Source organism: Lithobates pipiens, unplaced genomic scaffold (genome assembly GCF_037356315.1).
Source record: "Lithobates pipiens isolate NorthernLeopardFrog02 unplaced genomic scaffold, aLitPip1_a1.2 Scaffold_25, whole genome shotgun sequence".
NCBI lineage: Eukaryota > Metazoa > Chordata > Amphibia > Anura > Ranidae > Lithobates > Lithobates pipiens.
The window spans coordinates 145,152,558-145,224,646 of record NW_027507787.1 but is presented as its reverse complement, the minus strand read 5'-3'; the positions used below and the strand labels follow the sequence as shown (position 1 = coordinate 145,224,646).

Here is a 72,089-nt window from a genome sequence, read left to right as displayed (position 1 = left end):
AAGTATTTGAGAAGGCCAGGGTCCGGCGAACCAATGGTGGCCAAAAATTGCTGCAAACCCTGTAGAGGCTGCGGCATCTGTGACTACCTGTGGTGAGAGAGGTGAGATGCACGGGATGAAGAGAGAGATACCATTCCAGGCGGACAAGAACTCGTCCCACATTGCTAGGTCTGCTAAAGCTGCGGTATCTAGGCAGAGGATTTGATCCGGGTCTTGTGCCTGAGAAAGGTAGACCAACAGGCGTGAGACAAAGGAGCGGCCTTGTGGAATAATGCGCATGGCATAGTTGAGCATGCCCAACAGCGACTGTAGCTGTCTCCTTGTACATCCCCTGGTCCGGGTGAACTCGTGGAGCACCGCCCTGATGCGGGTTAGTTTGTCAAGGGGCAGGCTGGCCTTCATGGAGCTGGTGTCTAGATTGACTCCGAGGAAGGTGACTGAATGTGCGGGCCCGTCCACCGTATGTTCAGCGATGGGAACATTGAGGTTCCCAAAGACGGTCCTTAATTTGTCGAGATCCCTAGGAGGTGTGCCTGGCTGTTCAATCAACAAGAAGTCATCTAGGTAGTGGATAACTTGCTGACAGCCGACCTTGTGCAGGAGAATCCACTCGAGAGACTGAGCGAATATGTCGAACAGCCACGGGCTGCTTTTGGAGCCGAACGTCAACTTCGTGGCGAAGTAATATTGATCCTTCCACTTAATCCCGTGCCAGCACCAGAGGGACGGGTGGATAGGCAACAGTTTAAAGGCGTCGGATATGTCCGCTTTGGCCAGCCACGCACCTGTGCCTACTTTAAGGATGGCCTGAATTGCCATGTCCACGGAGGAGTATTTTAAGGAGAACTCTTCTTTAGGAATCAAGGAGTTTAAGCTGGGAATGTGAGAAGAACGAGGCGCAGACAGGTCGTACACTAAACGATTTTTATTGGAAAACTTGCCCTTGACAAGCCCAATAGGGCTAACTCTCCACATATTGAAGGGGGGCTGAGTAAAGGGGCCTATGACGAAGCCTCGTTCCACCTCGTTCTGCAGCAGTAGGTCGATGGCCTGTTCGTCAGAGGCTGCTGAGCGGAGGTTTCTGCACTCGTGGGTTTGGTGGGGTAGGGAGATGAGGCCGGTGTGGAAACCTGTCGTGAAGCCACCGATGAGGAAGGTGGCTAGTGAAGGAGTGGGGTGCGTATTGAGATAGAAGCCCAGGCATAGGACGTCTATACGACTTAGTCATGAGCCTTTGTGTGCTTTGACCTCGCACAAATTTCTGGGGTGCGCTCTGTGACATATAACACAGATGTGCAGTAGGCGGCATTGGCTGTAATTGCAAGAACCATAGTTGTAGTTATTGCAGATGGCCGCACCCCCTACGGTTCGGACCGTGCGTCCAAACTTGTCCACTTGGTTCTTAGGTGCAGGGCCTGATGGGCCTAGGGCTGCGGCAGAGGTGGAGGGGAACTCTACCGGGCGACTAACCGGTATGTTGGCGCACCAGGGAGCGGTATGGGTGGAGGACTGGCAGATGGCACACAGGGGTGAACGAAGGCCGGCAAAATGCCGGCAGAATAGTTCAGTATCCATAAGGCTCCAGTCTGTGGGTGACTGGAACTGTGCCAGTTTGGCGGCTGCCTTAGCAGAGAAGGAATGATGGTAATCGTAAAATGCAAAGCCACCGTACTTGTACCCTAGGTCCACCACCGTGTGGAGATACAAATCTAGTTCTTCCCTCCTGGCAGGGGAAGCTGAGCAAACGACGTCTCTCAGCATCCCAAAGGCTAGGGTAAACTCTGGGATGGACAGTTTACGGTTCAGCCTGGGGTCCTTAGCTTTGAGGACTACGGATACATCCCCCCAGGTGTAAGCCTTGTTCTCTGCCAGGTCGTGCACTGAAATAAGCAGGGAGGCAAGGTTAACATCCTTGCCGTCCAAGATGTCCTTCCTAATGCCGGCCGGCACCAGATGTGCTGGACAGACCACGGGACATGTTCCTTCGATACCTGTTGGTAGTGGAGACGGGACTGAGGCCGGAACAGGGGTGGCTGTGGCTGGGAGTGTTTCTAAGAGGGTCACTCTGGTTTGGACATCCGTGACCGAGCTGGATAGGGACGACACCATAGCATGCAGCTGGCCTATAGCCGTTGAGATGGACTGAAGAGTAGCCTGAGGCGGGGTACTAGGCCCGGCGGTAGCTGGGGGGGTAGAGAGGAGCCTAAAAAGCTCTGCCTTCCTAGCTGTGGCTGGGAAGGGAATGCCCCTGCGTCTGAGCTCCGCTGTCAGCCTAGGGATAGTCCAGCCCCTGAAAGACTGTACGCTGTCGCTCACTGAAGGTGGGCGAGGTGACAAGGGGGCAGTAAGGTCTTCGCTGCCGAGTTGGGACATGGCTCCCGGTGAATCGCGCCCTAGGAGTGATGTCCTATCTCTTTGGGGAAGACAGATGGACGACCGGAACCTATAGAGGACGACAAAGTCAAGACTGTTTCTCTATTTTCCAAGCGAACCCACCTGTTGCTGGGTACTAAGGCGGGAGCGAACGTGTATACACATATATATATATTGATGCGTGCCTTAGCGTACATATATATGTGTACCAGTCTGGTTTGCTGCCGCCTTTTCCACTCCTACCCCTCTTCTTTTTTTTTTTTTTTTTTTTTTTTACCTGGGAGATAACGTCCAAGCTGGTGCAGGGTGAACCTACTAAACTTGACTGACCTGGAGAGAGAAACAACAGATGACAATTGTTGAGGAGCCTAACAAGTAAACTGACAAGCGATGTAAGCGGCTGGCTAATACAACCGAAGTGCACCGGTGAGTAGATATTTCTTCGCCACAACTTCTAAATCATCACGCCTCTATTTCCCTCATTTTCCCTGTCTTTTCCTTTGGCCGTTTTTTTTTTTTTTATATATATATATTTTTTTTTTGGTCCCAATCCGAAGTTTTTATTGCGTAAAGGACGAAGCGTGGGACGACTCATGTCCAATGCGGGAGCATAAGTAAGTGCTGTAACTGTGGCCGTACGACCAGGCAACCTGTGGAGAAAACGAATGAAATGTGGCTGTTCCCTCTGGGGCACGCCGAACCGAATCGATGCATCGTGGATGCTACTGGATTCGAGTCGGAGCGCTATAAGTGACCGTGAAATGAAGCATGATTGCCGTGACAGAGGCACAACTGGTCGTGTCGCAAGTGCGACTGACAACAGAACGGACTCTGGAGCACGTACTGAAATGTGGGAAATAACCTGGGGCGAACTGGAACGAATCGGTGCATGTGACCGTGCGACTGGATTCGAACCGGAACGCGGAACGTGACAGTGAAATGAACTGAAGAACTACTGTCATGACAGAGGCCTGGGACGGCCGGCCACAGACTGAGGCTGAAACCGACCCGGTCTTCTGGAGCATGCACTGAAATGAGGCAGAAAAAACCCAACAAAAACCTGGGACCGTCCGGACGAATCGATGCATGTGGATGCAACCGGATTCGAACTGGGCGTACTAGATGAGGATGAAATGTTTCCCATGATAGAGCTGCGACTCGGAGAGGACGCGACCTGCGACCGTCAACGAACGGGCTCTAGCGCATGTACTGAAATGAGGCCAACGTGACTGGGACACGTCGATCGAACCTGTGCGTTTTGACAAAGCGACTGGCATCGATTCGAACGTAACAGGTGACGTGAAATGACTCCCATGACAGAGACCCGGGTTGATTGGTAACGAACGGGCTCTGGAGCATGTACCGAAATGGGGCCAAGATAACTGGGATACGTCGATCGAACCTGTGCGATTTTTGAAACCGCGACTGGTATCGATTCGAACGTAGTAGGTGACGTGAAATGATTCCCATGACAGAGACCCGGACGGTTAGGAACGAGCGGGCTCTGGAGCATGTACCGAAATGAGGCAGAGCAACTAGGGGCACACCGGAACGAATCGGCGCATTTAGCGGATGCGACTGGATTCGAATCGGAGCGCAGTAAGTGACAGGTGAAATGAAGGAATGACCTACGTGAGCCAGCTTGTGGCAGAGGTACGAGTCGTTGTGCCGTGAGATACGACTGGCAACGATTTGACTGCAGAACACGATTAACAAGATTATACAACCAGCTACTAAACAGTGCATTTACAAGCAATATCTACCGAACGACGCCCGTGAAATGAAGGGCGTTTGCGAACATGGTGCGTTTGAGTGATAACAACCCGGTATCATAACGAACGACATGATATTTTCAGGTTTTAACGACACTCAAACAAAAATAGAAAGGAAGGTCAATCGAGACCCCTACCTGTGGCAGTCGAGCCAGCGACGTTGTACAAAACCAGACGGAACACGAGAACCACGAGACTTTCTAGAAGAGAGACGTCTATCCGAATGGTAATCAATGGCGATCAACACGAGCTGTCGGCCTAGTGACGTGATATTGCGCACCGGAAACCGACAACTACCACAGGCGAACGGGCTGGTTAAATACCCTCCGGGCTCCTCCCATAAATTCAGGCCACCATACTGGCCTTCCTACATATATATATATATATATATATATATATATATATACAGTCTCGTGTATGTGTATATATATATATATATATATATATATATATATATATATACTCTGCATCCGGTGTAGCCTATATTTACAGTGCATTCTGTGGTGTTCTGTTTCTAATACACTTCAGGCGGTGTACACAGTATCTAATACAGTGTGTACAGCATCTATAACATTTCTGGTGGTGTACACAGTATAAAATACAGTGCAACCATAGTACAGTTGCTAATACAGTGCAGGCAGTGTACACAGTATCTAATACAGTGCATACAGTTTCTACTACACTTCTGGTGGTGTATACAGTATCTAATACAATGTAGTGTGGTGTTGCAAAACAAAATATACATAATGTCCAGAGGCAGATGCTCACGGGTCACTTAAAGAGAGCTAGCAGCCTCTGTGTCTACAGTCAACAATGCTGGTCATGGACATGGTGCATCCTCTGCAGGTGGCCGTGGGGCACACTTGTCCTTTTTTTCTGCTGCTGGCCAGAACATGCAGAAGAGTTGATGGAGTGAATAACAAAGCCATCCTCATCCTCTGACACCCAGGCTCAGAGTAGTTTGCCTTCCAATGCAGCTGCCAATGCGGCCTATTCCACCAGCACCTTGTCCATAGTCACTCCCTCTGTAGCTTCACCGTCATGCACAGAGGAGTCTCCAGAATTATTCGAACACAGCGTCGGGTACATGCAGCTGTGCTGGAGGATGAGCAGCGATTTGAAAGGCTCCGATGTTAATTCTCAGGTTGAGGAAGCGAGTAACATGAGCCTAGAGAGAGGGAGTGTCCAAGAAGGACAAAAAACTGGCAGTCATGCTCCCCAAGTTTGCTCTAGTGACGAGGAGGGAGGGGATGATGAGGTTACTGACTGTACTTAGGTGACTGAGAGGAGAAGGCACAACTCCAACAGGCAGCCACCCTATTGCATCACACCACAGAGCTCCTCAGGTGCAGGGTGCTACTGACTCCCACTGACTTTTAAAAGTTCCTTGGTGTGGGCCTTTTTCAACACGTGTGCAGCAGATCGCACCGTTGCTGTGTGCAACATATGTCTGAATCGGATCAAGTGTGGCCAGAACAGCAGCCGATTGGGCACCACATGCTTGACCAGACATATGATGACCTGCCATGAAGTTCGTTGGCAACAGTACTTGAAAGATCCACATCAAAGAAAAAGGCGGACTTCTCCTTGCTCCTCATCTGTGATCTTCAACCCCACTATACCTCCAGTCCTCTCAAAAACCTGTACTGAGAGGAATGACGGTATAGCAATAGGTGTCCCAAGTACTTGCAGCCAATCTGCTGACAGTATACCACCATCTGATTTTAGCAGGCAAATTTCCCTACCCCAGTTGCTGAACCGTAAAAAGAAATTGGGTCCCAGCCATCCACATGCTCAGTTTCTATATGCTAGCTTGGCCAAATTGCTAGCACTGCAACTGCTGCCTTTTCAGCTGGTAGACTCTGCCCCCTTTCATGAATTTGTGGAATGTGCTGTACCTCAGTGTCAGGTTCGTTCCAAAATGCCATTTCTTTTCCTTTAGAAATGTAATTTTCCTCTGGTATTGTTCTAAACACAGGAAAAATGAGCTACTTTACAAGCATACTATGGACACCCCCCAGGCACAATATTTAACCACCTCAATACAAGGCACTTGACTCCCTTCCTGCCCCAATTTTCAGCTTTCATCGCTGTAGCTGTTTAAATTACAATTGCGCAGTCATGCTACACTGTACCCAAACAGAATTTTTAGCATTTTGTTCCCACAAATAAAACTTTCTTTTGGTGGTATTTGATCATCTCTGTGTTTTTTTATTTTTTGCTAAACAAATAAAAAAAGACCTAAAATTTTGAAAAAAAGCAAAACTGTTTTTCTTTTGTTTCTATTAAATTTTTTTGTAAATAAGTAATTTTTCTCCTTCACTGATGGGCACTGATAAGGCAACACAGACGGGCACTGATAATGAAGCACCAATGAGGTGGCACCAATGAGGTGACACTGATGGGCACTGACAATGGGTACTGATAGGCGGCATTGATGGGCACTGGTAGGTGGCACTGATGGGTGGCACTGATATGCAGCACTGATGGGCATTGATAGGCGGCACTTATGGGCACTCATGGGTGGTACTGGTGGGCACTGAAAGTCTGCACTGATGGGTAACTATGGGTGGCACTGCTGGGCACTGAAAGGCAGTACTGCTGGGCAGTGATCAGTGGCACTGATGGGCACTGATATGCCCTGATGGTCCTGGGTGAGCATCCGAGGGGGGACTACACTGATAAACAATCAGCACAGACCCCCTGTCAGAAGAGCAGCTGATCGACTCTGGAAAAGCCAGTCAATGGCCCTTCCTGTTTACATCATGATCAGCCAAGATTGGACAAGGCTAATCACGTGGTAAAGAGCCTCTGTCATAGGCTCTTTACCGAGATCGTACTCACACACCACACCACTGATTGCCGTGATGCGTCCCCCACGGGCGTGCGAGAGCGGTTGTTCTGGGAGGCCGTCATATGACGTCCACCCAGAATGAGAGCCGCGCCGCCCAGGCTTCATTTGACAGCCGGCGGGCGGGAAGCTGTTAAAGGAATGTTTCATTTTTATTGTTTCACTTTAAGCATTATTAAAATCACTGCTCTCAAAAAAAAGCCTGTTTTTTTTTTTTTTGCATTGATACATGTCCCCTAGGGCAGGACCCGAGGCCACAAACACTTTTTATGGCAATAACTTGCATATAAGCCTTTAATAAGCCTTTTAGCACTTTTGATTTTTCACGTTCGTGTCCCATAGACTTTAACAGTGTTTGCCTGTTCAAACTACTTTTTTGCCTGTTCGCATGTTCTTCTGCGAACCGAACTGGGGGAGTGTTCAGATCATCCCTAGTAATCAGCATGGATTCATGCAGAATTGCTTTTTCCAAACCAATCTATTAACATTCTATGAAAAAGTGAGCTGCCATCCAGATAAAGGAAGGTCTGTGGATGGTGGTGTATCTGGATTTTGCAAAGGCATTCCATACAGTTCCCCATAAATGTTTACTGTACAAACTAAGGTCTGTTGGCAGGGACCATAGGGTGAGTACCTGGATTAAAAATTGGCTACAGGGGTGGGTCCAATGTGTGCTGATAAATAGGGCGTACTCGGAATGGTCTAGTGTGTTAAGTGGGGTCCCCCAAGATATGTCCTGGGACCAATGCCATTTAATTTATTCATAAACTATATAGAGAATGGGATAACCAGCCTAATCTCAGTATTTGCAGATGATACCAGGGGCGGATCCAGAGTCTAGTCTCGGGAGGGGCACTGCTATAAAATATGTTTTTTTGGGGGCAATTTATATGGGAAATGGCTGGTATTTGCGCTTCAATCATTACGGCACCATGGTTGTTATGGTGTCAGGATGATTGAAGCGCATTATTTCTATTAATACATTGTAATATAAAATTAAATGGTTCATCTCACCATAATGCAGAATCAGTGGGAGCCCTGAGGATGTCACTTGCCATGTCACCTGCCACCAAATGTGGATTGTCACTTGCCACGTCACCTGCCACACATTGCGGATTGTCACTTGCCACGTAGCCTGCCACACATTGCGGATTGCCACTTGCAACGTAGCCTGCCACACATTGCGGATTGTCACTTGCCACGTCACCTGCCACACATTGCGGATTGTCACTTGCCATGTCGCCTGCCACCAGATGCGGATTGCCACGTAGCCTGCCACACATTGCGGATTGCCACTTGCCACGTCACCTGCCACACATTGCGGATTGTCACTTGCCACGTTGCCTGACACACATTGTGGATTGCCACTTGCCACGTCACCTGCCACACATTGGGGATTGTCACTTGCCACGTCACCTGCCACACATTGCGGATTGTCACTTGCCACGTCACCTGCCACACATTGCGGATTGTCACTTGCCACGTTGCCTGCCACACATTGCGGATTGCCACTTGCCACGTCACCTGCAACACATTGTGGATTGTCACTTGCCACGTTGCCTGCCACACATTGCGGATTGCCACTTGCCACGTCACCTGCCACACATTGCGGATTGCCACTTGCCACGTCACCTGCCACACATTGCGGATTGTCACTTGCCACGTCGCCTGCCACACATTGCGGATTGCCACTTGCCACGTAGCCTGCCACACATTGCGGATTGTCACTTGCCACGTCGCCTGCCACACATTGCGGATTGCCACTTGCCACGTAGCCTGCCACACATTGCGGATTGTCACTTGCCACGTCACCTGCCACACATTGCGGATTGTCACTTGCCACGTCACCTGCCACACATTGCGGATTGTCACTTGCCACGTTGCCTGCCACACATTGCGGATTGCCACTTGCCACGTAGCCTGCCACACATTGCGGATTGCCACTTGCCACGTTGTCTGCCACACATTGCGGATTGCCACTTGCCACGAAGCCTGCCACACATTGCGGATTGTCACCTACTGTGTCACTTTTCTGCTAAGGTGGTCTTTTGTTGGGTCCCAGAGTGAAGATAGGCAGCAGAGAGATGATGCAATCTCTCTGCTGCACACAGCTTCTTACACAGTGAGGGCAGGACTGGAGGGATGCAGGGCAGTGAGAGATGATGTCATCTCCCTGCTCCCCTGCCTGCTGGCTTCCTGATTGGCCAGCAGCCCTCCTAAGCTGCCCAGCTGCCCCCCCCCTCACCCATCCACTCAGCGCGGGTACCCGCGGAACCGGCCGCGATTGGACCCGCGGAACCGGCCGCGATTGGACCCGCGGAACCGGCCCGCTGGTACCCGCGGAACCGGCCGCGATTGGACCCGCGGAACCGGCCCGCGGGTACCCGCGGAACCGGCCGCGATTGGACCCGCGGAACCGGCCGCGATTGGACCCGCGGAACCGGCTTTGCTGTCATCAGCTGCCGGTATTCTCGGAGGGGGCAATTGACCCGTTGCCCCCCCCCTGGATCCGCCCCTGGATGATACAAAGTTAAACAGGGCCATTACTTCTGCGCAGGATGTGGAAACCTTACAAGAAGATCTAAATAAAATAATGGGATGGGCAACTACATGGTGAATGAGATTTAATGTTGAAAAATGTAAAGTAATGCATTTGGGTGCTAAAAAATAGGAGCGCAAGTTACTCACCAGGGGGAGAACCTCTGGGGGAATCTAGGATGGAAAAGGACCTAGTAGATGACAGGCTCAGTCAGCAACGGCATGCAATGTCAAGCTGCTGCAAGCAAAACCAACAGAATATTGGCATACATTAAAAAGGGGATTTACTCCAGAGATAAAACAATAATTCTCCCACTCTACAAGACTCTGGTCCACCCACATCTTGAGTATGCCACCCAGTTCTGGGCACCAGTCCTCAGAAAGGATCTGCTGAAACTGGAGAGAGTCCAGAAAAGGGCAGCAAAGCTAATAAAGGGACTACAGGATCTCAGTTATTAGACACGTGCATTCGTTTTCGTCCGAATTTCAGCTATTTTCGTTTTGACAAACGATAACGAAAGCACAGAATCGGAAAAATGAAAGATCCGACATAAATAAATGCTTTATTTTAGTTTTCGTTGTTACAACAGTTCAATATAGAATAGGAGATTGGAAGTGACTCTGACAATAACAATCTGTGTCTATAGAACCTGTGGTCGAATGTGCCTAACCTTACCTCTATTAGCCCCTGTACACACGGTCGGAGATTTCCACAACCAAATCCGTCGGATTTTGCCCATCGGATTTTGTCCGTCGGATCTTGTCCGAAACTGTTGCATACACACGGTCTGACGAAGTTGGCGAAAAATCCGATCTTTCAGAACGTGATGATGTAATTTCGTTACGATGGGACTACATTCAGGCTAGTAGCCAATAGCTTTGATGTAGGAATTTGATCTGAGCATGCGTGGCACTTGGTCCGATCAAAATTCTCTACACATGATCGGAGTATGTCCGACCGGCCCAGTTGGTCGGGAAATATTTCCAACATGTTGGAAAATTGGGTCCGACGGATATTCCGACGGAATCAATCCGATGCATACCACACACAGTCGGATTATCCGAACGACACGGTCCGATAGGACACATTCCGACGGATTCTCCGACCATGTGTACAAGGGCTTAGTCCAAGATTATATAGAGAAAATATTCGACAGAGGAAAAAGATTTGACAGAGAGAAAAGATTCTGCAAGTTACTGTCCTAAAAAGTGTTTGGGGACCCGGGTCCTGCCCCAGGGGACATGTATCAATGCAAAAAAAAAAGTTTTAAAACCAGCCGTTTTTTCAGGAGCAGTGATTCTAATAATGATTAAAGTGAAACAATAAAAGTGTAATATTTCTTTAAATTTCGTACGGGGGGGGGTCTATAGTATGCCTGTGAAGAGGCGCATGTTTCCCGTGCTTAGAACTGTCCCTGCACAAAATGTCAATTATGCAGGAAAAAAAGTCCTTTAAAATCACTCGCAGCTATTATGAATTGTCAGCTCCGTAATACAGAGAACACTCATTGAAAGTCATTGATAAAAATAAATTAATAAATAAATAAATAAAAAGCACATGGGTCCCCCAAATTCAATTACCAGGCCCTTCAGGTCTGGTATGGATATTAAGGGGAATCCTGCGTCAAATTTAAAAAAAAAAATTGACGTGGGGTTCCCCCTAAATATCCATACCAGACCCTTCTGGTGGTCTATATGTCTATATATATGCGGAGGGCGGGGCCACCCGTCACCTGACCACGCCCCCCTCTGACTCAAGGGGAAACCCGGGCTTCCCCGTGATGTATGGGTGACCCCGGCCCCTCTGATGTAACGGAAACCTGCCTGTGTTACATCAGAGGGGGGAGGGGTCACCCATACGTCACAGGGAGGCCCGGGTTTCCCCTTGCGTCAGAGGGGGGCGGGGTCTGGTGACGGGTGGCTCCGCCCTCCGCATGTGTTTGTCTTATTTAACTATTTTTTACACTTTCTTTGTGAAATGGTAGGGGTACCATTTCAAACAGGGGGGGCGGGATCTGGGGGTCCATTTGTTAAAGGGGGCTTCCAGATTCTGATAAGCCCCCTGCCCGCAGACCCCCACAACCACCGGCCAGGGTTGTGGGGATGAGGCCCTTCTCCACATCAACATGGGGACAAGGTGCTTTGAGGGGTCACAGACCCCCAAAGCATCCTCCCAATGTTGAGGGCATGTACCGGTTCAGGAGAGAGGGGGGCGCTCTCTTGTCCCCCCTCTTTTCCTGCGGCCTGCCAGGTTGCGTGCTCGGATAAAGGTTCTGGTATGGATTTTTAGGGGGAACCCCACGTCAATTTTTTTTTTAAATTTGACGCAGGGTTCCCCTTAATATCCATACAAGACCTGAAGGGCCTGGTAATTGAATTTGGGGGACCCCCACACTTTTTATTTATTTTTATTTTTTTTTATCAATGACTTTCAATGAGTGTTCTTTGTATTACGGAGCCGACAATTCATAATAGCTGCGAGTGATTTTAAAGGACTTTTTTTCCTGCATAAATGACACTTTGTGCAGGGACAGTTCTAATCACCAGAAACATGCGCCCCTTCACAGGCATACTATAGACACCCCCCATACGAAATTTAAAGGAATATTACACTTTTATTGTTTCACTTTAATCACTATTAAAATCACTGCTCCCGAAAAAACCTCAGTTTTTAAAACTTTTTTTTGCATTGATACATGTCCACTGGGGCAGGACCCGGGTCCCCAAATACTTTTTAGGACAGTAACTTGCATATTAGCCTTTAAAATCAGCACTTTAGATTTTGAACGTTGGAGTCCCATAGACTTTAATAGGGTTCTAAAGTTCACACGAAGTATGCTATATACTAGCTCCGTCAAATCTTCTTTATACATTCGACAGACACCATAAACCTTCAAAGATAGATTCGACCGTAATTCATGTGGATTTTCAGACGAATGCAATTTTTGAACGAAAAACAAAATAAATAAAAACAAATTTCGTGAGTAACTAAATAAATACATTTTTTGGACGAAAACAAAATTCCGAAACAAAATATTTTACTCTGCACATTTATTGAGACATCACGGTTTAGTAGATGTTTGGTGATCCCAGTGCACATTGGCCCAGGCCATCTTGTTGTTGAGGCCTCTAACCATCTTCTCTATTACCTAATCTATGGGATTTTGCCTACTACCTGCCAGACTGGCACTTCTCCATTCTATTTTTTGTTTTTACCCATGTGACCGGTTTTAACCAATGGTTTTGGGGACGCTACACCTACAGTAATTGCAAAACTATCCCTGGGGAAGGAGTTCAGTGACTCCAATGCATGCGTTCATATATAGATGTTATGAAAGCTACTATGTTAAATAACTGCATGGGAATGTGTACCCCCCAGTTTTATTGCACCACTTTTTTGATATTTGAGTAAATCTCAAGTCGTATACTCTTTTGATAATAAATATATGTTGACCTTTTTTAAAAGTAAGTATTGATGTACACTCTTTGAGCCTTTAAAGTCCCATTTTTATTACAAGGGGAAAACGTATTTTTGCATGAGCACAGACGCTTTTTCACCTTAATGCATACAACCACTTTAGGCTGGGTTCACAATGCCATGCGGAGCGGCTCACAGCAGCGGGTCCGGTGCATCCCTGTTCATCGTTTCAGGTCCGATTTAGGTCTGATTTTTTTGCCTCAATTCGGACCTAAGATGGACCAGAAGACACACAGTACTCCTGTGCAATTCGCTCCGCAGCCATCACAGAGCTGTGAACCGGCTCGATTGAGAGCCTGTCACAGTTTCCTGACATGTGAATTGGATAAAGGGAAACCCGCATTCGATTTGCAATAGTGTAAACCAAGCCTTAAAGACCAGGAAGAGATCTGTGGCACATTTGCGCACTCCCGAGGTCCTAGATGCCAGTGGAGTGTGTGCAAGCGCAGACCCGGTAGAGACCTGAAACACATCTGCCCATGCGTGGCATATTTATTCTGCTCAGGAGAGGAGGTGCAGGACAAAATATGGGGGACTAAAGTTCCTCTTGAATGTCACGTTTATCATTAACTCCAAAGTACAGTGCATTGAAAAAGTATTCATACTCCTTAAAAATTTTCACTATTTGCCATGTTACAACTAAAAACGTAAATCTATTTTATAGTGATTTTATGTTGTAGACCAAAACAAAGTGGCACAAAACTGTGAATTGGGAGGAAAATTATAAATGGTTTTCAACAAATAAATATGTGAAAAGTGTAGCGTGCATTTGTATTCAATACTTTGTAGAATCACCTTTCACTGCAATTACAGCCCCAAATTCTTTTTGGGGATGTCTCTACCAGCTTTGCACATTAAAGCCACGTACACACGTAGCCGTCTGTCCGATGTACTTAGTCTGGCGGACTTCCCGCCAGACTGTGCGTCTGACTTTCCGAACAGGCTACTTGCCCACACACGGCACTTTTTCAGCGGACTAATACGGCGTACTAAGTCCGCCGTACTATCCGCCCTACTTTTGAAATGAACGGACTTGCCCACACACACGGAGGAAAGTCCGCTCATTTCGAGCGCGTCTCCAGGTAGGCGGGGCCCGCGAAGGAGAAGTCGCTGGCCCCGCCGCCTGGTATGGACTTAAAGGGGAACCCCAACGCCGAAAAAAATCGGCGTGGGGGTCCCCCCCAAGTCCACAACAGACCCTTGTCCGAGCGCGCTACCCGGCCGGCTAGGAAAGGGGGCGCGAGAGCGAGCGCCCCCCCCCCCTCCTGAGCCGTACCAGGCCGCGTGCCCTCAACATGGGGGGTGCCTTGGGGAAGGGGGGGCCGCGCACGGCCCCCCCACCCCAAAGCACCTTGTCCCCATGTTGATGAGGACAAGGGCCTCTTCCCGACAACCCTGGCCATTGGTTGTCGGGGTCTGCGGGCGGGGGGCTTATCGGAATCCGGGAGCCCCCTTTAATAAGGGGGCCCCCCACCCTATGTGAATGAGTATGGGGTACAATGTACCCCTGCCCATTCACCTGTAAAATAAAAGTACAAAAAAAACACAACACACGAGATAAAATACTTTATTGCACAGCTCTGGGGGTCTTCCGTCTTCGGGGGTCTTCTCGCCGGACTCCTCCGCTATCTTCTTGTAGCTCTTTTACTAGCGGAGGAGTCCGGCTTTCTTCCTCGCCGCCGGCCTCTTCTTCCGACTTCGGGGGTCTTGTCCCCCTCTTCGGTTCTTCTGCCTGGCCACCGCGCCTTCTTCTAGCTCTTTTACAGGCGGTGGTCCGGTCTTCTGTCACCGCCTTCCGTTCTTCTGTTCTTCTCTTCTTCTTCTTCAGATGTTGCCTCGCCGAGTCCTCCGCTCACAATGACAGGGAACGGGCACACGGCGACTTATATAGGGACAAGGGGCGGGGTCTTCGGTGGATGTCACATGGGTTCATGTCACATGGGTTGATGTCATATGGCGACAGTCCCAGCATCCTCCGGGACTGTGACATCGTAAGGGGGCGGGGTCACCATGTGACATGAACCCATGTGACATCCACCGAAGACCCCGCCCCTTGTCCCTATATAAGTCGCCGCCTGCCCGTTCCCTGTCATTGTGAGCGGAGGACTCAGCGAGGCAACATCTGAAGAAGAAGAAGAGAAGAACGGAAGGCGGCGGCGGCGACAGAAGACCGGGCCACCGCCTGTAAAAGAGCTAGAAGAAGGCGCGGTGGCCTGGCAGAAGAACCGAAGAGGGGGACAAGACCCCTGAAGTCGGAAGAAGAGGCCGGCGGCGAGGAAGAAAGCCGGACTCCTCCGCTAGTAAAAGAGCTACAAGAAGATAGAGGAGGAGTCCGGCGAGAAGACCCCCGAAGACGGAAGACCCCCGGAGCTGTGCAATAAAGTATTTTATCTCGTGTGTTGTGTTTTCGGACAAGGGTCTGTTGTGGACTTGGGGGGGACCCCCACGCCGACCAGGTGGGAAATACTTGAACTCATTGAGCACTGGGCCAATCGAGATGGACCGGGCGCCACCCCTGCCTTCTAGCTAGTCCCTGGTCTACTACCCTCCATAGCCAGCTAGTTTTCTGTCTTTTTCCCCCCGGGATCCCCAAAATTCCTCTTCCTTGCTTTCCTAAGAGGAGGTAAAACCTAATACATATTCATGTAAATACACTTTGTTCCTTTCTAATTCACCTTTTTGGTCCAGTATTTATTTCTATTTCCTAATGGACCTTTTGGTCTTTTTGATTCACTGATCCTTTTTGGTCCACTTTGATAATTTATTCATTCACTCTTTTCACTTTCCTTTCTATACTACGGAACTCTCCCAGCTATTGAGTGTTGATATATCACCTTTGGCTCTCCTCACAATTTCCGAATTTTATTCCAGTCCACTGGGGGTAAACATTTTTCTTCTCCTCCTCTTTCTGGTGGTTCTCTTCACACCCTCTTATTTAATTTTCATCTATTTATTTTATTTTATTATGATCATATTTATATCTTTATATACCTAGCAAACCCTGATAACATTTTAATCTGTCGCTGGTGCTGTGATATATTCCTCCCCCAGTCGCCGGGAGGAACTCTTTCCCTTTGCACCTTTGGGCTTGACCAGGAGCAGAGACGGGCTTGAAAGGAGAGGTAGGAATATGCCTCTACGTTTAAATTGTAATGATGACATTTTTTCTCTCATGTCTCAACAAACTTTATAGATTTATTCTAATTTATTAACATTTGTGAGTTTGATATTAACGACATGTCTATATTTACTTGTATATCTGCAGACTTAGGTGTTATCCTGACGAAGCAATTAAGCGAAACTAGTTGAATAATCACCTCATGAGTCTCTACCAACTGTATTTTGAGATTTCGTATATATTTTTATATGTCTCTTTTTTATCTGTTTTCTTTAAATAAATTGTCTTTTTATGATTTATTGTCTTGATATCTATCTTTTATGTAAAAATACCTCATGTGCCCCGTAATAGTCCCGATACTCACCCCCCTTTTTCTGTTGATGTCTCCCCTGGGAGATAGGAGACATCCACATTTTCTCTAAATCTGTTTTAAACTTGTCCACAGCTTTATCCTTAACCTGTCTGGTGTGTTCCTTGGCCTTCATGATGCTGTTTGTTCATTAAGGTTCACTAACAAACCTTTTAAGGCTTCCCAGAACAGCTGTATTTATACTGAGATTTAATTACACACAGGTGGACTCTATTTACTAATTAGGGGACATCTAAAGGCAATTGCTTCCACTAGATTTTAGTTAGGGGTATCAGAGTAAAGGGGGCTCAATACAAATGCACGCTACACTTTTCAGATATTTATTTGTAAAAAAAAAAAAAATGAAAACAATTTATCATTTTCCTTCCACTTCACAATTATGTGCCACTTTGTGTTGTTCTATAACATAAAATCCTAATAAAATATATTTTAGTTTTTGGCTGTAACATGATAAAGTGTGGAAAATTTCAAGGGGTATGAATACTTTTTTAAGGCACTGTATTTGAACAAAATGAACAAACAATTTACAGAAATATTAGACATTTTGCTGAAATTGTGGCAAGGCAAAGTCAGTCAAATTCTATTTATGACTTGTCCTTCCCAACACAGCAATGCTCGCTGATTTTGTACAGGTGTATGCATCTAGTAATTTTCCATTTTGTGTAAAAACACCAATCACTTATATAATATAAACACTTATATAATGCCCATACTTATTAATGATTAGCAATGTTGGGGGTCAGTCTCCGTGACCCCACCCCCATCTCTGTACATCTCTATATATACACACAGCTGTATGTAGAGAGTGTGCAGCTGACAGAGGCTCCGCGGGGACCAAGGTGAGTGTGGACACGGCATGGTAGTCCTATCACTACTGGTGATGGAGGGATTCTGCTTCATTATGTTTTGTCTTTACAGATGATGCTGACCTGGATTGTTGGAATTTTTTGCCTGGGTGCCGTAAAAGGTAGAACAAAACAAATTTATTTGATATCTCCTCCTATATGTGTTTTCAAAGCTTGCAATTTTAAAGCTAAAGTTTAATCTGCTTATAAATTTCTTCCCCTGGTTTCATGAAATTGAAAATGTAAATATTAAATAAAATGTTTCCATTTTTATTACATTCCATATTTTAGGATTGGTGATGTCATCACTGCATCTCTGTGCTTCTCTATGCCACACAGGCAGATCTTGTCTGGTGGGAGGGACTTGCAGGGTCCTCTCAAGAGACATCAGTACTGATAAAAGCAGTGGGATGGATCTTGGGAGGAGCTATGCAAATATCAAAATGTCTTAATTGGTGGATGTCAGTTTGGAGGAGTGATTGTTCCTGGACAGGATGTATTTGCACACTGACCACCCTAGGCAATGCCTACGTGGGATGGTGAACCTATATGATTGAAAGAACTGAAATCCAATGAATTAAAGGGGCGAGCTAGGGACTGAAAAGCTGGGGAGGAAAGCGCTTGATGATGCTGGGTGTCCAGGGTTGCCACCTTTTCTTCAAGTCAAACCTGAACACTTTAGTGGCACACAGCAACTTTTTAATTTTTTTTAATAGTAAAACTTATATATATAGTTTGCAATAAAATAACATTTCTAATCATATGAACTTAATCCCAAAAGTCCCCCTTTACATCGGAGTCCACAGAGTCCCCCTTTTACATCTGAATGAATCAGCAGAGTTACCCTGTTCCTTCTGAACTCGCAGAGTTCCCTCACACTGTAAGGGGGGACGCTGCAGATTCTGAAGTAACGGGGGGGGGGGGGGGGGGCGACTTGAAAATAAGGGATGTTCTGGGAACCCGGATTTATAGGGGAACACTGTGTCCTCTGGTGTAAAGGGGAACTCTGATGCAAGGGGTTCTCTGAGAACCCGGATTTACCTTACTGTGTACTGTATGAGGAGAGAGAAGGGGGGAGACTTCAGTCACAGACAAGGATGGATGGTGAGCTCACTCACCCCTTGCAGTCAGCACCTCTCATCCAGATGTATCTGAGGCTGTTGACAATTTGAATAAAGTCCAGGATGTTAGTGCTGGCTTTGGGCAGTGTGAAAGAGAGTGAAACAGACACTGTTGGCTTAGACAACTGCAGCCAGCAACCCTGATGGTAAGCTATAATCTAGTCTGAATAATGTGTCCGGGTTTCAGGTGGTCAGAAAACCGGATGCATGATTCCAAACCCGAACTGTCCGGGTGAATCTCGGACAGGTGGTGACCCTATGCACCCTATGGTCCTCCAACCAGGAAATGAGGCTCTATCTGAGTTGTTCTAATGCACATTGTGAGAAGCTCACAGTGTGCAGTGAATTCAAAGTAAGGGAATTCAATAGAGGAAAGGAAACTGTGCAACTGTGCAAGACTGAAGAGAAGGTCAGATTTCATAACTTAGTTGGCCAACAAATAGTAACACAAAAACTCAAAATTTACTCCCTTATAAAATAATAACTCTTCTTTTTACTAAAAACCACAGTCACAGTTATGGAGGTGCTGGTATGAACACATTGGGGTTCATTTATTAAAACTGGAGAGTGCAAAACCTGGTGCAGCTCTGCATAGAAACCAATCAGCTTCCAGGTTTAAGCCCTGGTTCACATTGGAGCGATTTGGCAAGCGATTTGACATGTCAAATCGCATGCCAAATCAGCGGCAATTGCTGGCAATGGCACCATCTGAATCACAAATTTGTGGCACAGCACCGATTCCCAACGACTTTGGGGTGCGATATTCATTGACATCTGTGCAGCAACCTGCACAAATGTCTCTGAAATTTAATTTCCACTGTCATTGGGAACAAGGGCTTATTGTCAAAGCTTAAAGCAGAGGTCCGCCCACCGCTGCAAAAATTAAAAGGCAGCAGTTGCTCATACTGGTATTGATGTCCCGGGCGGTGACATCAATACCCGCCGCTGAGGCTCCCGGAAGTGGGAATAGGATACTGGGCACATCATGTCCTCTCCAAGAGATTCCACTATTTGCAAAAGGAAAAAAAATCTGTATTAATGAAAAATAAATAAGTATTATTAATAAGAATACTTTTCTATTAAAAAATAATAATAATACTAATCATATATATATATATATATATATATATATATATATATATATATATATATATATATAATTTATTTTATTCTCCTTAATTTGCTCTCTAATGTGTGCAATATCCTCAGTTGAACAGTTATTATTCCATCAAGAAGTAATGTATGTATTTAATGTGCAGCCTGCTGGATTGATCTGTTGAGTTCTTTCATGATTTTAGGAAAACCTTCCTGCCATAGCTCCCAGCTTTGGTCAGCCCCATCTCTTGTTAGATTCTCAATTACATAAAATATCCAGTAGGGATGGTGGGAGCTCCCCATAATGTGCACAGGAGGTGTGCAGAGCCAGGAACTCAGCAAAGGGACGGTGGAAACCCCTCATAAAATATCCAGACCCAGGAACTCAGAGCAGAGTTCTCACCCAGAAAGTCCCTTGGGGAAGGAAAAGTAATTTATTTGGCATAACGTGTAGTAGGTACATGTACCCCTTTGGGCCCCCTTACACTTTTCAATCCTGGTGGGTTACGTTAACACGTATTAAGGTCTCTGGGCTGGCTATGAATGTACCAGAATGGACATGCTCCTACTCCATTGAAGGGTATGCAGAGCCAGGAACTCAGCACAGGGATGGTGGAAACCCCTCATAATGGACACAACAGGTGTGCAGACCTTGGAACTTACCACAAGCATGGTGGAAACCCCTCATAAATAAGGCTATCAACAGGTCTGCAGACCCTGGGGCTCTGTACAGAAATGGTGGGAACCTCTCATATTGGGCACAGCAGATGTGCAAACCTGGAAACTTATAATAGGGATGGTGGCAACTCTTCATAAGGGTTTCAACATGTGTGCAAACCCTTGAATTTAGTGCAGGGATGGTGGGAACCCCTCATAATGGAAAATTGAACACAGGGATCTCACTAATAAATCCCTGGAATAGAAGATAGAAGAGACTGTTGTGGTGGGGTTTAATTCTCCAGCACTCCCCAAACATCACAATTTAAGTTTTGTATGTATTGCCTCGTTTATATCCCTGAAATCACATTTCTCAATTCCATCCAGGCGCCGAGGTCTGCTATAACAGAGTGGGATGCTTCAATGATGCCAAGCCCTGGGCTGGCACTTTGGAGAGACCCATTACAAAGTTACCCTGGTCACCAGAACAGATCAACACTCGATTCCTGCTGTACACCAGAAGCAACCAGAACAGTTTTCAGGTAATGTATAATGTATGTGGTTTAGCGCTGGGGGAGGGGGAGCATTTGGAGCGGGTGATGGTTTGTTACTGAAATGAACTTTGAGGGTTGGTTGATTCAAATCAGGGCCAGTGATAAAGCAGTACAGGCAGCCCTGTAAGCATAGTAAACTGTGTTTACTATGCTTCAGTTTGTGAATTATCGGGAAGCCTCGGAATGCTTCCCATTCATTCACTGTCCAGTGCAGCTGAGGCTGCAGAGAAAGGGACTGATGAACCGATGTCCTCATTCCCTTTCTCTGTCAAATGTGAGACATCATGGTACTGTTCAGACCCCTGATATTTCACCCAAGACTCCCCAACAGGGCAGTTAAAATAATGAAGTAAAATTCTAAACAAATGTAAAAAAAAATTAAAGCTCTAAAAAGTAATTAAAAAATGTACAGTGATTGTAATGCACTTTAAAAAATAAAATAAAAATAAAACTAACCTTCTCTTCTGGGCCCCAAACCTTCTCTTCTGGGGTCCCCCGCCAGTGCTCTGCCTCCTCATCGGGTGCCCTCACGGAAAGCCGCTTCCATGGGGACACCTGTGTGGGCTCGCTCTCGAGTCCTGCTGCTGCATCCATTGACACAGACAGCAGGACTGTCCCCCCGCCCCCTGCTCTGTGTCACTGTATTTGATGGACAGCAGCGGGAGCCAATGGCTGGAGGCGCTTGGCTTGAGCACAGCGCTGGAACGATCGGACTCAGGTAAGAAAAATGAGAGGGGGGGTGTCTAGGGGCAACAAAGAAAGTTTTTCACCTTAATGCATAGAATTTTTTGCTATTTTATGGGGGGAAGGGGCCCTGTCCGATTGGCTGTATGGGGCTTCTTGATTTCTAACAGCAGTTCTGATTCAAATGCAGGGGTGGGCCATTCAGGTTTTTTTATTGCTGTCTGTGCCCCCATTGAGGAACTTTTCCTAACTTCCTGTCTTAGTAATAGCAGGATGAGAAATTACAGGTGTGGGTGTCACCAGGACAAGAAGACACAGACAGTAATATTATCCTTTTTTTTTTAAATCTATTATTACTGTACATATTTATCACCATTGGGCTCCACCCACATTCGAGGCCATCATGGCCAAATCGCACCCACTTGTCAAGGTGGTCCAGCGAGTACCTTTCCCTAAAAATGCGGGAATCACCCATTCGTGGCCCTAATCCCTTTAGTTATTGCCTTGTTTTATGGCAGCTCTGGAAGATTTTACCCCCTTTATGACCAGGCCGTTTTTTTGCTATCTGGCACTGTGTTACTTTAACTGACAATTGCGCAGTCATGCAATGCTGTACCCAAACAAAATGTATAACATTTTTTTTCACACAAATAGAGTGTGAATCCCGCCATGCTCCAGTGTCCTCTGCCGCTTACCAGAGCCATCTGCAGCAGTGGAGGTGATCGGATCTTTTTTTTGGCCTGACATGGAGATAAGTGAGGGGAAGATGCCCCCACTCGTCTCCATATCACTGCAGGGCGGAAGCAACATCAAAACATCACTTACGCCCATGGCTCTCAAAGGGACTTTTTTTTTCTTTTTTTTAAATGACAAATTATTATTTTTATTTTTTTCATTGCATTTTAGTGTAGATATGAGATCTGAGGTCTTTTTGACCCCAATTACAAGGGATGTTTACATTCCTTGTAATGAGAATAAAAGTGACACCATTTTTTTTAAAAACAGTGTAAAAATAAATAAGAAAAAAATTAAAATTTTAAACACGCCACAACCCCATGAGCTTACTTGCAGAAGTGAACGCAAACGTCAGTAGCGCCTGCATATGAAAACAATGTTCAAACTACACATGTGAGGTATTGCCACAATCGGTAGAGCATGAGCAATAATTTGAGCACTAGACCTCCTCTGTAACTTAAAACATGCAACATGTCAAATTTTTTAAACATCACCTATGGAGATTTTTAAGGGTAAAAGTTTGTCACCATTCCACGAGCAGGCGCAATTTTGAAGCGTGACATGTTGGTTATCAATTTACTCGGTGTAACATTATTTTTCACAATATAAAAAAAAAATAGGCTACCTTTACTGTTGTCTTATTTTTTAATTCAAAAAAGTGTACTTTTTCCAAAAAAAAGTGCCTTTGTAAGACCGCTGTGCAAATATGGTGTGACAGAAAGTATTTCAACAACCACCATATTATTCTCTAGGATGTTAGAAAAAAAAGCATAATGCTTGGGGGTTCTAAGTAATTTTCTAGCAAAAAAAAAACAGTTTTTAACTTGTAAAAAACAAATCTCAGAAAGAAGCTTGGTCCTTAAAGTGGTTGTAAACCCTTACAACCAACTTTGACCTACAGGTAAGCCTTAATCTAGGCTTACCTGTAGGTCCAAGAAATATCTCCTAAACCTACAGGAGATATTTTAGGAGATTTAGGAGATATTTGCTGAAAGACAGGCACCGCTGTCTACGGCGCATGCGCCGTAGACAGCGGCGCGCAAGCGCACTGAGCACGCTGCGGTCAATGGCGATATGCTGTGAGTGGCGGCTCCCGTGTGCATGCTCGGGAGTGACGTCATCGCGGCTTCGCCGAATGACATCGGCGGAGCAGCAAGACCCACCAAGAAGATGGATGCTCCGGACTACAGGGGACAGCGGTGACTTCGCTGGCTCCTGTGTCAGGTAAGTGACACATAATGGACTACTATGCGATGCATAGTAGTCCATTATGCTTTACCTTTGCAGGAAATGAAAGAGGAAGTAAACCCATCAGGGTTTACTTCCTCTTTAAGTAGGTGTTACTAAACCCACAACAGTAAAACCTGTCTGTATATGAAGTAAAGCATGATTGTTATACTCCCTGTGAAACCTAAGGGGTTAATCTGTCACATTGTGTAAAAAGGCAGTTTGATCCTGTTTTCTCTGATCCTCCCTTTCTTATACGGTCCGCAATCCATCTCCTGATAGAACAAAACCTTTGGAGTTACTTTGCACATACTCAGTTTGGTGTGTATTGCTAGAAAGTTTTTTTTTTTCTTGGGAGGGTGCATGTGATATACACAGGGCCAATCGGCACTGTCCAGACAGAGGGTCAGGGGTCCTGCAGCCTCATAGGACAGTCAGAGGAGAATTAAAACTCATCCTACAAGCTTTAACCAGACACTGAAAGAAGTCACACGACTGCTACATATTGCTGATGATAAAAGGTATTTAGCAGTTTATATTTACTAAATGATAATGATTGCATTTCCATGTTCCATAATGTTCCATAATGATGAATAATGATTGCATTTCCATGTTCTATGTACTGTGGGAGCACATATATAGTGAATGCAGGCTCCTGGGTTAAGTAACACTTTAAAATGACACAGCAGAACATAAAATAAATTCTACATAAAAAGCGCAGAAAATGCCTTCTGCCTTTCAGATATTTTCTAAATCTAAAAACCAAAACTAGAGCACTTACCCCCGAAGGAGCCGCTGAATCTTTCTGGGCTTACCAATTACCTCCTCCAGCTCGTACTTGTTGTCCTTGTCTATGGGTTCCCAGGGTTCATAACCCAGTAATTGTAGAGACCGACACTAGAATTCCTTGTTAGGATTTTTATTTTGCATAAAATAGTTGAACAAACTCAGTCTCTAAGTTGGGAATAGAGGGTATCAGGATAAAGTTTAGCTCAGGTGCTTGGAACTGCTGACTTCAATAAAAGTCTCTCTCTGTACATAATCCAGTGAATAGCCACTCGCAACTGGACTCTTTAACTGTTGGGTAAATCCTTGAGTTTGGGTTTAGCAGCCAACATGTAATTCTAGCTTTGCAAAGTCTCTCACACAGACTTGGTTGAAAAACTTAATTGTAACCGGAACGATAGAAGTAGGAACTTTTCTTACTGTACCAGAATCTTTCAGCCGGTCTGGCGATACCATAATATGTGGATTCAATCAATGTCCATGGCAGCTCAGCTTCCAAGCTCTTACTGAGCAGCCAGCCTTGTGCGTGGCTCTCTTACTGAAGAGTCCTCCCCTGGTCACATGTAGAGTTGCTGGGCCTCTCCAAACCCGAGACGGCACCGGAACACCATAGAATCCTCCTTCCAGTTACTGTGCCTCGGATTAGCCAGTTTCGAGGCTCGGAAACGGATTGATCCGCACCCCAGGCCATGAGGGCCCCTGGGGGCTGGTCAGGAGGACCAGGACCACGGAGTCAGCAACAACTTCTGGACTGGAACCCTGAACCATGTGACTTCATCACCTTAAGTACCCTCTCCCGGAATACACAGTGAGACAAACTCCCACTGATTAGCTCAGAGAGAAAGATTGGTACCTAATGCGTCCAACTAGACTGCGTTCTAAGGCCTCTCACAGGTGCGAACCCCACCTATGATCAGGTATAACCATTAATACAGCCCAGCCAAACTGATGCCAAAACACAATTTAGCACAATTAACCCCAAAACGTAACTATAGTTTTGGGCAAAAACTAAATTTACGAACATAGTGTGTACTCATTAGAAGTACCGGCGCTACACAGATCTTTTCTAGTTTATTTAAAAACAGAAAAAAATCCCATGCAGTGGGGCTCTTGAACTGGCACGGTGCTGGTTTCTACTGTACTTTGTCACTTGGTCACTCACAACAGAAAAATTATTGAAATATTGTCTGGTAGATAGCTGTGGATTCTGTTTCAGTTGTAATTGTTCAGTTCCGGTTTTCTTCTCCATTGAAAGATGATGGACTTTCTCAAAAACTGTCATGAAACAGCCAAGTGTCAAGCTACAATGGAGGCTATATCAATAAAAGCCAAGGACGGAGCCATCTTTGTTCAGGCATCATCCAGGGTCACCATAATCTTTTTGGACTGAGGTGCCGGCTCAAAATTGGCACAGTCGTGTAAATTATGGTGCCTGTTTAGTTCTTGGCTGTGTTCATGAATGTCTGAATTATGAATTAAACTGAGCACAATAGTTACTAAAGAACATAGAATTTATGCATTTCCTCTGACAGCACTAATAGACTGGGTAATCTTTTCCTACAGACGATCAGCGCTGCTACCCCATCCACCATTTCCTCCTCCAATTTCCGAAACACCAGGAAGACCCGCTTTGTCATCCACGGTTTCACTGACAGTGGCCAGGCCGCTTGGCTGTCTGATATCTGTAAGGTAAGTGAATCTTTCTTCTGGACTCTTGTTTTATTTCTGGATATAGAGGTGCAGCTCATAAAATTACAATATTATCAAAACGTTAATTTATTTCAGTATTTTAATTCACAAAGTGAAACATATATATATACGGTACACACAGAGTGATATATTTCAGGCATTTCTTTCTCTTAGTTTTGATGATTATTGCTTACAGCTAGTGAAAACCCACAATTCAGTATCTCAGAAAAGTAGACTATTACATAAGACCAATAAAAAAAAAATTTAATACAGAAATTTTGGCTTAGTGAAAAGTCTCTCCATGTACAGCATAGTATGCACTCAATACTTGCTCGGGAGTCCTTTTGCATTAATTATTACATCAATGTGGAGTGGCATGGAGGTGATCAGCCTGTGGCATTGCTGAGGTGTTATGGCAGCTGATAACGGGCTTCGGCTCGTCTGCTTTGTTTTGTCTGGTGTCTCATCGTCCTCTTGGCAATACCGCACAGATTCTCTATGGTGTTTAGGTAAGGCGAGTTTTCTAACCTATGAAGCACACAGTAATATCATGATCAATAAACCAGGTAGTGTGGGCAGGTGCCAAGTCCTGCTGGAAGATGAAATCAGCTTTTTCAGTAAGCCAACATTTCTGTATTAAAAATCAATTTTTTATCGTAATATTCTAATTTCCTGAGATTTCTTGGTTTTCACTAGCTGTAAACCATAATCATCAAAATGAAAAGAAATAAATGCTTGAAATATATCACTCTGTGTGTAACGTATCTATATAAAATAGATGAGTTTCACTTTTTGAATTGAATTACTGAAATAAATTACCTTTTTGATGATATTCTAATTTTATGAGATGCACCTGTAATAACACAGACCAATGTCATGGCCTACCTCAGAAGGTGGGGGTTCTGCATTTAATTTCAGTACAAATTATTGTAATGCATGACCCAGAGAATTAGATGACCTTCTTAATACAAATTAAATCTCCTTCTACAGCTAGTAGGAGTAATTGAGTCGTGAAGTTCATTTGACATCTGGTTATAGGATCAAGAAGAATTCTGTTAATTCGCCATTAGTACTTTATGTAGTCAGGCAGTCCACAAGTTGCCTGCCCTTACTATAGAGAACCCTTTTCAACTAATGAACCCTTTCCCACTACTCTTACAGCAAAAAAAGAGAAGACTTTTATGTAAAGAACCCCTTTCCTGTCTACAGCTTTTGCTGTAAAGAATACCTTCCTACCGCTTTTACCATTAAAAAACCTTTCCTGCCACTTTTACTATAAAGACCCCTTTCACGCCATTTTTACAATAAAGAATTTATTCCTGTACTGATGAAAAAAATTGCCCTTTCCTTATGTGTAATTGATGCCACTCATGTATTTGCTTTGGTCTCTTTTTTAACTCCACTTACTTTATGACTATGCCAGTTTCTGACATGCTTAGTAAACTGTAATCAAGCTACTGGACACGGTTTGGTGCCATCTTCATATTGGTATTCCTGAAAATCCATATAAAATACAGTGAAAAATCCTATCCGCAATGTGTTGTCCCTGTCCCCCATGCTAATATACAGTATATCAGTGGTCATCAACCCTGTCCTCAGGGCCCACTAACAGGCCAGGTTTTATGTATTACCTTGGGGAGATGCAGACTAGAATACTGCAATCACTGAGCAGCAAATGATATCACCTGTAATGTATTTCAGTTATCATGCAAACCTGGCCTGTTAGTGGGCCCTGAGGACAGGGTTGATGACCACTGTAGTATACAACCCACACATCAACATGAAGCATTGGATACAAATCCCACACACATACGCTGCTATTTTTTCTTTTCTTGCAGAAACTGCTTGGGATTGAAGACGTGAACTGCATTTGCGTGGACTGGAGTGGAGGATCCCGCACCTCCTATTCCCAGGCCTCTAACAATATCCGCGTTGTAGGGGCTGAAATCGCTTATTTCATCGACATTCTTTCGGTAAAGTACAGCCAGAAATAATAAACACCATAATAAAAAGATAACAAGAGAACTAGCACACTCACAAATTATTCAAGGTCAATGTACATTTATTAGAAAAATTATGGTGTGTATCTAGTAGAGTTTGCTAATTCACACAAGACAAATGACAAGGGCACAAAGCTGTACACAACAGAACAGAAACAGTGCAAAAAATATAGCAGTTACTAATGGTACAGCAAACATGGGGGAATGAAGTTCTCCAACTCAGTGTTTCGGGTTCACATTCCCCTTTCCCTTTCTCTAAGGCACAAAGCTGTACACATTAGAACAGAAAAAGTGCAAAAGACATAGCAGTTTCCAATGGTACAGCAATCATGGAAGAACGAAGTTATCCATTTCAGTGTTTCAGGTTTACATACCCCTTTCTGTAGGACACAAAGCTGTACACATCAGAACAGAAGCAGTGAAAAAGACATAGTAGTTACCAATGGTACAGCAGACAAAAAGAAACTAAGTTCTCCAACTCAGTGCTTCGGGTTCAAATTCCCCTTTCTTTAGGGCACAAAGCTGTACACATCAGAACAGAAAAAGTGCAAAAGACATAGCAGTTACTTGTGTTACAGCAAACATGGAGGAACTAATTTCTCCAACTCAGTGTTTTGGGTTCACATACCCTTTTCTCTATGGCACAAAGCTGTACACATCAGAACAGAAGCAATGCAAAAGACATAATAGTTACCAATGGTACAGCAAACATGGAGGAACTAAGTTCTCCAACTCAGTGTTTCGGGTTCACATTACCCTTTCTCAATGGTACAAAGCTGTACAATTCAGAATAGAAAAAGTGCAAAAGACATAGCAGTTACCAATGATAGAGCAAATATGGAGGAAGTTTTCTGGCCTAATGTTTCAATGTTAATATGGAATAAAACACTAAGCCCTTGTACACACGGTCAGAGATTCCGTCGGAATGCTTCCTATCGGACCGTTTTGTCGGATATTCCAACTGTGTGTGGTCTGCATCGGACTGTTTCTGTCGGAGTATCCGACGGACCAAGTTTTCCAACTTTCGGGTAAAATTTTCCGACAAAATGCTCCTATCGGACATACTCCGATCATGTGTAGCCTACTCCGACGGACAAAGTGCCACGCATGCTCAGATCAAATTCCTAGGCCAAAGCTATTGGCTACTAGCATGAACGTAGTCCCGTCGTAACGAAATAACGTCATCACGTTATGTACAATCGGATTTTCCGACAACTTAGTCCGATCGTGTGTATGCAACATCACTTCCGGACCTCTTCCGGAATTAATCCGTCTGAATTACTCCGACGGATTTGGTTGTCGGAATCTCCGACCGTGTGTACAAGGGCTAAGACCATAACAAGATAATATTTTCATAAAAGTCTAGAGTGCATGTATTGCAAAATGTAATGCTTTCCTAGAATTTCACATAACCCTGGCTGAGAATGGCTGCTTTAATATGTGGAGCCTATAGAACAGTCTCAAAAAGGCTTCCATGGAACACTAGGGTTCCTCTAGAGGTTGGTAGGGGTTCCTTTAGCAATGAACAATTTCTGCCTCTCAGGTAAGTAACCACTGACACCACAGATAAGTAACCACTGACACCAATGATCTATTTAGCTATCTGTAATGAGGATTCTTCCTACTGACCTCAAATGTAGGGAACATTCTTCCTACTGGCCATCATGTTAATGAACCATTAGCCGTAGATATAATAAAAATGTACAGGGGATCCTGTTAAGTTCAAGGGTTCCTCTGTGTTAAAAAGGTTGAATAAAGCTGCTATAGACCCTTTAACAGAAGACCCAGCACCTTGGGAAGTTGGCATCTATTGCTCCTAATCAACAGCAGTTATACACATAAGGGGACTGTTGCGAAACTTAAAGTTTAAATAAAATCTCGGCCCATAAAGAAGATAAATATTTAACTCACATACTGGTCAGGGCTGAATTAATTGCATTATGGGCCTGATGCTGAGGATTTTTGTGGGCCTTTTTATGGAAATAAATAAAATGAAAATGCAAACAAATTTTGTTAAAACAAATTAAGTATATAAAAAATTTAAATGAAGAGGGGGTGGTTAGAGAGAGAGAGGGGGGAGAGAGAAAGAGGGGGGAGAGAAAGAGGAATAGTGAGAGAGAAAGGGGGTGAGAAAGAGGAAGGGTAAATGAATCTACTATATTCCATTTGCGAGTTCTAAATTTTTTGTTGCTGTATTGCACTTGTTGTTCTTCCTCCTGGACTTTACTGACATCTAACATGGTACATGTAATATGTTTGTAGAAAAACTTTGCCTACTCTGCGGCAAATATCCACCTGATCGGACATAGTCTGGGTGCCCACACCGCTGGAGAAGCTGGCAAGAGGGCCAGAGGCATTGCAAGAATTACAGGTGACTGCTGTTGAGGTTGTGTGACTTAGCTAGGACAAAGTATGGAGGAGCTGAGAGAGAAGTCTTGGAGAACCTGGAGGACCATTAAAAATCAGTTATTTGGAATGGTATTTTATGATGGAAGTATGAAAGCTCCATAGGGTTTGCTACCTGGCTGCTTTTAATGGAGTACATGTTTTCTGACTGCAATCAGGTTCTTTAATTGCTATGCAGTCTCTACTTTGGGCATGCTGCATGAAAAACTGGACCTCCCCCAGCCAATGTGGCCACTCTGCCTGATGCAATTGATGGTGCTGGCTGTAAGTTTAATAGTCGTTCCTGTTTTGTGTTATCAGGAGTGCTGACACTGTGTAAAACGAACAATGAACAAAGCCTAAAAAATGGTTTACAGTCTTCATTCATAAACACATTATGACAGAGTTATAATTATTACAATGCACGATGACATAGGACGTTCAGATTTCACATGCAATTCCTCTTCTATAGTAACTCTTCTTGTTCTTTTTTTTGTTGCAAGTAAATAATGGAATTCAAACGGAAGAAATGTGTCGTCATTGAGTTCTTAATGAAGGAAGGGTGCAGGCAGTCCAACATCCACAGAATGTTTACTGAATGTACACCATTGACAAGAGTAATGTCTTTTAATTGGTAACTCTTGTTAATATATCATCTCCGTAAACATTCTGTAGCCATTTGTTAATATCGGACAGCCTGCACCTCTCCTTTGTCTAGAACTCAATGATGGCACATTGCTTCTGTTTGGATTCAGTGGCAGAACTACCAGCTTCACTTGCGACCGAACCCTGGAGTTTCGCCACTGTAGGGGGGGGGGGCCCAAAAGCCTTGAACTTGGCTCCAGGGTTGCTGGCTGCAGTTATGAGCAGAGAGTGTCTATTACACTCTGTCTCACACTGCCAAGACCAAGCACTCCATTGTGTGCCCGCTGTTCCACCCACATTCCAATCCCTGGAAGCATTGTGCTTCACAAAAGGGATGATTGGGTGGGAAAGCCCAACACTTGGCAAATAGTGGAGGAAATGTCCAGCCTGCCCAATCCTCTTTCCTGAGTTGAGTGAAGTGTCCGCCCTCCCTCACTTCTCTCGCCAGCCTCTGAGCACACTAATGTAGGGGAGAGCTCTGTGGATTGTAATGTAAAGGGGTACTCTTATGTAAATGGGGGCTTTGGTGAGCAGAGACCCTCTTACATCAGGGTTCCCAGATCACCACTTACATCAGCGTTCCCCTTTACATTACAGGCCACAGAGCTCCCCCTTAGGGCCCTTTCACATGGGCTGTCTCCACCAAGTGGATCCACTTTCTCAACAGGGTTTCTGTCAGCTGATCCCCGCTGAGCAGGCAGATGACTGGTCTGTGTCTGCTCTGCCTGTTCTCTATGGGGTAATAAAAAAGGAATGCTATTTTTTTTAAAATTAATTTCAGTACAGCCCCTGTATTTTGTTTGATATACAGTATATGTGCAAACCAAAAAATGTATCCTTAAATCTGTAAATAAAGTCTTATAATCTTCACCATGCTTAGAACTAGGAACAGTGGTGGCTGGTCCATAAGGGGCACAGGGGTGCCGCCCCCCTAATCTCCATTACCTGGGCCCCTAATCTCCATGCGGGTCACCAGACGCATAGCTTTCTATGAGTTGTATTTTTTTCGAAGCACATGATTGGAGCCTGAGGCTCTAATTGGCTTCAAAAAGGTTGGGCTTTTGTGACATTAGGGAATAAACATTCGCTATTGTCTTCCTGCTTCTACTCCCAACCAATCAGGACAGGAAGTGAGTCTTAAGCAAACGGATCAGAAGGGAGGAGAAGCCGGGGGAAGCCACCTAAGCCACCCATAATCTGGATGGGGTAAGTGCGGGGCTGGCGGCGGGGGGGCTTGATTGTCACCCCCCCAAAAATAAATGGAGCAAAAGCCGCCACTGACTAGGAATAACACTTTGATGTTGATATAAAAAGGACAAATCACAGAATATAATTAGAGAGAGTGTGCGTATATGTGAAGATTAGTGAGAATGCTGTATGGATTAACCCTTTCCTTTGGTCTGTCTCTGGCCAGGTCTGGACCCTGCTGAGCCATACTTCCAGAACACACCCATAGAGGTCAGGCTGGACCCATCAGATGCCAAATTGGTTGATGTCATTCACACAGACGCTGGACCTCTCATCCCCTCCCTAGGTCAGTCTTTGTGTCACTCCAAAGAAAATAACATGGGGGTATATTTAAAAAAAAAATGCTTTTCAGTACTTTGACTTTTTTTAAATAGCAATGAAAAGCACATACGAGCAAAGCTGCATGAGAATTTTGTCTTAACCAATATAGAATTTGAGCAAAATTTTGGAGTTTTGCATTTAGGTAGGACTGTTGGATGTCATGGAGTTGATTAGACCCTCTGTGTAGCCAGGGGGCAACAGCTGACCATGGGAAGGAAAATATTAAAGCAGTGTAAGGCCCACCTCATTGATTTGACGTGGTGTGGGATTAAATATGGGAACCCCCTGCACATTGCTATACACCCTTTCTAGCAAACTTTGCACAAAAACCGGGATTTTTGGTTCACATACTTTGTAACAATGGTTAGTGTAAAGAGTCCTAAGGGTGTGTTTAGACGTTCTCTCAAATTTTAGATAACACGGATGCCAATTAATGTGGCTACAGTGTTAATTTTGTCCAAAAAAGTATTTTTGTCCATTAAATTAACACTATTTTAGTCAACTAAAATATGACTAAAACGAAAACAATTCACATGAATAAAATACGACTAAAACTATAGAGGCATTTTAGTCAAAATACAATGACTAAAATGAAATCAAAATTTTACGTCAAAATTAAAACACTGCGTGGCTATCGCGTTAAGATGCATTACTGCCACAATTTGCCCGCATTTGAAAGCAAAGCTTTCCAAGCACCACCTCTGTGTTGGTTTTCTATTCTATAGTGTATGGATTCTTGTACTATTATCTCGGCTAACAACATCTTCTAAACGCATCTCAAGTGCTCTGTAAGTGCCATAGGAGCATTTGTGGCACATTTGTGTGCGTTTACATTGATATGAATGGAGGAGTTTGGGTAGCAGCAAGGCCAGCAGAACACTACATGTTGGATACATTTTGGCGTGACGCAAAGTAACGCAAGAGTGACCATTTAAACATCACTGTCTGCTACAATGCATAAAATTGATACAGAATATTGTTTAGGTGTTAGTGAGGTTTCAAAAATGCAGGTGAAATGCCAGCTTTTGATGTTAGTGTAAACTTAGTCTAAGGAGGTGGATTTTTAAACACTTCTGGGCTTAGGTGATCCAGCGAAGGAAAAAAAGCTTCTGGGTGGACTGGGGCTTTAACCCTTCCTTACTTAATCTGAAACCAAAACCAAAAAAATAAATTAGGCTTTATATATACTTTTAAAAGTTTCCCCCATGCAGGAATTGGACATCTATATTTGTTTTTCTATGGTCTGTTTGTATAAACCTGTTAAAATCTTGACAAAATGTCACATTAAAGGAACAATATTAGAATGTGTAATGGTATTAAAAAATGTTTAGGTTTTGGAATGAGCCAGTATGTTGGCCATCTGGATTTCTTCCCTAACGGTGGAGTACATATGCCTGGATGCCCTCAGAACATTCAAATCCCTAACATCAACGTGGAAGATATCTGGAATGGTGAGGATTGTATATTGTTAATCTGGGGTCTTCAAACTTTCTAGACAAAGGGTCAGTTTACTGTCCTTTAGAATTTAGTGGGGCCAGACTGTGGCCAGTGGGAGTAGATAATGCCCCAAGCTTGGTGGTCAGTCTTAGTGAGTAAAAAAAAAATGCACAGCATCCCTGTGTGCCCCATTATTAGTGTCAGTGGGAGGAATAGTGTCCTATCATTGGTGTCAGTAGAAGGAATAGTTTCCCATCATTGGTGTCAGTAGTAGGAATAGTGCCACATCATTGGTCTTAGTGGGAGGAATAGTGCCCCCATCGTTGGTGTCAGTGGGAGGAATAGTGTCCCATCATTGGTGTCAGAATAGTGCCGCATCATTGGTATTAGTGGAAGGAATAGTACCCCATCATTGGTGTTAGGGGAAGGAATAGTGCCCCAGCAATGGTGGCGGAGGAAGAATGTATGCTCCATCATTGGTGTCAGTGGGAGGAATAATACCCTATTGTTGGTGTCAGAGGGAGGAATAGTGTCCCAAGGGACTGATAAAGGCTAGCAAAGGGCCACATCCAACCCACGGGCTAAAGTTTGGAGACTACTGCTGTAGATGATGGCTTTTCTCTGTGATGCCAGTTCTGATGTTAGATTTTTCATACAGTACTTATCTGTGTTGTTGCAAGTCCAATATGGCTACAATCACCATTAAAAAATATTTTCACACAGGAAATAAATCCCCTGAATGTCATTTAAAAGCCTCAGAAATGTGACTAGACTAGAACTGGGTTATTCCAAATCCCCTGCTGCTAAACAACAAGAAGTCCATTGATTCCCAACCAGCTTCTATGCCTACTGGGATGTTTTATTATATTGACTATTTTTTCTGCTTCACTTAAACCACTTCAATAGCGGGCACTTTCACCCCCTTCCTGCCCAGGCCAATTTTCAGCACTGTTGCACTTTGAATGACACTTGTGTGGTCATGCAACACTGTACCCAAATTACATTTTTACCATTTTTGTTAGACCAAGCTTTCTTTTGGTGGTATTTAATCACCACTGTGTTTTTTTATTTTTTGCTAAAATTTTTGAAAAAAAAAAGTTTTTCTTGCTTTCCGATATAAAATTTTGTTAATAAGTAAGTTTTCTCCTTCTGGAGTGCACCAATAAGGCTGTACTGAAGGGCACTGATAAGGCGTCACTGATGGGCACTGACGAGGAGGCACTAATATGCAGCACTGATTGTCATTGACAGGCAGCACCGATGGGCACTCATAGGTGGCACTGATGGGAACTGATAGGTGACACTGATGGGCAGCCTTTATGGGCACTGATAGGCGACACTGATGGGCCCTGATAGGAGGCACTGATGAAGAGGCACTGAAAGGCAACCCTGATGGGCACTGATTGGCATCACTGGTGGGTACTGGTGGCCATCTCTGGTAGGCATCACTGGTGAACCACTTATCGGCTCTCTTCTATATGCACTCTGTCAGCGTGAGTAGAGGAATGCCGATAACTGACACTTTCTAGTTTCACTGTGATCAGCTGTGATTGGACACAGCTGATCACATGGTAAAGAGCCTATGTTATAGGCTCTTTACTATGATTGGAGATACGGTGTGCTGGAGCGACACACCGCACTACCAATTGCCGCGCTGCATGCCCATGGGGCCGCGCACAAGCAACTTGTTCTAAATGACGTCATATGACATCCAGTCAGAACGGGGAAGCCGCCGCTCAGCCATCATTCTGCTATAGGCCAGGCAGGAAGGTGTTAATATTTCAGTTTTCCTTTTATACCCTTAGAAATCAGGCACATAAAATGGAAAAACTATATGAAATTATGCAGCAAAAAGGCAGTTTTTTTCTGCCAAATTACACAGCTGCCTTTTGAGGACTCTAGAATGTGTCAGCAATATCCTATCCAGGGTTCTGCCACCCAAATTAGGGTATTTTAAGTTCCCCTCACTGGATTGTCTGTTTTTCTTGAGCAGGGGAGGCCTGCAATTGAGTAATCATTGCCCAGGGCCTTGGTGTCAATGCTAGAAGCATCAACTGGCACTTTAATTCTAGTGTGCTACAGTAAAGAGCATTACTAAGCATTTTATAGGATGAGTTCAAATTTTTTTTTTAAATTGCAGCTCTTTTATGTACCAATATACCATTAAAGTACCTCAGTTGCACAAAAATGATCTTTGATGTTTACAACAAGACCTTGAATGAATGAATGAATTAATTAAATACTTGTATAGCGCACAATGCGAACTGAATCGCCTCTAGGCGCTGACCTTACCTTGCTATAATTCTTGGAAAGCTTCAGGGACTTCCTCTTAAATAGATTTGGGGCATAAAAACCAGTAAGACACAAGAAGGAGTTTACCAGCTGATCTCATTTGCACACACATCCTGCACTGGCTTCATTAAAACTCACACCCTTCACCCAGCAACTATGTTTGCACATTATCCCCGGCATTCCTCCATGCGTGAATATGCCTGGCTTGTCAATGTGAGCTAATGGTGCAGTGCTCTGCTTATGAGTATTCTAGTGACTTACTAGTGCAAATATTGTGAATCTAGCATTTAACACAATATAATAAACATTTAGAATACTTAAGTGATAATTAAATCCACATAAAATGTGTACTATCTCTTTAAGGTATGATTGACCATGTGATATTCCCAACAATTGTTATGTGAACTTAAAATTGCTGTAAAATATACAGTCAAAAATAAAATCTGAAATAAAAATATCCAAAATTCAAAATAAAAATAGTATGTAAACACCGTGCCACCTTCACCACATGTGCCCTCACCTTAGCAGTGCAAATAATTCACCTTTTGGTAATTCCTTTACTCCATATGCTTTACACTCCGGAGCATGTTTTCACATATATATCACCTCTCCTGCTCATTAGCAGTTTCCAGCCCTCAGCTTTATTTCCTAAGGTCTATGCAAAAGATAGAAAAACGCAATTTTGTTTTATCCTTAAAAATCAACTTTTATTCATCACACTCTGGTAACAATACTCAGATTTAAGCAATGTCAATACAGCCTTGTAATCATGTGTACCGTAATGTGCAATTGCCACGGTCCTGCAGCCATTAACATACACCCATATACAGTGGTGTGAAAAAGTGTTTGCCCCCTTCCTCATTCCCTGTTCCTTTGCATGTTTGTCACACTTAAGTGTTTTTCGGAACATCAAACCAATTTAAACAATAGTCAAGGACAACACAAGTAAACACAAAATGCAATTTGTAAATGAAGGTGTTTATTATTAAAGGTGAAAAAAAATCCAAACCATCATGGCCCTGTGTGAAAAAGCGATGGCCCCCCTTGTTAAAACATACTATAACTGTGGTTGTCCACACCTGAGTTCAATTTCTCTAGCCACACCCAGGCCTGATTATTGCCACACCTGTTCACAATCAAGGCATCACTTAAATAGGAGCTGCTTGACACAGTATGGTCCACCAGAAGATCCTTAAAAGCTACACATCATGCCGAGACCCAAAGAAATTCAGGAACAATTGAAAAAGAAAGTAATTGAGATCTATCAGTCTGGAAAGGGTTATAAAGCCATTTACAAAGCTTTGGGAATCCAGCGAACCACAGTGAGAGCCATTATCCACAAATAGCGAAGACATGGAACAGTGGTGAACCTTCCCAGGAGTGGCCGGCCGCCCAAAATTACCCCAAGAGCGCAGCGACGACTCATCCAAGAGGTCACAAAAGACCCCACAACAACGTCCAAGGAACTGCAGGCCTCACTTGCCTCAGTTAAGGTCAGCGTTCATGCCTCCACCATCAGGAAAAGACTGGGCAAAAATGGCCTGCATGGCAGAGTTCCAAGGAGAAAACCACTGCTGAGCAAAAAGAACATCAAAGCTCGTCTCAATTTCTCCACAACACATCTTGATGATCCCCAAGACTTTTGGGACAACATTCTGTGGACCGATGAGACAAAAGTGGAACTCTTTGGAAGGTGTGTGTCCAAGTATATCTGGCGTAGAAGGAACACTGCATTTCATAAAAAGAACATTATACCAACCGTAAAATATGGTGGTGGTAGTGTGATGGTCTGGGGCTGTTTTGCTGCTTCAGGACCTGGAAGACTTGCCGTGATAAAAGGAACTATGAATTCTGCTGTCTACCAAGAGATCCTGAAGGAGAATGTCCGACCATCTGTTCGTGTACTCAAGCTGAAACGAACTTGGGTTCTGCAGCAGGACAATGATCCTAAACACACCAGCAAGTCCACCACCGAATGGCTGAAGAAAAACAAAATGAAGACTTTGGAGTGGCCTAGCCAAAGTCCTGACCTGAATCCTATTGAGATGTTGTGGTATGACCTTAAAAAGGCCGTTCATGCTCGAAAACCCTCTAATGTAACTGAATTAGGACAATTCTGCAAAGATGAGTGGGCCAAAATTCCTCCAGGACGCTGTAAAAGCCTCATTGCACGTTATCACAAATGCTTGGTTGCAGTTGTTGCTGCTAAGGGTGGCCCAACCAGTTATTAGGTTTGGGGGGCAATCACTTTTTCACACAGGGCCATGATGGTTTGGATTTTTTTCACCTTTAATAATAAACACCTTCATTTACAAATTGCATTTTGTGTTTACTTGTGTTGTCCTTGACTATTGTTTAAATTGGTTTGATGTTCCGAAACACTTAAGTGTGACAAACATGCAAAGGAATAGGAAATGAGGAAGGGGGCAAACACTTTTTCACACCACTGTACACCTCTCACTTGGAGTTTCTAGCTTGTCCCCAGCGTCATCCTCTCGGTTCTGCCCCTGCATGTTTTGTCACACCTCGTGACTTCCTCAGGGGTGACGAGCATAGTCAAGTTGGAACAGGAAAGGGCCATCACCAAACTGTTCCCACAAAGTGGGAACTAAGGGGCCAAGCCCAACCCCTGAAAAACAAGCCCACACCATAATCCACACTTCAAATGATTTGGGCCAGGGCATAAAGCAAGGTCCATAGAGACATGGATAAGCAAGTTTGGGGTGGAGGAACTTGACTGGCCTGATAGAACACCTTTGGGATGAATTAAAGTGGAGACTGTGAGACAGGCCTTCTCGTCTAACATCAGTGCCTGACCTCACAAATGCGCTTCTGGAAAAGTGATCAAAAATACCATAGACACACTCCTAAACCTTGTGGATAGCCATCCCAGAAGGGTTGAAACTATTATAGCTACAAAGGGTGGGCCAACTCAATATTGAACCCTACGGACTAAGACTGGGATGCTATCAAAGTTTAAAGTCAGGCATCCCAATACTTTTTATAGTGTGTTTGTGTATATATATATATATATATATATATATATATATATATATATATATATATATATATATATATATATATATATATGATTTTAATTGATTTTGGTCATTTGATTAACCCATTGACATGTTTTCTTTTTTTTTTCTTTTTTTTGTAGGAGTGGTTAACTTTGTAACCTGTAACCACATGAGAGCCATCAAGTACTACACAGACAGTATTGGTAACACTGCAGTGTTCTCCAGCTATCCCTGCTCCAACTGGAACACCTACCAGGCGGTTAGTGTCTTTGTTCTGATCATCTCTATCCTATAGGATAATCCCCAATTTGAGATTTAGAGCCCTACTGGTGGAATTTTATTCATGTCTCACATCAACTGAAAGCTAAACTCCAAGATAGGTTAAAAATCTCAAAATTAATTCTAGTCATCTCCAACATTAAAAACAGACATTTAAGGAGGTTCTGATTCCTCTGTTTAGAACAGGTCTTTGGTTAGACCTCACTTAGAATACTGTGTCCACCTCACTTACAAAAAGATATTGATAAGATGGAACAAGTCCAGAAATGGGCAACAAAAATGGTGAAAGGTCTGTGGGTTAAAAATAGGTGCGCGCAGCCTATTGCATTTGGGGTATGCACCCCAAAGCTCAAACACACACTACTGATCACTTACGATATTCATTCAGAAAGGGAAGGGGCCAGTAATTACATATTTACTGGCCCTTTTCCCCACTCCTAAAACATCCCCTCAGCAACAGCCAATGAGAGAGGAGGGCAGCCGGCAGCACTGCAGGGGGAAGGATGGGAGTCAGGGCAATAGGAAGAATCTGTGTTGCACAGGGCGATTCGGGTGTGCCTGGGCACACCTGGCACACCCTGTGTGCATGCCTATGGGGATAAAACATATCAGGAGGGACTTCAGGATTATATATCTACAGTTTGGCGGAAAGAAGGTAAAGGGTGTTGTGATTGAAGCCTTTAGATAAATGAAGGGTGTGAAAAGGATTCAGGAGGGCAGTATTTTCAATACAAACAAGAACACTTGGACGTGATTTCAAACTAGTAGGGGGAAAGCTCAAAAGTAACCTTGGAAAGTATTATAGTTGGTGATTGGAACAGACTTCTAGCAAAAGTAGTGAAAAGAAAAATAAGGGGGAGGACACACAGGCTTATCCAATTTAGTGCAGATTGGATGAGTTTAAGCAAGGCTTAACAAAACCGCCTACCCAATACTACAATCTGTTAATGCCGTCAGCCGGTGGCATTTAACATAATCAGTTAATGCTTCGGGGGTGGTAATTCTCTGAATAAACAGGCATATAAGAAAACACAACAAGATTCCCAAAACGTATTCTTCAAAGAGGATAGCCCAGATTAAACTAAATTTCTTTATTGAATATCCACAAATTATTATAAATCTAGAAAATATTACTATATACACCCACCTTCAACACATAAAATGTAAATTAAGACAAAAGTCTTAATGAGACACGGGTGGCCACCACAATCAAACAACTCTCATTCGTCCCATACATTAGAATCTACTCAAAGCAATCTCAATATTCATACTTAGTTTGACCAGAAAAAATATTGGTTAAAAAAAAAGGAGAATATAAGTATATGAGATGAAAAAATATATATACATATAGTTCATTTATATTGAGAGTTAATTTGCTCCGTTTAAATAAAGTGCATGTGCCTTGTATAGTATAATCATTCTCCACTCCACTCCAGAGGTTGAGACAACCAGATGATAAAAATCATTTTAGAGGCTCTTCATAAATATGTTGAATGACTATTGGGAAGATGGATCTTGGATCACGGACTGATAGATATAAAGGTGACAATAGTTAAGGAAACAAACGGTTTAAATTCTGAATAGACATCTCCATTATTTGTAAGGGCAGATACAGCTCACCGTTTGACATCTCATTCCATGTCGTTGCTCCTTTTTATATCAAGTCCATGTATGTGACCCACTTGCCTCAGTGATGAAGTGTAGACCAGAGTCATTAATATGGATTCACCAAAGTCTTTGCTTCGCAGAGCATACGTTGTATTCCTCTAATGTGGTTGCCGTATAGCAATATTTCAAAAAGCCGTCTACAGTTTATGCAGATAGTACAGCGTTGTCCATCCCAGTTTCCCAGCAGGTACTTGGGGCATGAACTAATGGAGACTTGGGATGAATGGTGATGGTGTGTGGGTGAAAACACCCGTGCTCACACCACAAAAAGCACAATGATGTCTTGCTTACATGTTTTGCTTGTAACCAAGCTTCCTCAGAGCATGCGCAGTGACTCAAAATGTGTCCCTAAAGCGGGGTTCCACCCTGAAGTGGAACTTCTGCTCATCGGGACCCTCCCCCCCTCCGGTGTCACAGTTGGCACCTTTCAGGGGGGAGGGGGTGCAGATACCTGTCTAAGACAGGTATTTGCATCCACTTCTGGGCATAGACTCCTACGGGAGTCTATGCTGTTTCCTGTCCCGCCGCACTGTCTGCTGGGACACACACTGGTCTCAGACACAGCACGGACCATTCCTGCTGCACAGCACGACTCGCGCATGCGCAGTAGGGAACTGGGAAGTGAAGCTGCAAAGCTTCACTTCCTGATTCCCTCACCTAGAATGGTGGCGGCAGGTGAGTGCTGAGCGATCGTTCTCAGCTGCCGACATCGCTGGACCCTGGGACAGGTGAGTGTCCATTTATTAAAAGTCAGCAGCTGTGGTATTTATAGCTGCTGGCTTTTAATATTTTTTTTGTAGGTGGAATCCCTCTTTAAGTATTCACAATGTTAATTAGATAATTTGTAATCATCCCAGACATCTCAAGAGCACTGCAGCCAATCAAACATTCAATCTTACAAAGTGCAAACATAACATTTACCCTGGGCAGTCCCTCATTGCCAACACTGTGTAACAAACTAAACGGATCAACTCCATATTTAGATAGATCTAATAAATATACATCTATATGTATGAAAATACATACATCATAGGTAAACAGCCACCAATACATATCCGAGACCAAAGGATAACAGTCACATTTCTTATTTATTTTGACAGTTAATACGGAGAAGTAGGTGGACAGCGATAATTAATATTTAATTGAGACCATCATTACTGTTCTAAAAATACTGATAGGTTACATTCATTATTCAACCCAAGGGGTTGCATACTATTTAAATTCAAGATCCTTTTGGCACAGTATCCTATCAAAATCCCCTCTTCTCAGGGGTAGGTTAAGCCTGTAAATTCCTTTTCATTTAAGGCCAGTTGGTTGACCTCCATGGACCTTCAGGAAATGCAGAAAAAGGGGATGTTCATCGTCCTCCTTGATTAAACTTTGGACATGTTCACCCACTCTGATTTTATGCTGTCTTTTTGTCTTGCCCACGTAGATCATTTCCCATGGGCAAGTTAGCATATTAATCACATGGTTTGTGGAACAATTAATAAAGCAGAGGTAGTGAGTCAGTTAACAGCAAGTAAAATTACTGTTTGCTTGCTTTGGATGAACATAGATCTGTATTTAGAAAAAAAATAAAAATAATATATTTTTATATATATATATATATATATATATATATATATATATATATATATATACACATACACACTGTATATCAGATTCAATCGACCACTTGGTCTTTTTTATGCCATCACTCTTCCATGTTTGTTCCACTGTATGTTTGATAAATGTAACTTTTAAACGCAAATAAAAAACCCACAATTTTTCCAATTTTCTCTAGTGGTGGAAAATTCCTTCCTGGTCCCTCAGGAGGCAATCCGATGTTCCTTAGAGCACAAGCCTCAGTGCTATTTCCAAAAACTATTACTAATGCAGGTAGCCCAAGGAAGCAGTGGAAACAGTGGCCACCGGTCTTACATACAGGACGTAATGTCAAATGAGCCATCTTTATAGCAGCAGTGGGAAAGTGTCTCGGACTGTTACTGTACATATTACAAACTACTACAGTATATTACAGACCAAGCAGCAGCAACCAGTCCATTTTGGCATATAAATAATTTGTGTGATCCAAGCAGGTCCACCGGTATGGGAGTATGGTCCTCCTGTACAAGGCCCTGACCAGCAGGGGGACCCAGGCAGCAGGGTAATTGAATGTGTGCAGGAGAGGGGGTGATTGGTGATTGAAAGGCAGCTTTTCCTCCCCTTCCTCCTGCCGACTTTCAGCTGCTATGGGGAGGGTTGCACCAGGGGGAGGGGGGCGGATAGCATTGGTAATCGAATCCTGGACAGGGAGGGTGATCTATGAGATGGGAGTAATTATAGGACACAGTCCCCTGTCTGTCTCTCCCTGGAGCAGCTGAAAGCCAACCTCTTCTCCTCTTTCCTGCCGGCTTTCAGCTGCTGCAGGAAAAGACACACAGGGGATCGGTTCCTGTAATTGCCCCTCTGCCTCACAGATCACCCTCCCTGTCCAGCAGGATTTGATTCCCTCTGATGTCAGCAGCACTGTGAGCCTCCCTCCTCTCCTCTCCCACTGGTTGCTGCAGGTACCAAGGGGGATCTTTTCAGAATAAGGAGCAGGGGAAAGGGCATGTAGATATGTCATATTTACTGGCCCCTTTCTTTTGTGAATGAACACAATGGGTGATCAGTTCCAGTAACCTCTTCGTCTTGATTTACCGATAAGAAAACAGTGTTGAAATGTTGATTCTATTTTTCTAGTTGTGGTTATAGGGAATTAATTATTTACTCCATATGACATTCAGTTGTTTCTTTTTGGAGTTTCTTTGGTTACTCTCGAAGCACACATCATGCATCTGTAGAAAAGGCATTAAAGCTTTTCAGTCTTGCTAAATATGCATTTCTCCATCATACAGGGCAGTTGCAAATCTTGCCCCAGCGCTGGATGTCCAAAGATGGGTCACTACGCCGACACTTTCAAAGGTGTCACCACCTCCAGCCAAGTCTTCTATCTCACCACTCCTTAAGGGTAAGTGGCAGTCTAGTTCAAAATGTACAAAGGGATACTTGTTTGCAAATACTAAACACTAACACAAAAATAAAAGCATCTCAAATTGTATTATTTTGCATTCCTTGTTGGGACCATGAAAATACTTTTTGTCTTACCACACCATTATTGCGTTGTGTACATCCCAGACAATCCTGCATATGCTAATTTCATCCAACGCATTTCTTGAAACAAAGTTCACTTTTTCAAGAAATCACATCTGGTTCAAATAGTGAGAATAAGACTGCTTTCACACTGAGGCGCTTTACAGGCGCTACAGGGCTAAAAATAGCACCTGTAAAGCGCCTGTAAAGAGCCTCTCCTCTCACTCCAGTGTGAAAGCCCGAGTACTTTCACACTGAAACTGTGTGCTGGAAGGACGCAAAAAAAAAGTCATGCAAGCTGCATCTTTGAAGTGCTGTAGGAGCGGAGTATACACCGATGCTAAAGTGCCCCTGCCCATTCAAATCAATGGGCAGCGCTGTTGACGTGCTGGCAAAGCGCCGCTGCAGCAGCAGTGCTTTGAACCCCTTTTCGGGTGTTATCGGGGGTTAAAAGCCTCTCCCAATAGCAGCCGAAAAGGGCCGCAAAAACCTCAGACGCGCCCCTAAAAATAGCGCACAAAATTTGGGATTTTCTTGTACTTTCACTTTCGATGATAAAGGTAAACAAGACAAAGAGAGGGGGAATCTCCTTAAAGAGGTTGTAAACCCTAAATGAAAAAAAACAAACAAAAAAACTGTAAGACAAAGGCATAATGAGCTAATATGCATTGCATTGCTCATTATGAAATACTTACCTTAGAACAAAGCCCTTCAGCAGCGCCCCACACCACTGACATCTTCCCCTGTGTTTCTTCTGGATTCGTAGGCTCCGACGCTGTTATTGGCCAGAGCCGCGATGACGTCACTTGCACGCATGTGCGTGGGAGCCGCAGGTCACCGCACAGGGCCCTGAAGAAACGGCACGAGCGGAGCGGTCCTTCAGAATGCATGTTGCCGATGACGTCATAGGCGGCGTATATAGTAAATATCTCTTAAACTGTGCAAGTTTAGGAGATATTTACAGTATCTACAGGTAAGCCTTATTATAGGCTTACCTGTAGGTACAATTAAATAAGAAGACTTTACTTCCTATTTAACATAGACAGCAATCAAAATGAACAGGCTTTCTAATCCCTCTCCACTCTATACAAAATCAAAAAAAAAAAAAAAAAAAGTTTTGCCTTTAGTTATACTTTAACTGTCATTGGTGTGTACAATTATAAAATGTCAAATATAGAACTCCATGTAGTGAACCACAATATGCAGTTTTGTTTTAGGACATACTGTATATCCTTAGTCATTAGCATACAGTATCAAAAGCATACCCTTAAAGTGGAACTTCAGTCATTTTTTAATCTTCTTAAATATTCTGCCCTTGTTGTTTTAACTTTGGATAGTAAAACATTTTTTTCTGCTAGTAAATACCTTATACAGCCCACTTCATGTTGTCTGGTCATTAGTCTAGGCTTATGACATCATGCACAGCTCTCTCTCACTCTTGTGAAAGTTTGCCAGGAAGGGAGGGAGGAGTGAGTCATAAGAGGGCCAATGAGAGCTGTAGGTGTGCCCTTGTAAATCCAGGAAGTGAACAGGCAGCAGCTTCAGCTGCCCACAGTTAAAATGGTTGCAGCCAGACTCAGTGGAGGGAGATTTCTGCAGCATATTTGGCAAGTACAGAATCACAGTATATATAAAATAATATGCAAAGTGGTTGGAGAGAAGCTTCAGAATGGTAAAGATGTTTTTATTACAAATTATGTGAGCAGACTGCAGTTCCTCTTTAAGTATAGCATGACAATGCAAGGAAAAGATGGATGACTGGATAAAAATGATCTCAAAGTGGCAGCTTATGTGTTCAGCTTTTGTCTAATACAATAATTATTTTGTTATTATTCATTATCTTTATATTTATTTCCAGATCACTTCTGGCTGTAAATGTGGACTGCATTCCATCATAGCAATGTTTGGATTTTTCATTTATCCATCAATAAAACTAGTACTTGCCAAAATCCAACTTTTTGTTCTTTTTTTCTGTCATTATCTGTCCTCTCTAATACAATGTATTGAACAATGAAGACATCAGAGACCGTCTGTACTGTCTACAGTAGCCAATCAGATCCCTTATATTCTTTGCTCAGTGCAGTATGCTTAGGTTGGACCCATAGGCACTCCAATTTGGCATTAACACCCTGCCAAGCGTGCAGATAGCTAGGGGTGTAACGGATCGTCAGCGATCCGTGATCCGAACGGGTCTCCGCGGTCTCGGTCTTAGGAAAAGCCGCGGCTTTGGCCTAGCTCCAAAACGGCAGCCATCTTTCTACACCCAGGCTGTTTACACTGATCACTGTGATGGATCGATCACTTGTAAACAAACCGGCGTCATGTCATATCGCCGGTTCCTCTCTCCCCTCTCTGTACTAACCTGTACAGTGGAGGGGAGAGATCCTGAGATGGAAGCAGCCATCCCTCCATACCCTGCAGTTCCCAGCAATACCCTGCCAATACTCTGCAGTACCCCAATACTCTAGCAATACTCTGCAATACCCCAATACTCTAGCAATACTCTAGCAATACCCCAATACTCTAGCAATACCCCAATACTCTAGCAGTACCCTAATACTCTAGCAATACTCTGCAATACCCCAATACTCTGCAATACCCCAATACTCTAGGAATACTCTAACAATACCCCAATACACTAGCAATACTCTGCGATACCCTGCCAATTCTCTAGCGATACTCTGCCAATACTCTGTAATACCCTGCCAATACTCTGCAATACCCTGCCAATACTCAGCAATACCCAGCAATGCCCTGCCTGCCAATACTCTGCGATACCCAGCCATACTCTGCGATGCCCAGCCTTACTCAGCTGTGCCCAGCCGTGCCCAGCCATACTTAGCTATGCTCAACCGTACCCAGCCATACTCAGCCAATATTACAGTGGGGGAGATTGTGGATATTACAGTGGGGACTATATGGTGGTGGAATTTTCACAGGTTTTTGCAAATTAAATTATTATTTGCTGATCCAAAAAATGATCCGATCTGTGACTCGGATCCGAGGAACGATCCGATCGGTGAGTTTTTTGATCCGTTGCACCCCTACAGATAGCTAATTACCTGTATCAATAATTTAGTCAGAACTCACGAGCATTTAGTGAAGGCTTTTCATTTGGACACAAGACTGGATTTAGTAGTCAACCCGCTCGGATCGGCACATGCCGCGATCCGCGGAGTGCTCCGCGGTCTTGGCCTTAGGAAAGGCCGCGGCTTTGGCCTAGCTCTGAAGCGGCGGCCATCTTTCTACACCCAGGCTGTTTACACTGATCGCTCCGACGGACCGATCACTTGTAAACAAACTGGCGTCATGTCATGATGCCGGTTCCTCTCTCCCCTCTCTGTACTAATCTGTACAGTGGAGGGGAGAGATCCTGAGATGGAAGCAGCCATCCCTCCATACCCTGCAGTACCCAGCAATACCCTGCCAATACTCTGCAGTACCCCAATACTCTAGCAATACTCTAGCAATACTCTGCAGTACCCCAATACTCTAGCAATACTCTAGCAATACTCTGCAATACCCCAATACTCTGCAATACCCCAATACTCTAGCAATACTCTGCAATACCCCAATACTCTGCAATACCCCAATACTCTAGCAATACTCTAGCAATACCCCAATACTCTAGCAATACCCTAATACTCTAGCAATACTCTGCAATACCCCAATACTCTAGCAATACTCTGCAATACCCCATTACTCTGCAATACCCCAATACGCTAGCAATACTCTAGCAATACCCCAATACTCTAGCAATACTCTGCGATACCCTGCCAATGCTCTAGCGATACTCTGCCAATACTCTGTGATACCCTGCCAATACTCTGCGATACCCTGCCCATACTCTGTGATACCCTGCCAATACTCAGCAATACTCAGCAATGCCCTGTCTGCCAATACTCATCAATACCCTGCCTGCCAATACTCTGCGATACCCAGCCATAATCTGCGATGCCCAGCCTTACTCAGCCGTGCCCAGCCATACTCAGCCGTGCCCAGCCATACTCAGTCGTACCCAGCCATACTCAGCCAATATTACAGTGGGGGAGATTGTGGATATTACAGTGGGGACTATATGGTGGTGGAATTTTCACAGGTGTTTGCAAATTAAATTATATTTGCTGATCCGAAAAATTATCCGATCCGTGACTCTGATCCGAGGAACGATCCGATCTGTGAGTTTTTTGATCCATTGCACCCCTACAGATAGCTAATTACCTGTATCAATAATTTAGTCAGAACTCACGCGCATCTAGTGAAGGCTTTTTATTTGGACACAAGACTGGATTTAGTAGTAGAAAGACCTGAATCTATAGCCATTAACCGTATTCCTTGATCACAGGTCTTATTTCCATCCTCTGTAGAAATGCAGCTCCTTAATAGAATTTTATTTACCTATCAGACCTGATCTATTAATGAATATGTACATACAATCAGTCATCAATGTCAGGTGACCATCTGAATTGTATGATCACTGAATTTGTCCACAATGTACACAAACATGCACGCTAGCTATATTGAACAAGGATGCTTTGCTATGGAATATCCAGCATCCGAACATAAGGCATGTTTAAAATAAAAATGCTTTGAGGATAAATATGCAAATCCTGTAGGAAAAAACTGTGCTCAGTTATCGTTTATGATCATAAGCTCCATCTAGTGGCTATAATGCGTTATTTTCCTGAAAAAAACACAATCTGGAAAATACTTCATTATGGCCACTAGGTGGAGCTGACAATCATAGGAAATATTCAAACTATAGAAAAACACTGAAGGTCAACAATATACCTTTAAGAGAACAGAAAAACACTAATCCTGGAGCAGCTGCCACTAAATGCTGCAAACACCACACTCCATACTTAATATGATCAAAAAACTCAGTGAAGTGCTCCAATAACTATAAGTCTATTTAAATAAAAAATGTATATCCAATCTTACTCATAGGGTATATAAACCCCTAAAACCAATCTCTTATCTTGTGAAATAATTCATAAATACAAATGCTCTATAATAAATACTAGCAAAAGATATATTATTCAATAAACATGCAAATATAATAAATGTCCAGTCAACTGAAATAGTCTATAATATTTCCAATTCCACCGTGTATAATGAATCAAACTTCTTAAATCTTCAGACCTCTGTGCCCATCCCTTGGTATGCGCTTACCCAATTCAGTGGACCCCTCAAACAAACTGGAGGTCATACACGCTTGCCAGTGTTATTACTCATGGGTCAGCTAAATCCACAGTGCTTCTCTTACCGTCCTCCCTCCTCAGTATATGGATATTTATACAGGATATTCATGCAAGATAAAAGGAGGGGCTAATAGTGTAATATGTCTGCTGAATTTTTTTTTATTCTAAGTAAAAACACTCAGATGTTCACTTACATAAAACGGCATATAAAATCATATAGTAGTTATACAGGAGACTGGCAATCCATTCACCAAAACGGTGTTTAGTCCCGCCAAGCGAGCGCGATGAAGCCAACGTCTAGCTGGCAGGTGGCGCCCAGTCAGCTTTCTCAAAGGGTGAATCATAGGAAATACACATATTAGACAAATTATTTGTGTAGCACTGACTCCCGAAGGAGCAGCTGATTTGATTTGGCCTGCACTCTAGCAATAACACCCCACTAACTTGGCTCAGTCCCCGTGACACAGCTGTGGTGCAATACAATACAGTACAATATAAGACAATGCAAGGTATCTGTACTGTAACCTCAGGATCCACTTGCTCCACCTGCTGGGAGAAACAGTACACCACACAACTGGAAACTTAAAGCGGGAGTCCGCCGCGTTTTTTTTTTTTTTTTTAAAAGCCAGCAGCTACAAATACTGCAGCTGCTGACTTTTAAAATAGTGACACTTACCTGTCCAGCGCGCCCGCGATGTCGGCACCCGAAGCCGATCTCTAGATCGTCTTGTCGGGTGCTGCCGCCGCCATCTTGGGTATGGGAATCAGGAAATGGAGCCTTTCAGCTTCATTTCCCGGTTCCCTACTACTGATCATGCGCGAATCGCGCTGCGCAATAAGGATGGTCCCCGCTGCCTCTGGGATCTGTGTGTTTCCCAGCAGGCAGCGGGGCACTTGCGGAAAGGGGCGGGCACTTGCGGAAAGGGGCTTAATCTACGCCCCTTTCCGCAGAGAGCTATCCCGGAAGTGGGTGCAGAATACCTGTACTGTACAGGTATCTGCACCCCCCTCCCCCCTGAAAGGTGCCAATTGTGGGGCTGGAGGGGGGGGAAATATTCAAAGAGGTGATTACAGTAATTGTGTTGTCATCCCAACATAGGACAACAGCCCAATGGATTTCAATATAAAAATTTCAAAATTTCAAACAATATAGGTCCTTTTATGTTCTACCCAGCATGCACTGCTAGAGAAAGTGTCCATGGGTAGGTCATCAAGCCTCCTGGGTAAAAGGGTCAACCTTCTGATCAAAACAACAGTCACTTCCTGTATATGTCTTTTGTGCTTTCTTCAAAGCAATAAACATTTAAGTTCAGTACCAGTATTTGGCTGCTAGATGGCGCCAAATACTAGGGATGAGCTTGATGTTCGAGTCGAACGCATGTTCGACTCGAACACCGGCTGTTCGCCCATTCGGCCGTTCGCGCCAAATTTGCGTGGTGCTCATGGACCACAATGCACTGCGCCATCGCAGTGCATTACTGGCTCATGATTGGCCAAGCATGCACTGTGACCCGCATGCTTGGACAATCACAGCGCTGGCAACGAGGAGAGCCATAATTGGCCACAGGCAGGATGCCTGTGGCCAATTATAGCTCAGGGTGTTTAGTACACGCCCCACACTATATAAGGCCGCCAGCGCGGCGGCATTGTGTAGTTTTACAGTGTCTGCAGGAGTTAGTGGGTGTTGTGTGCCTCCAGCGCAGTATACACCTGTATCTACCCTTCATTGCTGTTCTCTAATGGAACCATCTGCAGGAGTTAGTGGGTGTTGTGTGCCTCCAGCACAGTATACACCTGTATCTACCCTTTATTGATGTTGTTCTCTAATGGAACCATCTGCAAGAGTTAGTGGTTTTTGTGTGCCTCCAGCGCAGTATACACCTGTATCTACCCTTTATTCGTGTTCTTTAATAGAGCCATCTTCAGGAGTTAGTGGGTGTTGTGTGCCTCCAGTTCAGTATACACCTGTTTTTACCCTTTATTTCTATTCTCTAATAGAGCCATCTGCAGGAGTTAGTGGGTGTTGTGTGCCTCTGGCGCAGTATACACCTGTATCTACCTTTTATTGCTGTTCTCTAATAGAGCCATCTGCAGGAGTTAGTGGGTGTTGTGTGCCTCCAGTGCAGTATACACCTGTATCTACCCTTTATTGCTGTTCTCTAATAGAGCCATCTGCAGGAGTTAGTGGGTGTTGTGTGCCTCCAGCGCAGTATACACCTGTATCTACCCTTTATTGCTGGTGTTCTCTAATACAGCCATCTGCATGAGCTAGTGGGTGTTGTGTGCCTCCAGCACAGCACATTATACACCTGCATCTAACCTTTATTACTGGTGTTCTATAATAAAGGCATCTGCAGGAGTTAGTGGGTGTTGTTTGCCTCCAGCAGAGCATAATATACACCTGTATCTACCCTTTATTGCTGGAGTTCTCTAATATAGCCATCTGTAGGAGTTAGTGGGTGTTGTGTACCTCCAGCACAGCACAGTATACACCTGTATCTACCCTTTATTGCTGGCGTTCTATAATAAAGGCATCTGCAGGAGTCAGTGGGTGTTTTGTGCCTCCAGAACAGCACAGTATACACCTGTATTTACCCTTTATTGCTGGGGTTCTCTAATACAGCCATCTGCAGGAGTTAGTGGGTGTTGTGTGCCTCCAGCACAGCACAGTATACACCTGTATGTACCCTTTATTGCTAGTGTTCTATAATAAAGGCATCTGCAGGAGTTAGTGGGTGTTGTGTGCCTCCAGCACAGCACAGTATACACCTGTATCTACCCGTTATTGCTGGTGTTCTATAATAAAGGCATCTGCAGGAGTTAGTGGGTGTTGTGTGCCTCCAGCACAGCACAGTATACACCTGTATCTACCCATTATTGCTGGTGTTCTATAATAAAGGCATCTGCAGGAGTTTGTGGGTGTTGTGTGCCTCTAGCACAGCACAGTATACACCTGTATCTACCCTCTATTGCTGGTGTTCTCTCATACAGGCATCTGCAGTAGTTAGTGGGTGTTGTGTGCCTCCAGCACAGTATACACCTGTATCTACACTTTATTGCTGGTGTTCTATCAACAGGCATCTGCAGGAGTTAGTGGGCGTTGTGTGCCTCCGGCACAATATACACTACCCAATTGCTGGTTTTCCCATCTCCCTGCAGGCCATTACTATGTCTGGAAGGCCAGCAAGGAGAGGCAGGCAGTCACAAGCCAATAAAAGAGGCCAAGCAGGCTCTGTGTCTAGAGACAACAGTGCTGGTCGTGGACGTGGTGCATCGTCATCAGCACATGGCATGGGACACGCTTGTCTTTATTTTCAGCAGCTGGACGTGTTGAGCTGCATCATGCCGAAGACTTGGTAGAGTGGATGACCAAGCCCTCTTCATCCTCCTCATCTCATCCAGGCTCAGGGTATTAGCAAAGCAGCTGCCAATGCATCCTCTTCCCACGTCTCAATGTCCTCATCAGTCACTCCTTCCCTAGACCCACCATGTCCTCCTGAGGAGTCCCCCGAACTGTTTGAGCACAGTGTTGGGTACATGCTCCAGGAGTATGCCCAGCGTTTTGAAGGCTCTGATGATGATACTCAGCTAGAGGAAGGCAGTAGCGTGAGTGCAGAGAGAGGGGATGCTCAAGAAGGACAGCAATTTGGCAGTCATGTTTAACAGGCTGCAGCATACTGCCAGCTTTGCTCCAGTAATGAAGAGGGAGGGGATGATGAGGTCTCTGACTCCACGCGGGTGCCTGATAGGAGAGAGGAGGAGGAGGAGGCACATCTCCAATGAGGCAGGATACCTTCCGGGGGCCAGCTTAGGGGCAGCACACCGACTGAATCACACCGCAGAGCTCCGCCTGTGCAGGGTGCTGCCTCTGCGTGTTATTCCAAAAGTTCTTTGGTGTGGGCCTTTTTTGAGATGAGTGCATCAGATCGCACCGCTGCTTTGCAACATATGTCTCAAGCATATCTCGCGTGGCCAAAACATTAGCCACTTGGGCACCACATGCTTGACCAGACATATGTTGACTTGCCATGCAGCTCGTTGGCAAGACCCACATCAAAGAACAAAACGGACCTCTCCTTGCTCCTCATCAGCTGGGATCTTCAACCCCACTAGACCTTCAGTTCTCTCTGAAACTTGCACTGAGAGGAATGAAGGCATAAAATCAGGTGTGTCACAGCCAAGTGCTTGCGGGCACTCTGCTAGCAGTACACCCACGTCCGATTGTAGCAGGCAAATTTCCCTGCCCCAGCTGCTGGACCATCGAGAGAAGTTCACTCCCAGCCATTCACATGCCCAGCGGTTGAATGCTAGCTTGGCTAAATTGCTAGCACTTCAACTGCTGCCTTTTCAGTTGGTAGACTTGGCCCCCTTCTGTGAGTTTGTGCAATGTGCTGATCCTCAGTGGCAGGTCCCCAAATGCCACTTTTTCTCACGGAAGGCGATTCCGGCTCTCTACCGGCATGTGGAAGGCAAAGTCCTTGCCTTGCTGGACAGGGCGGTCAGCAGTAAGGTGCATATTACCGCTGACTCATGGTCCAGCAGGCATGGACAGGGATGCTACCTATCTTTCAGGGCCCATTGGGTCACTCTTCTGGCAGCTGGGAAGGATGCAGGACAATGTTCAGTAGTGTTGGAGGTTGTTCCGCCACCACGCCTCCAAAATGCTACTACTGGTTGTGACACACCTCTCTCCTCCACCCTCTCCTCTTCTTCTTCCTCCATGGCCTCTTCCAGTGCTCTGTCCTCGGAACCAGCGGTGCTCCGTAGGCGTTCATGGGGCTATGCAAGTACGCATGCAAAAAGATGCCATGCCATGCTTGCGCTGATTTGTTTGGAGGGCAGGAGCCACACTGGGGCAGATATTTTGTCAGTTCTGCAGGGGCAGGAGGAGAGGTGGTTGAGGCCACACCAGCTTAAGCCAGGAATGTGGTTTGTGACAATGGCACCAACCTCCTCTCTGCCCTCCGACAGGGACAACTGACCCATGTGCCCTGTGTGGCTCACATCCTTAACCTGGTGGTGCAGCGATTCTTGGGCAGGTACCGGGGCTTACAGTATGTCCTGAAGCTGGCCAGGAAAGTCTGTGTGCATTTCCGCCGATCATTTAATGCCAGTGCTCGGCTGGCTGAGCTCCAAAACGAGTTGAACCTGCCCAAGAACCGCCTTATGTGTGACATGCCCACCAGGTGGAACTCAACGTTGGCCATGCTGCAGCAGCTGCACACGCAGCAGAGGGCCATCAATGAGTACCTGTGCAATTACGGCACCAGGACAGGGTCAGGGGAGCTTGGTTTTTTCTCACCACGCCAGTGGGGCATGATCAGGGATGCATGCACTGTCCTGTCACCATTTGAGGAGGCCACAAGGATGGTGAGCAGTGACAGTGCATGCATCAGTGACACTGTACCTCTTGTCCACCTATTGGAGCATACGCTGCATGGAATAATGGACAGGACACTTGAGGCAGAAAAGAGGCAAGAAGAGGAGGACTTCCTTGCCTCTCAAGGCCCCCTTTATCCAGACAGTGTTCCTGCTTTCCCACCCATCACACAGGAAGAGGATGAGGAGGAGGAGGATTGTGTCAGCATGGAGGTGGAGCCTGGCACTCAGCATCAGCAGCAGCAGTCTTGTAGGGATGATTTACAGTCCCATGAAACCCGTGGACTTGTACGTGGCTGGGAGGAGGTGGCTGCAGATCATGTTGTCCTTAATGACCCAGAGGACTCCGGACCGAATGCCTCAGCTAACCTAGGCTGGGATCCTCGTATTCTTTGGATCAAGGAGAGGGACCATTACTGGCTGGCCACTCTCCTTGATCCACGGTACAAGGGTAAGGTTGCGGACCTTATCTTGCCGTCGCAGAGGGAGCAGAGGATGAGACATCTCCGTGAGGCCTTGCAGAAAGGTCTGTGCAACGCATTCCCAGAGACTGGGAGGTTACAAACTCCTGGTCCTGGACAACGTGTTGCTGAGGCTTTTTGGTCAGAAGGATCGGTGGAGAAGGTGGCCGTCTGACCGATGCGTTTAGACAATTTTTTAGTCTGCAGCCCCAATGTATGATCGGTTCCAGCAACCATCGCCAGCGTCTGATTTACATGGTGCAGGAATACCTAGGGGCAAGGTCAGACTTGGACACCTTTCCCACTGAAAATCCTCTGGCTTACTGGGTCTTGAGGATGGATCACTGTCCAGAGCTTGCACAGTATGAAATTGAGCTACTGGCCTGCCCTGCATCGAGTGTTCTTTCGGAACGCACCTTCAGTGCTGCTGGTGGATTTGTAACAAATCACAGGGTGCGCCTGTCCACCGACTCAGTTGATTGACTGACCTTCATAAAGATGAATCAGTCTTGGATCACCACCAGCTACCAAGCACCTGAAGCTGATGTAACTGAATAATTTTTTTGGAAATGTCACATCCCTTCAAGACTGCTTATGCTGATGCTGAGTGACTGTCCTGTTATGTTGACTGACTATCATCTTCCTCCTGAATGATCCCGCTGATATTTTGGAAGAACATTTTTGATTCTGGGTGATGCCACCAGCCCAATTTTTCAGCCCCTGTTTAACAGGGGCGTGTCATTACAATTTTCGATGCAATGCTTTGCAGCAGGGCTCATTCCTGCACTTCAAATAGAGTATATGGGAGGTTGCAGTGTCGTGGCACCAGCACCAGTGCCTAAGGCCCAATTTTTCAGCCCCTGTTTAACAGGGGCATGTAATTACAATTTATGATGCAATGCTTTGCAGCAGGGCTCATTCCTGCACTACAACTAGAGTATCTGGGAGAGGTTGCAGTGTTGTGGCACCAGCAAGCAGTGCCTAAGGCCCAATTTTTAAGGGGGCATGTAATTATAATTCTTGATATAATATTTCACAGCAGGGCCTGTTCCTGTGCCCACTGAGAATAACTGGGAGGACTTATAGTGTTGTGGCACTAGCACCACCACCACAACCACCAAAGGCCCAATTTTTCTACCACTGTTCAACAATAGCATGTAATTACAATTCTTGATATAATTATTCACAGCAGGGAGCTCCAGCACCCACCAAGAGTCACTTTGAGGGCTTACAGTGTTGTGGCAACACCAACACCTTAGGCCCCCATTTCTGCAGAGCATATAGGGAAGGCCCCTACTTTCAAACATCCAACTTACAAATGTCTGCTACTTGCAAACGAAAGGAGACAACGGGAAGTGAGATGAAAAAAGACGGATGGCAAAAAAAAATTATACAGGGGTGATAACCCTTCCCTATGTTTTCCAAAAATCTTAAAAATAGATTTTTTGACTGGAGCTACACTTTAAAAATGTACCAGTTCAAAATTACAAACAGATTCTACTTAAAACAACAAACCTACACAGTCCCTGTCTTGTTTGCACCGCCTGTATACTGCTGTTCTGATTATATAGGGCCTGGGGGCCCCACGCCTTTCCATTTTTTAATATGGGTACGGGGTTCCCCTTAATATCCGTACAAGACCAAAAGGGGCTGGTAATGGGCAGGGGGGCTACCCATGCCATTTTTCTAAACCAGATATTACATTAAAACCACAAGCAGTTTTTTTTTTTTTTTTTTTCATAAAATTTTATTGAGAAAAGAAAAGGGTACATTGCAAAAGGGTAATCAGTAAGTACGTCTCATTTTTGAAAATGTACAGGCTATATAATAACAACCTAATGAGCAACAATTGGTGCCAGAGCACCGTCCCATAAACCACAAAAAATGGAGAGTATCACTCTCCCTGACAGTCAAATAGAAACGAGGTAGCAATAACTGGATGGATCTGGGAATAATTAGGCACTAACTCAACCTCGGGGAGAAGAAACAGTGTGTTAATCAGATCATCAAGAAGGCTCTGATTGGGGGGGGGGGGGTAGGAGGAGGGGGGGGGGTGGGGGGGGCCCATAATTGCAGTCTTGCCGTGGGTAGCTACCCAGTAGTAGAGGGGGTTGCGGTGAGCCATTGGCCATCGTAGATAAAAGAGTGTTCAGCCAGGTGAGCTTGTTCCTGAGGAGTAAGTTGCGATTTCACAAAAGAGTCCCATCTGCTGTGGAAGCACTGAGCGGCCTTTTTGTGGGCTAGATTAGCATTAATTTTGTCACGAAATAGGAGATGCAGGAGATCTCTGTTAACCTGTGCGACTGAGGGTGAAGCAGTAGACGTCCAATTGGCAAGTATGGCCCGTCTTGCCATCAGGAGGCATATCAAGGCCCATTCTTTGTCTCGTGGGCCAGAAACTTTTGACCAGGGAAGTAGTGTGGGATCCCAATATCCGAAGATAAGTAGTAAAGGGTCTTTGGGTAGCTTCAGCAGTGTGATCTCAAAGATGAAAGCCAGGATTTGGTCCCAGAACGCCGAGATAAAGGAGCAAGTCCAGTAACAGTGCGCGAGAGAGGGCTTAGGTTGGTGGCATAGAGGGCATAGTGAAGACGGGGTGGAGTGGGGTTGTTTGGCAAGAAGAAAGGGGATGTGTGCCTGGTGGGCGATTTTTAGTTGTGTTTCCCTCCGGGATTCATTTGGAACCAAGTTGTAGACTGTGCGAAGACCTTGAAGGATCTTGTCCACTATGTCGTCGTTCGGGAAGTCTTTTGCCCAATTGGACACTGATGAGGAATCCAAGGGAGGCGTCGTTTGGATGAGTAGAGGCTTATAGATATCCGAGATTTTGTATGAGTCCTTCTGTATAAGGGTCTCGAGGAATGACGATGTGAATCTCGCAGATGCGACTCTGCAGGTGTTGTGGAGAAAGCTGAGACATTGGCCATGATGAAAAGAGGAGGTTGCGGTGAGGGAGAATCGAGTAGCTAGAGTATGGAAAGGTAGTGCTTGGCCAGTAGCAGGATCACAAAGGGAGAAGAAGGTGGAGAGACCCTTTTGCCGCCAGGAGTCATAGGGTTTGTGTTCCAGACCTGGAGAGAAGCTCGGGTTGCCTTGTATCGGGAGAAATTTCGTGATGAAAGGAGAGAGTCGGAGGCTTTTCCTTACCTCCCTCCATGCTATAGCAGTGTCCCTCAACAGAAGGTTATGTTGATATGGTGTTGGTAGAGATTTCCACTTACAGTGTAGAAGGGCTGTTAGGGAGTAGGGGTGGACCATTGCAGCCTCCAACTGGTAGAGCATTTGGATTTTTGGGTTATCCAGTCCAGACCTACCCTTAAAAGACAAGCAAGGTTATACATTCTAAGGCTCGGGAGACTAATACCGCCTTCGGTCCTGGGAAGATGACGTTTTGAGAGAGCTATGCGTGGTCGTTTGTTTCGCCATATAAATTTTGAGATCGCAGAATTCAGCAATTTGGAGTCTTTGTGTCTTAACAGTAAAGGTATTGTCTGGAGAGGATATAACAGGCGAGCGAAACTGACCATTTTCACCAAATGACATCTTCCCAGGAGCGAGAGGGGCAGATCCATCCAGTTGTCTAATTCCTGAGTGATTTTGGCAAAAAGTGGGGGGTAATTCAGGTGATAGAGAGAGGATGGGAGTTTCCCTATTTTAATTCCCAAGTAAGTGATATGGGACCTGGCCGTAGTAAAGATGGATTTTTGAACCCAGGCAGGTGGGGGGAGGGATCCTAAGGGCATAATCTCGCTTTTGGAGCAGTTTATGCGCAACCCTGAGCATTTTCTGAATAAATCAAAAGTGTATTTTATTGTGGGCATGTCTGCGGAAGGGTCAGCGGAGAAGATGAGGACATCATCCGCAAAGAGGGACGTCCTAAGCTCTTGGTTCCCTATTCGAATGCCATGTAGCGGGGCAACTGTTAACAGATATCTAGAGAGTGGTTCCAGAGATAAGTTAAAGAGGAGTGGGGATAGGGGGCAACCTTGTCTCGTGCCTTTGTGAAGGCGAAATTCATTGGAGAGGAGGCCGGCGGCTACCAGCCTAGCCGCCGGTGAGGTGTACATGGAATTTATTAGATGAAGGAAAGGGCCAGAGAATCCCATTCTACGTAAGACCATGGCGAGCCAATCAAAGTTTACATTGTCAAAAGCCTTTTCGGCATCAAGAGTGATAATGGCATAATCTCCCCTTGGATGGCATCTGGCGTGTTCTAGCGCCATCATTACCTTTCTGATATTCATCGTTGCTGTTCTGCCTTTCACAAAGCCAGATTGGGCAGGTTGGATCAGAAAAGGGATGATGTCAACCAGTCTTGTGGCTACAATTTTAGAGAGAATCTTAACATCAAGATTTAGTAGTGAAATAGGTCTGTACGATCCTGGTTCCTGGGGGTCTTTCCCTTTCTTTTCTAATAGTTTAATTATTGCCTGATTGCCCGTGGGAAGGTAAGAGCCACCAGACCACATACGTTGATAAACACTGTGAAGAGTGGGTGCCAGGAGAGGATGTAATGACTTGTAGAATTCGCCTGTCAGACCATCTGGGCCTGGCGCTTTAGAGGAGGCTAACTTCCGTATCGTGGCAGTGATTTCTAAAAGAGAGATAGGGGCATTGAGGGTTTCCAATTGGGAGGGAGATATTGGTGTCAGAGTCACTTTATCTAGGAAGTCGCACGCCGTGGGTTTGTCAATGGGATCGGCGGCATATAGCGTAGAGTAATAGCGCAGCATGGCAGAATTTATGCCTTTTTGCGTGTTTGTGACAGAACCATCTGGCTCACGGATGGAGGGGATGATAGTCGGGCGATAGGTTCCCTTGCTAAGGCGGGCTAGGAGCTTACCCGCCTTATTTCCAAATTTGTGGAGAGTGGCGTCTAGGTATGCTTTCTTGGTCGATTCCACGGAGTCCGCCCACGTGTCAAAAGATTGTTTGGCTAGTTGCCAAGCAGCCCGGTTTTCGGGGGAGTCATGGGCGTACAATGCTCGTTGAACCATGTGAAATCTGGAGCTGGAGGTGTCATAGTTGAGGTGTGCATTTTTCTTAAAGGACGACGCATACGAAATGATGCGGCCTCTGAGAAAAGCTTTCCCCGCATCCCAGAATAGATTAGGGTCATCAGCGTGAGGCGCATTAGTTTGCATGTAAAACTGCCAATCTTTAGTGATGTAAGTTTGGAAATCCGGGTTATGTTGGAGGAAGGAGGGGAAACGCCAAATTCTAGGGTTAGGATGTATGTCTGGGGTCTCTAGGGATATGGATATGGGAGCGTGGTCAGAGATGGCTATATCATGTATCTCTGCTTCTGGGATTAGAGGAAGTAGAACATCAGAGCAGAAAAAATAATCTATCCTGGTGAAGACATGATGTGGGTGTGAGTAAAAGGAAAATTCTCTATCAGTCGGGTGGTGAAATCGCCATATGTCCCGAAGGTGGAGGGTGTCCATTGTTGCTGCAAGTACTGTGGGGTTTAAAGAAGTAGGGATCGAGGCGGGGCGTAGTCGCGCGGATTTGTCATCAATCTGGTGGGCAACAGAGTTGAAGTCACCCCCAACAATCTGAGGGAGGTGTGGGTGCCGTAGGAGCCAAGTGGTCAGCGTATTGAAAAAGTCCTTTGTAGGGCATACACGTTGGATATTGTCAGTTCCCTTGTCCCAATGAGGACGCGGATAGTGAGAAGTCTGCCCTGGTCGTCTGAGTCTGTGGATAAGAGTTTATAGGGGAGACGTTTGTGAATGAGAACAAGGACTCCTGCTTTGCGGCCTAGAGCCTCAGAGCCCACAACTGTGCCCACCCAAAGTTTCCTCATCCGAGCAAAGTCGGGTGAGGAAAGATGGGTTTCCTGAAGCAGTGCTATGTCTGTGTTCAGTCTTTTGAGATGGCGAAGGACCTTCATCCTTTTAGAAGGAGAACGAAGGCCCTTCACGTTCCACGAGATTATCCGCAGCATTGTGGGAATATACTGGGGAGATGTTGTAAAGGTATTGTAGCTACTAGGACATCGGGGCCTGGGTGAGAAAGATAGCTAAAAACTGCTGAGGACCTATCTTCCTATGAAGGGGAACAGTGAGTGGGTTCAAAACATTAGCGGGCCGTAAGGGGAGAAGGAGAGACAAAAGGGGTGAGGGGAAGGACGGGTATGTGTACCAACAGTAGATTGAACAAAAGTGAACATATGCATTAAGCAACTTCGCTTTTTTCCGCATGGGGGTCACCGTGAGGACCAGCTCCCATAACCAGCCCTGTGTCTGAAGTGAGGGTTTCCGCCCTTCAAATAGTAAGTATAGGATAGTGACAGCGGCCGCAGAGAACTGGAGCATGGTTATAGGTCCGCACAATGGCGCCCAGGGGAGGAAAACAGGAGCACACATATATTAGAAACAACATCTAAGGTATCAATAAAGACAAATGAAACCATATCATAAACTGTAGCAAAAGAAATAGCACCTGAGAACAGCAGAGGTACCAGGCCATAACGAACCTGGATGTCGCTGGGGACATCCCCATATCCATTTAACTTTTGTCGAACAGTACCTGAGAGGTGTGGACAGTTCAGGAAGGAGAGTCCAAGAACAGTTCACCTGGAGCAGGTCGGATGGGGGCCAGGAGAGGCCATCCGGGAGAGAAACGAGAGTGTGCCAGGGGGGGCACCGTCAAGTGCTTCGCCCTTCAGCGGGCAGTTAGGCCATGTTGTGTTTGGCCGGAAGCCCTAAACCGCTTGGGAGAGTCTTTCCGTGGGCTCCGTTGATCCAAGGCTCGGTTGATTGGCGGGGCTTTAGGTGCGGGACTGAGGTGAGGGCCCGAGCGGGAAGATTTCAAGAAGGACGCCGCCTCCTCCGGATCATGAAAAGAGAGTTGTTCCCCGGCGGGTGTTTTGATCCGCAGAATGTCCGGGAATGCCAGGGTGAACTGGAGTTGGCGTTGATGAAGTTCTGCGCAGATGTGCTGAAAAGCCTTGCGTTTCTTGGAAACGTCCGCCGAGTAGTCAGCAAAGATTAGAATTTTGATGCCATCAATCTGCAAAGATCTGGATTGACGGTATTTTTGCAGTATGGCGGCCTTGTCGGAGTAATTGAGGTATTTGGCGATTATCGGACGCGGTGATTTGCGTTCAGAATTAAAGGCTCCCACTCGGTGAGCGCGTTCCACTGTGTAAGGGTCTCACAGAGCCAATGCCTCAGGAATACGGCGGGCACAGAAGTCAGACAGAGCAGATGAGGGAAGTGATTCGGGGAGTCCTACAAACCGCAGATTGCTCCTCCTGGACCTATTTTCGAGGTCGTCGAGTTTTTCCAGAATGAACTTGTTCGTTCTGTCTTGGGCATGATTTGATATACGGTGCTCTGCTTCATTTAATCTGGAAGCATGTTCCCCTAGCTGGGCTTGGATCTTTTGCATGCCTGCGCTGACAGCCTTTTCTACTGATGCTGCAATCATTTGGGAGAGAAGAGCAGCCACAGCTTGAGCCAGAACCTCAGTGTGGTGATCCTGCAATGGCTGAGGTATGTGAGGCTGCTGCACATGCTGGGGTATTGCAGGGCCAGAGATTTGTGGAGGTGCCTGGGGTTGTGGAGACATGGAGTCCCTCTGAGTAGAGTGTGTAGCTGTCTGATCGCCTACCTCCATGGCTGGGGCCGTCTCCGCTGGATAGTCCGCGCAGGCCGGTTCCGTGTACGCCGAAGCCGGGGCCTCGATTTGCGGCAGGGCCGACCGCGCGGTTGAGGCCGCATACGATCGCGGCCCGGTTTTTTCCACGAACCGGTCCATCTCGCGATCGGATTCGTGGAGAGGGTCGCTAGGATCGTTTTGAGCGAAAATTGCCGATTTTATAAGCCGTTTTGTAGGGCGGTCTGCGGGAGCTGTGAGGAGAGACAGCTACTCCATGCGGCGCCGGAACCGGAAGTCACAAGCAGTTTTAAATTACTTTTTTCCGTTAAATGTCATTTTGGGCAGGCACTGTTCTAAACATGGGAAACACGTGCCACTTCACAGGCATACTATAGACACCCCCAGGCATGATATTTAAACAAATGTTTCACTTTTTTTCACTTCAATTGTCATTAAAATCAGTGCTCCCGAAAAAACGGCAGTTTAAAAAAAAACATTGGCATTGACCCATGTCCCCTGGGGCAGGAGCCAGGTCCCCAAACCCTTTTTAGGACAATATCTTGCATATTAGCCATTAAAATTAGCACTTTTTATTTCGAATGTTCGAGTCCCATAGATTTCAATAGGGTTCTAAAGTTCGCAGGAATTTCCAGTCCGTTTGAAAGGTCTGGTGTGAACCGAACTGGGGGGTGTTCGGCTCATCCCTAACCATAACACAAGTTGGACAGAGGAGCTTCCCACAAATTCACATGTGATGGGGAGCTGTCCTGTGCACTCACAGCTGTCACTATAGTGTCTGGTACAGATGTGTCAAGTGGTGAGTTGGGGTTGTCTCTTCCAGAATTGTCAGTAGAAGGACTACGCGCTTCAGGGTTTCTTTTACTGATAATTTGAGCCACTTGACATCCAATGTATCATATGTCAGTCTTTTTGGGGGGTGAATCACTCTTTTGGTCCTCTGTTCTTTTGGTGTCTCAGGTAGGCTGACATCTTTCTCAATTTCCTCACTCTCCTGTTCACTCAATTCTGCGTCCTGCATTTCCATTTCAACACCATCAGGGAAATTCTCAGAATTTGTTTCTAGCATAGAAGTTTGAGGATCCTCTGAACTGTCTGTTGACCTGTCTTGTGGTACGAACTTGGGGGCTTCCGGTCTAAGAGTCCCATTGTCTCCTTCTTCTGCCTGAGGTGAAACACTGGCTTCACTTCCTGGTGAGTCAGATAACCATAGCCAACTCATCTCCATTTCCTCTTCCTCATCTCCAGAGGGTGCAGGCTGAGACCTAGTTGCTGGCCTGCGCACAGCAGTGGACGTGGAACGGGAATTCCTCTTCCAGATTTACCCTGACTGCTTCTGTGAGGGGTAAGAGATGATTTCGATGCCAGGTTTTTACTGGTCCCGTGTTTCCTTCTGGCTTAATTTCATAAACTGGGAGTCCTGGGAGCTTCCTGCACACAACATATGGCTATGATCTCCAGGGGTTGGCCAACTTATGTTTGCCTGGGATGCCCAGATTCCTTAGTAGGACACGTCACCTACGTGAAGATCCTGAACTCTTAAGCCGCGTACACACGGGCGGACTGTCTGGCCTACTTAGTCCGCCGAAACACATTTCAGCGGACAGTCCGCTCGTGTGTGGGCTTCAGCGGACTTTTTCAGCGTGCAGTCTGGCGGACTAAGTATTTCGGAATTTCCGTAATACAGTCCGTCGGACTCGCATTTCGGCGGACAATCCGCCCATGTGTGTGCCAGTCCGCCGTACTTTTGAAATGAGCGGACTTTTCCCGCCCGGAGAAAAGTCCGCTCATTTCGAGTGGGTATCCAGGTAGGCGGGGCCTGCGAAGGAGACGTCGCTGGCCCCGCCGCCTGGTATGGACTTAAAGGGGAACCCCAACGCCGAAAAAAATCGGCGTGGGGGTCCCCCCCAAGTCCACAACAGACCCTTGTCCGAGCACGCTACCCGGCCGGCCAGGAAAGGGGGGCGAGCGAGCGCCCCCCCCTCCTGAGCCGTACCAGGCCGCGTGCCCTCAACATGGGGGGGTGCCACCCCAAAGCACCTTGTCCCCATGTTGATGAGGACAAGGGCCTCTTCCCGACAACCCTGGCCGTTGGTTGTCGGGGTCTGCGGGCGGGGGGCTTATCGGAATCCGGGAGCCCCCTTTAATAAGGGGGCCCCCGGATACCGGCCCCCCACCCCATGTGAATGAGTATGGGGTACAATGTACCCCTACCCATTCACCTGTAAAATAAAAGTACCAAAAAAAACACAACACACGAGATAAAATACTTTATTGCACAGCTCCGGGGGTCTTCCGTCTTCGGGGTCTTCTTGCCGGACTCCTCCGCTATCTTCTTGTAGCTCTTTTGCTAGCGGAGGAGTCCGGCTTTCCTTCTCGCTGCCGGCCTCTTCTCCCGACTTCGGGGGTCTTGTCCCCCTCTTCGGTTCTTCTGCCGGGCCACCGCGCCTTCTTATAGCTCTTTTACAGGCGGTGGCCCGGTCTTCTGTCGCCGCCGTCGCCGCCGCCTTCCGTTCTTCTTCTTCTTCTTCTTCTCCAGGAGATGTTGCCTCGACGATCTCTCCGGCCGGAATGCCAGGGACGCACTGCGCGGCCACTTATATAGGGACAAGGGGCGGTGTCACATGGCTTTATGTCACATGGGTTGGTCACATGGGTTGATGTCACATGGGGACTATGACATCGTAAGGGGGTGGGGTCACCATGTGACACCAACCCATGTGACATAAAGCCATGTGACACGGCCCCTTGTCCCTATATAAGTGGAGAAGAAGAAGAAGAAGAAGAACGGAAGGCGGCGGCAACGGCGGCGACAGAAGACCGGGCCACCGCCTGTAAAAGAGCTATAAGAAGGCGCGGTGGCCCGGCAGAAGAACCGAAGAGGGGGACAAGACCCCCGAAGTCGGGAGAAGAGGCCGGCGGCGAGGAAGAAAGCCGGACTCCTCCGCTAGCAAAAGAGCTACAAGAAGATAGCGGAGGAGTCCGGCGAGAAGACCCCCGAAGACGGAAGACCCCCGGAGCTGTGCAATAAAGTATTTTATCTCGTGTGTTTTTTTTTGGTACTTTTATTTTACAGGTGAATGGGTAGGGGTACATTGTACCCCATACTCATTCACATAGGGTGGGGGGCCGGTATCCAGGGGCCCCCTTATTAAATGGGGCTCCCGGATTCCGATAAGCCCCCCGCCCGCAGACCCCGACAACCAATGGCCAGGGTTGTCGGGAAGAGGCCCTTGTCCTCATCAACATGGGGACAAGGTGCTTTGGGGTGGGCACGCGGCCTGGTACGGCTCAGGAGGGGGGGGGGGCGCTCGCTCCCCCCCTTTCCTGGCCGGCCGGGTAGCGTGCTCGGACAAGGGTCTGTTGTGGACTTGGGGGGGACCCCCACGCCGATTTTTCTCGGCGTTGGGGTTCCCCTTTAAGTCCATACCAGGCGGCGGGGCCCGCGACGTCTCCTTCGCGGGCCCCGCCTACCTGGAGACGCGCTCGAAATGAGCGGACTTTCCTCCGCGTGTGTGGGCGAGTCCGTTCATTTCAAAAGTAGGGCGGATAGTATGGCGGACTTAATACGCCGTATTAGTCCGCTCAAAAAGTGCCGTGTGTGGGCAAGTCCGTTCATTCGAAAGTATGATGGACTGTCCGTCGGATTGTCTGACGGACTAAGTTGGCCAGACAGTCCGCCCCGTGTGTACGCAGCTTTACTTTCAGATCAAAATTCCTCTTATTCCTGTTTTCTCTGGTATTTGAGGTGTCTTGAGCCTGCTCATAAGTTATCTTCAAGTTCCTCCGCAGTCTGTCCACATACCCCCCATGGGAGGTCTCTGATGTGTAGTCCAGAGAGGTCCCAAAGGCTAGATCTACTGGCAGCCTGGCTTCACATCCAAACATTAGCCTGTATGGTGAATATCCAGTAGCATCACTCTTGGTGCTGTTGTAGGCATGAACCAGTGCGGTGATGTGCCTACTCCAATAGGGTTTTTGCTCTGCAGTCAAAGTCTCCAGCATGTTCAGGAGAGTTCTGTTGAACCTTTCCGGTTGAGGGTCCACTTGTGGGCGGTAAGGAGTAGTCCTGGACTTTTGTATGCCCAGTAGGGCGGCACAGTGGTGTAGTGGTTAGCACTCTCACCTAGCAGTAAAAAGGGTCACTGGTTCAAATCCCAACCACGACACTACCTGCCTGGAGTTTGCATGTTCTCCCTGTGCCTGCGTGGGTTTCCTCCTGGTACTCCAGTTTCCTCCCACACTCCAAAGACATGCAGGTAGGTTAATTGGCTTCTGTCCAAAAAATTGGCCCTAGTATATGAATGGGGACTTTGGACTGTGGGCTCCTTGAGGGTAGGGACCAACATGAGTGTGCAATGTACACGGATAGGGGTAGACACTCACTCAGGTTGAACTGGATGGACTGATGTCTTTATTCAACCTTACTAACTATGAAACTATGAAACTATGATAGTAGATCCAACAGTCTTTTAATCAGCGTGCTCTCAAAGTCTCTTCCTTAGTCCGAATGTATCCATTGAGGAAGACCATAATGGACGAAGAACTTCTCCACGAGAGTCTTTACTACTGTGGCTGCTTGCTGGTCTTTAGTAGGGAACGTCTGAGCATAGCGGGTGAAGTGATCTGTGACTACTAATATGTTCCCTTACCCACTCAGGCCCGATTCCAGACATAGAAAGTCTATACAGACCAGACCCATCGGCCCTTGGCTCTCTAAATGGCTCATTGGGGCAGCTCGCTGGGGCAAGGTCTTCCGTTGTATGCACCTGAGGCAGGAATGACAGTATCTCTCCACTTCAGTCCTCATGTAAGGCCAGTAGAACCTGTCTCTCACCAGTTGGAGAGTCCTTTCTGATCCCAAGTGACCATGGTGATCATGAAGGGTGATCAGCACCTTCTATTTGTGTTTCTGCGGCACTGTGCCACTTCTCTTCGGGATCTCTCCTTGTCGTAACTGCAACCGATCCCACGCTTTCTGTAGTAGCCGGGCTTCTCTCCTGGGGCTCTTCAGCAGCAGGTCATGCTGTTGGCTTTCCAAAGCTTTCAGTACTAGCCCACAAAGTGAATCTTCCTGTTGATCTCTTCAGAGGTCCTTCTTAGATAATTTGGGAAGCCCCCTTGCATGATCTGAGAGACGTTACAATAACATTTGGGTACCCCCACTGCAGATACTCCAACTTCTTCAGCTCTGGCTCCCCCTTTTGACTGATGTTCTGTCCCTTCACAGAGGGCTCGTACTCCTTCAGGGGTAAGCTGGATCCAGTCTTCTGAATGGTCTTGGGAATGGTGGGGCCTCCTTGACAAAGCGTCCGCATCTTGGGTTACCAACCCCTGGTCTGTACTTCAGGCTAAAGGTAAACACCGAGAGAGCAGCCAACCACCTGTGACCAGTGGCATCTAACTTTGCGATGGTGAGCAAGTATGTGAGGGGGTTGTTGTCCGTCTTGACCATGAACTCTGCTCTGTAGAGATAATCTTTCAACTTGTCCACAATGCCCACGTCAGAGCCAGAAATTCAAGTTTGTGAGTAGGATAGTTCCTTTCAGCAGGAATTAGACTTCTGCTCATATAGGCAACGGGTCTCAGGAGCCCATCATAGTCTTGGTATAGCACTCCACCTAGCTCGTCTCGGCTGGCATTCACATGCAACTCGTAGGGTTTGGTAGGGTCTGCATAGGCCAGGACCGGAGCAGTGTTAAGACTCCACTTCAACTGCCTGAAGGCTTCCTCACATTCTGGAGTCCACTGGTCCTGTATGGATTCTTTCTTCTTCCTGGGCCCTTCTTTTGGCTTCCCAGACTGATCTGAGTCGAACCAGCTTCTTCCTGGTTCTTCAAAAGCTCAGTGAGTGGATGGGCTATTTTGGCAAACCCTTCCACGAACCTCCTGTAGTACAAGCAGAACCCTAGGAGCGACCTGAGTTTGGTCACATTTGTAGGCCTGGGCCAAGAAGTAACGGCTTCCAATTTCTCAGGATCTGTTGCTACTCCCTCTTCAGACACAATGTGTCCTAGTTAGTTCACTGAAGGTTGGCAAAATTGGCATTTTTCCATGGAGAGCTTCAGGCCTTCGTCATGAAGCCTCTTCCAGGCGTTCTTCGTGCTCTTCTAGCATTCTCCCAAACACTATGATGTCTTCCAGGTATACCAGCACTTCAGTCAGGTTCATGTCGCCCACTGTTTTCTCCACCAGTCTCTGAAAGGTTGCTGGAGCTCCAGACAGGCCTTGTGGCATCCTATTGAACTCGAATAAACCCACAGGGGTGATAAAAGCAGTCTTTTCCCTATCTTCAGGACACATGGGGATCTGATAGTACCCGCTTTTTAGGTCCAGCACACTGAACCACTTCGCCCCCGGCAGGCTCTGCAAGGCATCTTTTATCCGAGGTGTGGTGTACTGGTCAGGAATGGTCCTCCAGTTCAGGGTCCTGTAATCAATGCACAGCCATAGGGACCCGTTCTTCTTCCTTACCACCACTATTGGAGAGGCGTAAGGGCTCTGGGACTCCCTGGTAATTCCCGTTCTTTTGAGCTTAGCCAGCTGCTCTCTCAAGTCTTCGAGATCTCTCAGTGGGATCCGTCTGGCTCTCCTGGAAGGGTTTGTCTTCTTTCAGCTGAATTCGGTGTGCTGCACTCTTTGCCAGCCCCACGTCAAACTCACTTTTAGAGAAAGTGGCCTTCCATCTCAGGAGCTGAGCCTTTGCTCTCTCCATTCAAGCAGGTGTAAGAGGTGTGTTCTTTGGGTAGAATTCCTCCAGGGGATTCTCTCTGTCTTGTTTTCCCATGATATCACAAGGTGAGACTGGAGTTGCTTGATTGACCTGCCCCAACAGTACTCTGGTAGGCATCCTCATGGGCAAGGCTGTCGTGTTGCAAACACTGACTGAGATTCTTCCCTTACTTCTTTTCAGTGCCTTCGTCTTCCTCTCTCCTGTCCGTCTCAAGGACAAAGAAGGGACCAGGCTGTTTCAAACTCAGCTTGACGAAAGCCTTTAGGCAGACTACCTCACCTGGTTGCACCAGCTTTTCACTTCTGTCCAGACGCCAGATCTTTCCTACTCCTTCTGATGGGGCCTTCTGCTCCTGTACAAGATTCTGGTACACCTGCATTAGCATGGGGTGCATTTTTGGGGAAAAGGTGCTCTTCTCCTGTACAAGTGGCATAAATACCCTCCGAACTAGGTCAGTATTGGTTCCAATAATGATAGAGTTCATGTCAGCACCTGGAGGGCGAGGGCGAACCACTGCTAGGGTATCAAATGTTTCTGTCTTCCCAGCTACACAGGGGTCAAAAGTTAGTTTGATTGGCAAGTACCCATCGTAGGGGAAATTTTGAGTCCCAATGCCCCAGATCTTCAGTTCCTCTAGTTCTTGGAGTGGCAGATGTTGGAGGTGCTTATCATAGAAGTCCCTATAAAGTATTGTCACTTGGGGTCCAGTATCCAGAAGACCCTTTGTGTAGATTCCCTCCACCTGGATGGGGACATCTGGAGAAGGTCCCACTAATTTGGGAGGTACTTTGGAGAAGGTGGCTGGTTTAACCCGCTTGTTGGAGCGGACCTGTACTCCCCTCTTGTAGGGGCTTGAGTTCCATTTGGTTTCCTGTAATACCCTGTGAGTCTGGCATGCATTGGGTTGCCGACGACTCTTGGTCTGAGCCGGGGAGGCTGGGATTCTGGGTCGTTCTGAGACAGTGTCGGGGGTTTTCTCTATGGGTTTCTATCCCTCCTTTGGGGCTTTCATGTTGTTACATTTTTTGGAGTTAGCTGACACTACAGGGCACCCGGTTGACTCCTTCACCGGGGCCCTCTGTAGTTTTCCGCCGGCTTTAGGCATTTTATCTCGGACTTCACTGGACTTTGGCACACTCGCCGAAGATGTCCAATTCCTCCACAATTGAAACAAACTTGGTCACGCATCGAACTCCGAGTTGAGGGAATGGGTGCGGCCTGAATTACTTCTGTCGCCGTTTCTCCCTCTTTAGCTGTTTGAGAGACCTTTGCCAGCAGTGAAGTCAGCATTTCCATCACTTGTACCATTTGGGACTTTAAAATGGCTATTTCAGAGTCCTGCTCCACTGTCCTCGTGGATCTGACTCAAGAGGTAAGAGCTGTTTGAACAGTTGCCTGCTGGTCATCTAGCAGCGCCTCTTCATCTCTCACCACTCGGATAAGGTGAGGGTATCTTAATGACATGACACTCACAGAGGTTTTCAAATGAAGCCAGACTGGGTCAGAGCGCAGAGCCCCTCTTAAGATCTGCTGTATCCTGGCTTGGTCTATGGCAGAGGGCGTCATTCCTTTCTTTAGCACGATCTGATATAACATTTTATTCAGACGCCTGATGTATTCAGAAATACGCTCTCTTTGATGCTGAAGGGTGTGTTCAAACTGGTAGATTAAATCACTTGCCTTTTCTAACCGCCCAAATTCTTCACGCAGCATGACTAGGTAATCATAGGCTGTGCAGGTGGTATTGCTGAACCTCAAGTTACTGACAGCTTCTGCGGCAGCTCCTCACAGGCTCTCGCTTATATGCTGTTTCTTTTGGGCCTCTGGCAGTTCCCATTCTTCCAGGGCCTGCATGGCCTGCTCTATCCAGACATCAAATTCTTTCTCCCCAGCCAGCACAGGCTGCTTTCCTGAGAAGATCCTCAACTTACTGTACCCAGTCTCCACACACACTGTGTTGCTTTTGTGGTACAAAGCCCCCACGAGCTGTAAGGACCACTGGCCTATCATGGTCAGAGGTAATGAGGAGGTGGCTGTTTCTCTGGTTGGCTCTACCTGATCAACACTGAAGGGGCCCTCTTGTAGGACTCTTGGGTGTACTATGTAAAACTTGGATTTGTTTCCTAGTTGTACACTTTTGCCTTTGAAGCTTTCAGGTACTCCCTTCTTCCACTCTAACAATGCATGAGTGCGATAAGTCTCAGTATCTTGCTTGATGGCAATCACCCATGCTTTTCTGTCTGGGGACCATAACAACTCTACTGACCTCCTCTTCATCCCAGGCTTTGCCAGAGAGCTCAATTGCCACGCTCACTTCTGAGTGTGTGCCTTCCGCTTTGCACCACTGGACCACTGTGGTGGGGTCCATACTGACACCAAAGGGG

At 45.8% G+C, this 72,089-nt stretch overlaps 1 protein-coding gene across 1 annotated transcript; it reads left to right on the top strand.

Annotated features, from left to right (window-relative positions):
- The first annotated feature begins 17,244 nt into the window (after positions 1 to 17,244).
- LOC143930547 (pancreatic triacylglycerol lipase-like) lies at positions 17,245 to 46,259 on the top strand. The gene is made up of 11 exons (XM_077454930.1): positions 17,245 to 17,339; positions 17,419 to 17,467; positions 20,606 to 20,760; positions 25,768 to 25,893; positions 27,732 to 27,866; positions 30,156 to 30,264; positions 32,338 to 32,457; positions 33,824 to 33,943; positions 39,382 to 39,500; positions 44,071 to 44,183; positions 46,164 to 46,259. The coding sequence occupies exons 2-10, from the start codon at positions 17,419 to 17,421 to the stop codon at positions 44,179 to 44,181; spliced, it is 1,044 nt and encodes a 347-aa protein (XP_077311056.1). The 5' UTR covers positions 17,245 to 17,339; the 3' UTR covers positions 44,182 to 44,183; positions 46,164 to 46,259.
- The last annotated feature ends 25,830 nt before the right edge of the window (positions 46,260 to 72,089 follow it).

What these genes read in the sequence shown, in the direction of transcription:
- LOC143930547 (XM_077454930.1), top strand. Translation starts at nt 17,419, where the DNA reads ATGATGCTGACCTGGATTGTTGGAATTTTTTGCCTGGGTGCCGTAAAA. An exon ending in ATTTCATCGACATTCTTTCG is followed by an intron (nt 27,867 to 30,155) that starts GTAAAGTACAGC and finishes ATATGTTTGTAG; the next exon opens with AAAAACTTTGCCTACTCTGC. An exon ending in ACTGGAACACCTACCAGGCG is followed by an intron (nt 39,501 to 44,070) that starts GTTAGTGTCTTT and finishes TCCATCATACAG; the next exon opens with GGCAGTTGCAAATCTTGCCC.